Below are 70,816 nucleotides of genomic sequence, written 5' to 3'. Positions count from 1 at the left end.
CGATAAACTTTGGGCATAATATTTCCCTATCTTGACAATGATACGTACGCTTGCAGAAATGTGTATCAAGTCAACTAACTTATTGGGCTAGGTTAACTAGCATACCCGTTTGTTGGGTGTCCAAAGTAAATTATGGACTCTAGGCTTAAGCGATTTTTGGGCTTAAGGCCCAAGCCCAAGCTATTTTCAAAAGTCTTTAGATAAATAGAGGTTGCGAAAAAAATTTTCCCTTCCAAAAGTGATGTTCGAAATTTCATGGGGCCTACAATGTGCGTTCACTCCTGTAGCTGGGGTTTTGTATTGTGTGACTTGCCCTTTTTGAATCATGTGCTCGATGGCATTTCTTAATGCGTAGCAGATGTCCACGGTATGTCTTGGTTCTTCGTGGTAGTCGCAATATCTTCTGTTATCGTGAGCCCTGGGTTTTGGCGATTTGCGCTTTTAGGGTGGTGGAATTATATCCTTGTGCTGACGCCAAATGTCCTCGTAAGAGGCGGTCAAGGTTCTGGGGAGCTGGTCCTTGTGGTATGGGGTGCCGAGGTGGCCGTGGCCTCCTGATGCTTGATACTTTTTTTTTTTGGGCTCTTGCCGAAGTGCTTCTCTCTAGAGTCGTTGTAATCAATCAAGTTTTCGTATGAGTCCCGGGGGTGTTGGGTGATTTGGAACAGGAAGTGTTCGGGACTCAGCGCCTCTCGGAATGCTACTTCTGCCATGTTCCTGTTTAGGTCTTGGCAGGAGGAGGGGGCCCGTAGCCACCTCATCGCAAAGTCCCTGAGGTTCTCATTCTCCCTTTGTTTGACCTTTAATAGCTGGCTAGTGGAACGGTACACGCTGGTTCACAGTATGAATCTTTTGACAAACTTGCTCTGTAATTCTTTGAAGCTGTCGATCGAGTTTGGAGGTAGGTTGAGGAACCACCGGAGAGCTTCGTCGGTCAATGTTTTCTCAAACGGATGGCATGCATGGCATTCGTATAGTTTGTGCCTTGAAAAATGGATTGGAAGACCTCGAGGTGGTTGTAAAGGTCCTTGGAACCATTGTACTTTTCAATTCTGAAGGGTTTGGATTCTTGCGACTACTTCTTGGCTTGGATATGTTGTGTGAATGGTCCAGGTTTTTGTTCGAATCCTGCTGTGATAGGTTGCCAAATTCGCCTACTCTCGGCAAGCTCTACCCAGGTCTATAAAGCGGTGATTGTTTGGTTCATCTATAAGAGCAGCCGAGTGTTTAAGTCGGGGTCGTATTGAGGTTTGCCGATTGCCCCTCCGTGAATGGTAAGGCGTTGACGGATGTCGGCGTTGGTCTGCAATGGTGTGTTAAAATAGGCGATGTTCGAGGTGCCGCTTGTTGAGGCGACGGTTGCTGTGGACTCAGATACTCTAGCTAGTAGAGAGGTCAGGGGAAACGAATGTGTGTGGTGTCCGCAACCCAACTAGTTTCGCTTGAGGTGTTTCCCGTGCTGCCCTCTCCACTGCCTCGTTGTTGCTATTTGTCTTTCTAATATGTCCCGCAACATGCGATTCTGGGTTTCCATTTCCTTGGCCTGCATTTGGGCTACTAGGGCGGCCACGTGTTCTTTTGCTATTTGTGCTCGAGTCTCCATGAGGTCTGGCATAGTGCCGTCTTGGCATCGGTGGTGATGCCGGACTGCCCTGTGTTTGTGTTCGCAGGGGTTTGGAATTTGAGTGCCCTGCCTATTTCCCTGTTCTGATCCTCGGGATCAGCGACGTTAGTGGTTGTAGTCATGTTGGAGAGCTGTGTTGCTTCCCGAGCAAGGGTTCGGGGTAGCTCCTTCTAGCGCCAATTGTTTCGGCTGGAACATGGATGGAAAGATGGGTCCCAACCAAATACTAGTATGGGTCTCAAGATGACGTCTTATCCTGCAAGATCCAACGAGCGTCTGGGGATAGACTGACATAGCAAGTGACTCCAATACAGTTTGAAATTTTGTTTTGATTTTTCATTTTTTCAATAAATGATAAGTGCTTGTAAGGTGCTTACTCATTGGATTTTTTTATTTTTGACTATGAGACAGTGTATCTGCTTCATTCTTTTATAAATCATTCAGTATTCTTTGTGTCTATAGGTTTTTAACAGTTACATGTACAGTGACATAACCATTTTCTTTAGATTTACATTGACTTGTCCATTGACATTAGTTTTTAGTTATATTGGTAGTGACTTGTTCAAGGTGGAAGTGCAGGCGGCGATTCAAGGTGCAGCGGCTTCTGGTGGGTGGTTCAGATGATTTTAGGCCGGTTCCGGGAAATTTTTTTCTGGTTCCCGGAATCTGGGATCAAGGCGCTGCTGGAGGTGGAGTATGGCTGTAGGAGGCGGAGGGGAAGGCCTTGAACCAGGCAGAGGAACTTTTGTTACTTTCGGAGGCCGGTTCGGTATTTTTTCCGGCCGATTCTGGAGGTGGTACTGCCGGTTCTGGACTCCTGGAGTTGAGAGCTTCAAGGTGGGCAGCGGAGGTTTTTGGGATTGAAGGCTATGAATTTAGGGTTTCAGGGTTAGGGCTTCGTGCTGATAACGTGTTTTAGGGAAACGATATTTGAGAGAGAATTGCTATGTGTTCTCATTGATAATAGGGGCCTCTTTATATAGAGGATTACAAATATTTAGAATCTGAATTGTACAAGGAAAGGTAATCATACATTAAAATTCTCTGAGATTATCTCTAATTAAAACTCTATTACCACTAGGTCAAGTAACCTAGAGTTTGGGCCAGACACAATCTTAATTTACTTAAACAGCGACTAAATTTTAAAAAGAAAACAAAATCTAACTCGAGAGCACTTTAAGAAGTGTAAAAAGATGTGAGATAAAATATTATTAAAAAATAAAAGGGAGTGTAAATTTCACCGGACAATACTTCGCTGCCCAGCCATGGGCAACCCTTCCTAACCAACACTTGCGTGTCTCACTCAAGGTCCAACACGTGGTTTTTTTTGGGCCCCTCTCTTTCTGTTCTCCTTATTCCTCTTCTGTTCTCGTTCTTTCTCTTCACCATTCCCTATCGGCTGCTCACCCCGACCATCCCCAAACCTCATTCCTCCTCCTCCTTAATCCTTAACCCCTTCTCCACTCCTTATTGCCGGTTTCCAATCACCACCACCTCTTTCCCCACTCTCTCAATCAAAGCCTACGCTGCAGATCGAGATGTCTCTGTACTTGTCTCCGGTAACGGCACGTCTCCGGCAATGGCAAATCCTCCTCTGGGATACTATTCCTTGTTTCGCAGCAGTACTATGCTTGCTTCCTCCACCTCCATCGCGGTCATGAAGCACAGCGCCACCAACGAAATCTAGATTGTGTAGAAGGCATAATTGGCTTAGGAGGACACGTGTCTCTCAGTTAGTGGATATGATCAGCGAGGTTTTATCCATTTTCACCCACTTTCTAAAAATCATAGCAATCCCTAACTAGAAACTAGCCATTAACCCTCTTCCCCAAAACACCCCGCTACTCCCACACTCTCCCTCTGATTTCCTCAATTTTCAAATCCACCGTAGCTTCTGCACCGTATCTACAACCCTTACCCTCGCCGTTGTCCGCTGACATACACGCCTAGGGTTTTCAGAAATGACGGTGAAGCTGACGCGCAGCACTGTAGACGCCATCATCGGCGGCAATGTCTACTTGAAGCCGGTGATGTTGGTCACCGATATCAGTCCCATCAGGCCCAACAACATGCCAGTGGGCTATCAGTTTATGGTTTCCGACGTCGTTTGTTCTCATCGGGCCATGGCCGCATTTCAGCTCAACGACCTATTTGGGACTGACCAGGTCAAGAAAGGCTCCGTCGTCCGGCTCACCGAGTACATTTGCTCCAAAGTCGAGGACCGCAAGTTCGTCTCTCTCTCTCTCTCTCTCTCTCTCTCTCTCTCTCTCTCTCGATTTTCGATTTCTGTTCATTAAGATCTATTTTGATATGTGCTTCGTTAATTGTTTTAATTTTGTGACCGTAAGTTTAGGGTTTCTGATTCATTTGGATGACTTCAAGTTTCGATGAGCTATATAAAGTTGAGTGAAACCGAGTGTTGTTGTGGTAGTTTGAGAATTTGAGTTTTGAAATTGTGGGTAATTAAGTAAACGCTTTCTAAGCTATAAATTACAGAAAATTTTGCACTCAATAAACATGACTCCAGGTATTTTTCGGTCTGTTTCTTGTAGTGTGGCTCTAGTAATTGAGGATTTTGTTTTCATTTTGTGGATTCAAGCAAGCTAGCTGTTGTATGTGTCCTTGATATTCATGTAACTTTTCAAAAGATGGGGGTTGAAATTATAGAGAGTTTATCAAAGTTAAGAGAAGCTAAAAATGATGCGAGTAGAGAACTCATAGTGGATATAAGCTGTGAAACCTTGTGAGTGAATTCAACCGGTTATGACAGTTTGACACTAGAGTTGCTGGGTTTCTTATTTGATACTTCGTTATGTTTCTTGAGGAGAAGTAGGTTTGTGGCCGGTTTTGACCTTGAACTCTTGTGCAGGCTTATTGTTGTGATGAATATGGAAACTATTGTACTGGACTCGGGGCTTATTGGGAATCCAAAAGAATATGTTCAGTCTGGTACAACTGCTTAAACTACATTGCCTATGAACAATTTCCAGCAGTCTGCCTATGGCAACTTTCATAATATTGGCCAAGGACCTGTTTCCAAATGGCAGAATCCCAGGCCCGACTCTGTTTCCAGTATGCCAAATGTCAGACGTACATTTCAATCTCAAAGCTCTTCTTATAATGTTCTGAATCCTGGAAGCTCAGCTCCCAGTGTGCCAAATTTCCGAGCTACTACTGGGCAACCTTCCTACCAGCCACCTCCACAGTCTAAAAATAGTGGCCCTGTGTCCGATAATGAGGCGCTACCATATATTACTCCTATTGATGATCTAAAGTGTGGACAGACAGGATGGGTTATCAAAGCAAGAGTCACTGCAAAAGGGGATCAGCGTACATTTAACGATGCTGGACATGCTGGTAAGGTTTTCTCTTTCGACCTCTGTGACCAGGGTGGGCAAATACGAGTGGTCTGCTTTGATGCTGTTGTTGACCAATTTTATGGAGTGATTGAGGTTGGCAAAGTTTATTGGATATCAAAGGGTACGATAAAACTTGTGCGTAAGTTGTTTCATGATAGGAGCATTTTAATGCGACATTTTAAATGTTATTTCTTCATATTTACTTAGTTATTTCCTTAAATAAATCCTTCTTGATTAGGAAAGTTTCCATCTTTAGAAAGTTTCTATTTTTAGTAATTTTAATAAAAGTTTCTATTTTCTAGGTACTTTGGAGCAAATGGAGAAGAAATGAGCTTAAAGGCACATGAAAAGCAAGGGAACGTTGGAAATGATAGAGGAAAGACACGAGAGCTGTAGAAATGAGCTGAAACGAAGAAATGAAGTTTTCCTGGTCCAACCAGGAAATCCTGTTCAAAATAGGAAACTTTGTCAAAGCAAGACTCCTGAGTCAACCAGGAAGCATGGTCGGAAAAATGAAGAGAAATGGCAAAAAATGAGGAGTCCTGATGACAATAGGATACCTGGGTGGACTAGGATAGCCCAAGAACTAGCTCAAAACGTCCTCTACAAAGGTGATATGGATTGGGAGTCATTTTTGGCAAGAAAAGATGGTTAAAAATCAGATTTTGGGTCCATATTAGATGCAAAATGATTTTGGCCGAATTTCAAGAATATATATGGATAATGACATCTCAATTAAATCCTAAATGCATGATTATGGCCAAAGGGAGATTTCAACAGATAAGGAAGAAGAATTTCAAGGGATTGCAACAAGCAGAAAGGTTGAAAACAGGTCCAGATACATTCCTTGATGTCCACATTCATTCTTGGCTGAAATTGAGGAGATAAATCAGAAAATAATCATGCAATTAATTCAAAAATAATCTCCCTAAATCAAGGTGTTAAATTGGAGGTTTCTCATTAGTTGGATGACATAGTAGAGCTGACGGGGCATTATCTGATTGGTTAATGCTGTGTGGATCAATCTTGAAGACTTGGAGACTAAGTTGCCATCCTCCTATAAATAGGAGCATTCTACACACCACTTCCCACACAATTCTAAACATCAGAAAAATTCTCTCCATTCTCTAGTCTTCAGAAGCTCTGCGTCTCAACCAATGAGGAGATGAAGCCATGCAATACATCAAGATCCTAGCCGCCATCCACCCTTGTGTTGTCCCTAGAAGATTGCTTGCTTTCAAGGATCTTCAAGTTCTTCCTCTCAAGGCTTGTCATCCATCTTTCACGGTGTATTTCATACTTTCTTTTCTTTTCCTTTGTTTGATTCGTAGAGTTATGAATTCTAGTTAACATGACGTTAAGGGCAAAGTTTAAAGCCCGTTTATATGTTTTGAAATAAAGTTGTGATTTCTATATGTTGATTTATACGTTGCTTATGTGAGATTGCTTAATTGATTTTGGATTACAGAAAACTTTTATATGTATGTGTTCTTTGGTGGCCAACTGATACGCTAAAAGCAAGCGCATAATTTAACCCTAAAAATATCATTAGTAGTATAAGCAAGTAGGGATCGTTCTATTCCGGGGATTGAGGGTACACCTGTCATTGTCAAACAAATAAAGAATTAAAATTAAAACAAAGTATAATATTTACAAAGATATTTACAAGTATCTACAAATTTACGAAATTAAGGGGGATTTTTAAGATTTGGTTTTCTGAAAATTAACTAAGTAAAACAAATAAAACTATACAAACACTTATACAAGAATGGAACATATGAAACAAAGATCAAAACCAAATTCATAATCAAATTCGACTCAACCCTATTATTGTTCATCTTAAGTCATGAGAGGGAGTTGATCATGTGAAACGTTAGAAAGCAAACGATTTCCCATATTTTACTTTTCAATGCTAATTAGCCTAAGTGAAAGCACAAAGACTAATCCTATCAAACATGCATTCAAGCTCTAGAAAGCTAGATAATCATAACATGTTAGACGCATGAAACACATAGAAAGGCTATCAACTCAAGTGCGCAACTTAGTATGAAAAAGTCCACCTAATTGCAATCCTTTTCAATTGAACTCGATTTTTGTCCAAAACCTTTACTACTCTTGATTTTAAGTTCACAAAACAAAAAGTTGAATCATGTTCTTAATATCTAGCACCACTCATACATAAACCCTAAAAGTTGGCCACCAATTAGAATAAACATACAAGAGATATCAATTAAGCAAATTCAATTAAACATTCTCACATAAGCAACTTAAGAATCACAATAATAAGAATTTGAAATTTATTCAATCATGGAATTCGAAATTAACATCTTGTTTCAAACATTGTTGTCAACTAGAAACAATTCCACGAAAATCAAACAAGGTTACAAAGAAAGAGGTTGAATTACACCGTGAGATGGAGATGGGGATGGATGCTTGGCGTTTGGATTCTTGAATCTTGGAAGCAAGTCTTCAAGGTGGAGGATGGATGATGATGCTCACGGCTCCTTCTTCTTCTTCTTCTTCCTTGCTTGAAAACCGTGGATTGCCCTAGAGGATGGAGAGAGAGACTTGACGATTTTGTGGTGTGATTTTTCTGAATTATGGGATCCTCTCAACGTCAAATATGAAGGAGTATATATAGGGGAACGGCATACTTGGTCTCCAAGCCGTGTATTTCTCCTTTATTTCCCAAGAAATTAATTTAATCGTGCCACACGGCTCCAACCAATCATGTAGCGCCAAATAAGCCCTAGTGTGTCATCCAACCAATCATAAAGCTCCAAAATAATTCCCTAATATATAAATGCCGAATTTCCATGGATATATTCTGATTTTATACTTTAAATTCAGCCAAAACTCCTCTAGGGAATTTAGGGATGAACCTAGACGCAATTTGAGCTTTTTCTTGTTTTTTTTTTTTTTTTTTTTTTTTTAGCTTTTTCTTGTTGTCCACACTTCTTCTTTCCTTAAAACTCTCCCTATTTCTTCTCCCAACGTTTTCTTCTTGATTTTTCTTGATTCTCACGTTGTTCTCTCTCTCTTTGCACGGCAAAGACTCTTAAGTCTCCCTAAAATATCTCCTTTGCGTCACAAAACCCTAGTTCCCTTGGGCTTTGATCCATTTTTGCCGAAAATTCACTTTCCATGAAGTTCTTGGGCCTTCTTGCGTCACACTCTTGCCATGTCATCCTCTAGTGTCTTCAAGAAGCTTCTCAACATCATAACACTTCAATATTTTCGATCACACTTCATGGATGACCTAGGAGTCGTTTCCTTTCTTGGACAGGATTTCCTGGTTGAAACAGGAAAACTTCTTTTCTTCATTTCTGCTCATTTCTGCGTCCCTTTGTATCTCATCTTGTCTCCCTCCAACGTTGGCTAGCTCCTCTTTCCATTTATGAGCTCATTTCCACTTTTTAGCTCCGAGGTCCTGAAAATAGAAACTGTTAATAAAAAATAGAAACATTCTTAAAATGAAAAACGGAAACTTTCCTAAACTAAAATGGGAAACTTTCTAAAAATGAAAAATAGAAACTACAAAATGGAAACTTTCTACAAATAGGAACTTTCCCAATCGAAGAATGGAAACTTTCCTAAACAGAGTTTTATTAAGGAAATAATGCAGAAAATGTAGGGATTTACAGTTAAAACGTCGCATTAAAATGCTCCTATCACCAACTTAGGATATATGCATGTAATTGGTGCTAGATTTAGGTAAACAATTCACCTAATAGTTTTGTGAACCTATTTCATAAGTAGTAAAGGCTTTGGACAAAAGTCGAAATCAATTAAGGAGGATTGCAAATAGATGAACTTTTTCATACTAGGTTGTGCACTTTGGTTGACATCCTTTCTTTGTTCTTCATGCATTGAATGTGTTCTTAAGTAGCTAGCTTTCTAGACTATGATTGCATGTTCAATAGGTTTAATTTAGGTGCTTTCACTTAGATTAAATATTCAAGGAAAGTAAAAAATGGGGAATCGTTTGCTTTCTAACGTTTCACATGGTCAACTTCTTTCTCATGACATAGAAAATCAACTATAGGAATTGTAATTGGATTTCTTGCATATAATTGTGGTTTTGATCTTTGTTCCTTGCGTTCCACCCTTGTATATGTGTTTTTACTTTTTCTTTATTTTATTTATTTAATTTTTTATTTAATAGTCCTAAACCCCCCTTATTTGTGTTAAGTTGTATATATTTTTATTCTTTGTTTTATTTTGTAAATAATAACTTAAACTTATTCTTTATTTGTTTTTGCAATTACAGGTGTACCATCAATCCCCGGCTAGAACGATCCCTACTTATTTTATACTGACAACTACATTTTGCAGTGTTAAATTGCGCGTTTGCTTTTAGCGCGTCATTTCATGATCTGGGCAATGAATTCGAGATAACTCTGGATGAAAGTTCAAAAGTGCAACTGTGCGCTCATGATGATTCAATACCAGAGCAGCTATATGACTTCAAGCACATTCGTGCAGTTGAGGATGCTGACGCTAATTCTGTAGTTAATGTTATTGGTATTCTGATATATGTCGGCCCTTCTGTTCCTGGAAATGTAAACAATGATGTGAGAGCTCAGAGAAGAAATCTGCGTATAAAGGATTTCACTGATAAAAGCGTTGTGATACTGATAACCATATGGGGGGAGGACTGTGACAGGCAAGGTCAAAGGCTGAGTGACATGCTCGATTCTAATCATTTTCCAGTTTTAGCTGTCATACGCGGGAGGGTTAATGACTTCAACCAGACCAGATCCATAACAATAAATCGTTCTAGCCGGCTACTCATTGACCCAGATTTTCGCAAGGCTCATCAGTTGAGGGACTGGTTTGTTCGTGAGGGAAAGGCTGCCCGTCATGATGATATTAAAGCCCCAGCTGACACCAACTACCATGGGTGATAGGTTTACAAACAAATCACACCACACTAGGAAAGAAGCAAGAATAACAAAGCAAAGGAAAAGACAAGTGGAAGACTAGGATGAACTCTTCAATGAGTTAATTGGGATGCATTACAACGTGCTATAGGGAGTCTTACAACTCAACTATCAGACAAGCATTGAATACTTTGTCTCTTGACCAATACAATCTGCATATGAGAATGCAGTAAATATGCTCGAAAATTCTTTTATCCACCGACGATGCAAATGACTCAACAGTCAATATGCAATCTCAACCATTCATTTGATCCAGCAGTCCACGTGGCATTTAACATCCATACTAATGCCGTTAATTGTGAGGCACAGAAATTTTATTTAATTTTTGAAGATAATTTTTTGACAAAGCTTGTCCGGTAACGTTTTTAAAAATGATTTTTCAGAAACCAATTTTGAAAATGAAAACGAGAAAACAAGATTGGATTTTTAAGATCCGAAAATGTGTCCGGTAGTTTATTCCGAAAACAATTTAAAGACGTTCATATAATAGACCAAACAAATGCAAGAGCGACGTGAGAATATGGAAGAAGAGAGCACGTTCTTTTTTTTCTTTGTTTTGGAAAATATTTCTCCGTGTTTTCTAAAATATGAGAATGAAAAGGTGAAAACGTTTATTTGTCGTTTTCCTGTGTTATGAGTGAAATAAAAAATTATTTTCAATTTGTATTTTCTGCATTTTTGAAAACAGACCAACGAACGCATTTTCAAGCAATTTTCATTTTATAAAATGAAAAAGATGACTTGAAAACGTTACCGAAAGCCACCTAAGATTTTTCGCAAGATGAATTAAGTGAAGAAGTTGATTTTAGAGATTGCTTAGTTGTTGAGATCAAGATTTGGGTCAGCTTATCTTAAATTGGGCCAGCGCTCTTCCAATTGGACCATTTGAGACTAGTTGGACTTAGCAGATTAAAGAAGAATATTGAGTTGAATTGATCATAGCGAAACAAATGGGATTTTTAAGAGGTGAATTTCGAGCCAAAAATAGTCTAGGAATGAAAAAGATTGTTGTTGGTGGAAAAAAAAAAAAACTTACGAGCTCGAAGCCCAAAGTGATTCAGTAGGAGAAATGCGTAATTCGTCGGAAGGGTAAAATCACTAATGCACACGGAGTATAAATCTCTATTATCTTTACTACTATAAATGGAGGCCATCTTTTCGTGTCAAAAGGTTTCACCAAATTTTGAAGTACCTATAATACCCTTCAATAACATAATTATCATTAAGTTAATAGAATATAAATAGATAAAAGTGTAAAAGTGTAATTAGCCAAACTACCATTATTTTATGTCTAAAAAATAAATAACAACTATTCTTTTTAATCGATCTATTTTCCATTAACATCATAATATCACCCGCGAGAAACGCGGGCACATTGCTAGTTAGAAAAGAAATGAAAGCGTGATTTTTGGTGTCAAAAGCTTCACCAAAAATTGCAATGCCAAAACTGTCCATGTCAGAAACAAAAGTTAATTCAATAAATAGAAAAAATTAGGAACGTGGGACTCCAAACTAATACGACGTAGAATACAATGAAAACGCACGATGTCTACAGGAACGAAAAACTACCATGGCACACGACCTGAAAAAGGAATGATATTATGACGATGTGGGAGGTATCCGTTAGTACAACAGGGAAGCGCAAGCCAGAGGCAAGAAGAACGAAATCAAACGACAAAAGATAAAAAGAAAAATATCGATTAGAAATTTAGAATCAGTAGTTTGCTGATTTTCCCTAATAGGTGAACCTAGCTGGTAAATTTACATTGGGTTGCTTTTGTTTTGGTAAACATACAGTTCTATTTTAGGTGATTGGATTCTGTTGATATTATTTATTTAGGAGTCTATTGAGAAGTTTATGATCGTTGGATAGTTTTGGTTTCATAAATAAGGAACAAGAAGAAGAATATATAGGACCACAGAAGCAGGTATGTATGAGGCATTATTGTTATTCTCCTCCCTACTAATAATGAAGCAGGTATGTAATTTTTTTTAACCGCTTCAGCTCATATAGGCAATCTGGGTTATCCCTTTATGCAGTCTCATGTGTTTCAATCGATGTCTCTCAATGGTTCTCTCTCCCCATGCATTCAATAATTTCAAATTTAACCAAAATGAGGCTGTAATTTCAGGTACTCAACCTCTCCTTCAAATCTGGATTTTGTTATGATCTCTGTTTGTCCTTTTTTTTTTACTATGAGAGAGAGAGAGAGAGAGAGAGAGAGAGAGAGAGAGAGAGAGAGAGAGTATGACTAACGTTGTTTAGAAGTGAGATTATTGACTGCTATATTTTCTTTTTATTTCTCTTACCACTAATTTTGTTGAATGCATTTATGGATTTTGACCCATTATCAATGAATTAGTAAAAGTCTGGAATAAGAGCTTTTTTTTATTTTTTTTGTTTGTGAAAATCTTGCCAAATTTGATTGCAGTATATGGTGGCAGGATGGCCTTTCATTTCGTATTGTCCCGCTTCCATGAGTGGAGTTAAGGAAATACTAACAACTTAGAGGTATTTTTGTTCACAAGATGATTTCTATGTTTTTAGCATTTTTACTTTCGAGCAGGTTTACTAATGTAACTGTTTCCTTTGAATGATAGTGATTTTGTGAATGATTGAATGAGCTAGCCAAGGTGATTATTTCGTGAGATACCAAAACCAATTGCACTAATTTTGCTCTAAACTCATCAAATGAATATTATGTATTTTGTATGGTTCTTTTATGTGATCTGTGACTTCGGTTGTGTTGTTTTGTAGATAGGGAAACAATTCCTTAAACCAAATATCTCCTGAACTAACATATGTTACTCAGGTATCATATTCTCTCGGTCTCTCCTCCAGTTTGATTCATTTGCTGTGATCAAACAACAATAATCTCACTTACTTGGATCACCTGGAATTTCGGAATGTGGGATTTTTGGGTTTAAATAGTTTGGAGTGTCTCCACTTCTCCTGTAATTATTTGTTCTCCAGGTTTAAATCGCATCGGTATCAAATTTGAATATCTTTGAATCTGTTCTTCTAGTTTTCACTTCACCTTTCAAATCTGTTTTGTTTTCTCTTAAATCTGCAATAATCCATTTCCTATTTTTGATATAGAAAATCTAAAAATTTCCAAGTCAGTGACCTCTGGTACTCAAGATGGTAAGTCTTTGTTCCAATAATTTTGTATACGTATGCAGATGCTTCTGTTCTTTGTAATCCTATATGGTCATACTTGAATGGATTCTCTTCAGATGCTTTAACTTCTATTTTTTCTCATTTATCAGAAAATTTGTGAATTTTTTATTTTTTTTTGTCTTCGTTCTTTTCTTGCATGTGAGCTGTTGAACTTGGCATTTCCTGTTTTTGGCTTCTTTTCAATTAGTCTACAATGAAGATATAGTTCGAGGTTTCATGTTTCATGTGTACTCCCAATTTTACTCACTCTTTGGGTCTTTACTTTTCTTCATCCCTATTTTGTTTTTGTATGCAGAAGTGCAGCCTGATTTGAATTTGACATTTATTCTGAGAAAGAAATGACAAATGTAGAGGCAGACTTTATACATAATTGCTGGCCAGCACCTTCAATCACACATCAGAACATGCGGTTCAATACAATCTGCATAAGTTTTCTGTACATCTTTCATATGCAATTTTTTTGATTTCAACCATGTACATACATGAATGTGTCATATAATAGCTCAAATTCTCAAATTTAAGGGTCTGTATCAGGATTTTGTTACTTGGGTAGTCTGGTGAGGAATCTACTTTGAGGTCTCTGAGTATAATGCTATGATTTAAATACCGCAATATGTGTCCATTAATTATAAACAAATTAAATCTTAAAAATAATCAATACACGGGTATTATCACAAAGGAATAGATGGCTATACTTAGTCTTAGCCACATATCCGATTTGGTTTCTGTACACATGCAGAAGGTAATTTTTTTTTTTTGATCAAATAAGAACTTCATTAATAAAAACGAAGATTACAATGAGAATGGGAAATAAAAGCTTCAACCGAAACTTTTCCCACTTGAGACGTCACGGTGGACGTCTATACTGACACACTGTTGAAGCCAAACTAGGCCCCGACTCCAAAACGCACTAGAGAAAAGACTTAACTAAAAAGACTAAACTGGCACCAGACAAAATGGCAGAAACAACAAAACGTGTTGGAGCAGAGAAACCATAACATTTCACCTCTCGTCAGCCAAGAACACTAACTCCCACCCAGAATCCACCTGGCCAGCATTTAATCGACTAAGCCAACACTTGTCGTTGCTTCGAACCCGACCAAAAGGATTGTTGGACAATCAGACCTAGGACTAAAGAAAAGCCAACACCGTCACCGTCCTATCATCAGCACCGTCAACTCATTAATGCTCCAACACACAATCGCCTCCGACCCAAAACTAGATAGGAAACGCCCCACTAGAAGGCCATTAATGCTCGTCTATGCCACAGGCAGACTTTTTTGCTGACCCAAAACTAGAACCGGAGCGACCCACTAGAAGGCCAAAGAGAAAGATTGTCTCTGCCAAACCCTGTAGTACCCTTGAAACAAGAGCTAATATCTAAAACCACAGACCCAAACCTAGGTGGTGTCTTATTACCAACAAAACAAAACAAAAATAAAAACCAAGCCCTAAAACACTATTGACAGCAGCCCAAGCACGCAAGCCCGGCCCAACAACCTCTTATCCCAACTCGAAACACCAACCCTCCAGGCCGCTGCATCCACAACCAGGTTGGATCCATGAAGAACGAACCAGATCCGATCCGAACAACCCCGAACAGCCACGGACTCGAGGCCGCCAATCGGACTCCGAACTCGCGCTGATTCAACCCACGCCGATCAACTCTTCCTCTGCAACCGACCCCTGCAGACCTCCTTCCTTCAACCTCCACCGTCCGAAAAAGCCCAGAAGGAAAACTCAACCACCGCCAACCGCCGGCAGCAGACCGCCAATCGCCACCACGCTACCAACACGCCACAAAGCCGCCGCACCGAAATCCTCCGCCGTGGACCCGCCTTGTCACGATCCGATGAGAGATCCAACACGATCTGCCCCAAACATAGATCGAACATCCAACTTCCATCCCTAAGCCGTACCTCCGCCATGGAATCACACCTTTAACTCAGCCTATCATCCTCTCCCGGACCAGAACGCAGCGGCAAGAGCGCCGACGACGTTTAGCCGGGAGAAGAGCGCACGCGAAAACCTGTTTTTTTCCTCTCCGGCCTGCAGACAATAAACACCATTTTCTACACATGTGAGTGCGTAGACAATAAAAAAAAACGTTTCGCACACCTCTCTCTCTCTCTCTCTCTCTCTCTCTCTCTCTCTCTCTCTCTCTCTCTCTCTCTCTCTCTCTCTCTCTCTCTCTCTCTCTCTCTCTCTCTCTCTCTCTCTCTCTCTCTCTCTCTCTCTCTCTCTCTCTCTCTCTCTCTCTCTCTCTCTCTCTCTCTCTCCCTCCCTCCCTCCCTCTCCCCCTTAGGCCCAACCAAGGTTTTAAATATCGGTATCTTCATATGTAAGACCTCGGAAATTTGTTATTAATTCCTAAATGTTTCCTGGGATTAATAAAGTGTTCGTTTGTACGAGTTCGTGGTTCAAGGGGGGAGTGGAAGTGTTTCGGACGAATTTTTATTCGGAAAGTATGACTTTAGGGGGGGCGCAAAGGTTGACTTTTTATACGTTGGGTTTCTCCGTAAACTTCCTTCACAAAAGTTGTAGAGTGCGTCGATACGAGTTCGTGGACATGTGGAATGAAAGAATCGGAGTTCGTATGAGAAAGTTATGATCGATTGAAAAATTGGGAAATTTATATAAATATGAGAAAAATCCGGATTTTTCATTAAATCCCAAAATTTCCAGTTTTTGTGTTTTGGCCCCTGCTTTTCTCTCTTCTCTCTCCTCCGCGCCTCCTCAGAACCGTCGGGTCTCCGTCGACCCGACCCGTGTTTTCCCGCTCCGTCAGGCGTCCTCCGGCCGCGGACCCGGACCCGGACCAGACCAACTCGCCTCAGCCTGATCGTCCTCTCTGCGGTGTCAGCTCGCCCCGCCGTCGCCCCCAGACCGAGATCGAATACCACAGCTGAGCCGATAGGACCCGGCCGGAAAACCCTTTGTGGTGACCCGAGAGGGGGTCCCACAGCGCCGCGACTCCGAGCCAATGAGGAATCGACATGTCACGAATGGCAACTCGATAGCTCATCAACCCGAAACTGCAAGGCCTTTTGAGTTTAGGTTGTTGGTTTACAAAACACTTTCTTGGACAAATCATTCTAGCAACCTAACAACACATTTTCAAAAGCGGAATTCGAAATGGGCTAAGAGTTTTGGGCTTGCGATCGGAGCCCAATTTGGCAAATAAAACAGATCACTAAGTAACTACAAGTATGGGAGACGCGCCCCAGGGTTACGGGTCTCCTGGAATTTTTGTAAACGAATAGGGAATAAATAAAAAGTAAATAAACAAGCTACTACAAAATCCGATTAAGGACCAAAACCTTCTTTTGATAAAACTAAAGAGAAATGCGCCAAGCCGTGCCATGTGCCTCCCTTGTACGCTTCCCGACCACATGCTCGAAACCTGCACACTATAGTAGGGGTGAGCTTTCGTCCTCGCATGCCCAGTAGGGGCCGACCCAACCATGCTAGGTTTGAAAAATAATATACTTGAAAATATTTACTACATAATATTGTGCACGTTTATCAAAAAATGCTTTAAGAAAAGAGGCAACCACAAACATTTGTTTTCTTTCATAAAACATATGCAGTATGCTTCACACAACTTGGAGCTCCGAGATACTTACCTGCCGGCTAAAATAAAACAAATCGGTGACCGACCTGGTTCGTCCTGAATTCGAGAACCGGCCAACTACTCTGTAGTACTTCTGACTACAAGTAGCGAAAGTGTCCATTTCCTGGCCCTGAGTCTCCTATGACTGGTTCACTGTCTATACTCACTTTTTCTCGACAAACATAGGAGCATGGCCCCCTCCGGAGGTTCACGGTTATCGACACCGTGGGATCCCTAGGAATCTATGCGTCTAGGTCCCATTCACTTTCAGGTCACAAGTACAAACATACAATGGGTACAGTATCTCCACATACAAGTCTAGCCTCGGTTTTCGTAATCAGTAAATATCAGTTATGGAAACACAGATATCACGAGGCATCGACTAATGAACAACCAAAAACGTACTTGCAGGCAACATATTAATATACTAGAGCATTCCACATATAGAAAAACCTCTAACAAGGAAGGGACAGCTCACCCTACCTGGATATGGAGTGCTCGCCCAAACTTAACTTCGTTTCCGACTTTGGATACTTTGTCCAATTCCATGTGCACACGCTCGAGTCCTTTATAATAAAATTAAACCAATAAGTAACTTGACTTCATTATAACTCAACTAACTGAGCAACCAAAGCATTTACTTAATTTCCTTATAGTCCATCGGATTATCCTTTAATCGAACAATGATCTAGAACTTGTGTTTGTAGGATTTTCCTTTAGTTGATAAATTCTATTATCCATTCCCAAACAATCCAAATCCAAATGATATAGCATTTGAATCATTTAGGATATGGTGATTATACTTAGCACTTTCACCTTCATTTCTTTAACCTTTTTACTTTACGAAAACAAATCACAATTTCCATTACCGAACAATTCACTTAACGTAGTAAGCTCATTCGATAGATGGTGATCACACTTCTTTCCATGTTAAAATCCCGGTCAACCAGTTTGACCTCATTTTACTTAATCATTAAATACTAGCAAATAAATAGTAATTACCATTCCCGAATTATTACATTCTTACGATAACTTCGGGATATGGCAACACTAGAATACTCCGATTTTTAACCTTATTTCAAGAACGTTAATCCAATATCCTAATTTAGCTCAATCAAATAAAATCCACCACTATTCATAATCAATTTCTCAAACAATTGTGGTTACTTAATCCCTTTGACCTCATTCAACACATCGAGTTTTAATTCTCAATTACCACCAAATTAAGCCCATCAGCAAAAGGACATTTCCAAAACCAAATACATCATCTTAATTGAGAAAATAAACTCTGTCCATACATTCAATCAATTTCATCTCAAGTAATCCACAAGGCCACAACCTCACCATGTACCAATATTTCACAGCAGAAGTACCAAGACCCTTACCCTTGTTCTTTTCCAATTTAGATAGCCAAATCGTGGAAGCTTCATTTCACCACCATTAATCCTTCAGATTCCCTAGTACGTACGCAAAAATAGGATCAATAATCCATTCTCAATCAATCCATATCCAAAACAAAGTCTCGAGTTTCTTACCAATTCCTCAATACAAATGGAACTGACCCAGCACTTCCCTTCTCCGAAAGCTTGCAGTTCCGCAGACCTCATTTCCTCCATAAAACAACATCCTTAATTAATTAACCTCAATGTCCCAACAACAGTCAAATTCAAAATTCGAAAGCCTGTGTTCCTTACCCATTTTAGTCTGCCGAGACCATATCCTTCACTACGTGCTGCATCTTGCAGTTGCCATCATCTCTTCATCATTCCTTTAAGAACACATTCGAACTCAAGACTAGTAGCCTTTCCTTCTAATCTGTACTTCTCCGTCTCCTCCGTACCCAATGTTCAAATATCCCCAATCGAAGAACAAAGCATCAGAGACCCATTATTTCGAAATTGGAAACTCAATGGGACAAGGAAAGGGGCCTCGGGTTGGCTTACCAGAAAGATTGGATATATCGGCGATGTACACGGCGGAGCTACGGCGGTGTGCGGCGGCTCTGGTTGGAGTCAAAGGTCTGGGTTAGGGGTTGTGGTGATTGACGAGGCGCTGATCCTATTTCTGGAGGTGGTTTTGCTCGATTTGGACTGGAGGCCGAAAAATGAAGACATGCAGAGCCGAGGGCTCCGATGATGTGTGTTTGGCGTCGTTCAGCTTCGGTGGGTGGCAGGGCTTCTGGGTTTTACTCCTCGTCGCTTGTTGAGTGGAGATGTGGTGGCGCTGTGGCGAGGTAATGATCGGAGATCGACGAAAGAGGAGGGGCAGTGAGGTCGCGACAGTGGTGGTCGTGTACGGTGGCTGTGGGCGATGCATGTCGACGGTAAGGCTTAGGCTTGGGTCGGATTTGGGTGCTGGATCGATTGGTGGTGGTGGTTTTGCGAGATGGTGGCCGGAGATGGTATTTTCCGGTGATGGCAGAGGGAGAATGAGAGAGAGAGAGAGGTCGGGGAGAGAGAAAGAGAAACGCGGCCGAGAGGGAAAGAGTGAGGGCTCTAGGGTTTTCTAGTTACCCCTTTTCTATTTATACTTATGTGTGTAAAATGTCCATTTTGCCCTTGCGACGAATTACGAAACTCTTCTAGCTAATTGCTTTCGGTTTTGGGCTCGTAGCTTTTCTTTTATTCGCCTTTCGTCAGAAACTTCCTAAGTTATTTCTCGACTTCGTCCTAGGCCCAAAACTCGATCTCGTAAAAATCCAAATCCAAAACTTTGTTTCAACTCAACTTATCGTCTTCGAAAATTCAACAAATTGTCGCCTCACTAAACTTCTGTAACCTTCTAGGCCCAAATGAAAGAATCTCGGCCCAAACTTAAATTGTCAGCCCAATAGGTGGTCTCGATACCAAAATAATTTCCAAAATAAATTCCTTCACTTAAATTACCTTGCGGAAAAATCTTATTGGCGAAAAATTACCTTAAAAAAATTAAACAAAATTTTCGGGGGCTCACACCCTTTTTCCGGCATCCCCTCGGCGATTGGTTGACATTTTTGGAATTGTCTCCTCCTCCTGATCATCCCCATATAAGCCTTGCATCACGATTTTGAGTGTGGAGCGAAAGATCAAGGTTTGAAGTTTTCGACATCCTTGATTCAACTTCCAACTTCCAAGCTTGAGTTTTCGCACGAGAGTGATCCAACTTCCAAGCTTGATCTAGGACGATCTAGACCGAATCTCACTTAGCTCCATGTATGAAGGTGGCTCATCTCTTCATTTTGAACATGTTTGTAGTTGACGACTTTTACATCGGAGGTGGTTGACTCGGCTTTGACCACCTCCGTTGACCGCCTGCTGACCCGTCGCTTGTGGCGGCGCATCAGACTATATTTTTGTGTTCTGTTTTCAGTTTATGCATCTACGCATCGATACGGTCGTTTTGATATATTATAAGGTTATTTTGGAGAAAGTTGATGCATGTTAGGGTTTTAGGGTTTTCGATTCGTTTCGGTTTTTGATCCGTGAGGATTTGGCCGTCCGATTGACTTGTACTTTTGATTTATTGATCGTAGAAGTGTTCTGAAGACGTTGGATGGTCTCGGTTGAGGATCTGACTGTTGGATCGTCGTATAAGTGTGTTTTGTGAATTGTGTGCTTTGTGTTGTATTGAGTGTGGCCTTGATTTGGTTAGGTGATTGATGGTTTGAGTTGGCGGACGATTGTGAATCGTATCTTGGCTGTTAGAGAAGACGCAGCAGGATTTGGAGGTGAGTAAATCTCACGGTGTTTCGGTTGATAAATTAGTTATGTTTTATTTTAGTATATTTTATTGTTAGCATGAGAAATCATTTTCGAAACAAATTATTTGTTTTAAAATATATGAACTTGATCGACAACGGTTCATGGGTAGGTTAAAACAATGTTTTGTTATAAAATGATTTTCGAGTAGTTAATTTATAAAACTATACTTGGTATTAGTGGCATCCCTGAGTGGGTGACTACGTATATATATATTTATGTGGACTATATATATATATATATATATCTGGAAGGTGTGGCATGTGATATGTAGACTTTTGATGATTTATATTGTTGAAAGAGTTATTTGGAGTTGTGATGTGACAATTGTGAGTCAGAAGGTTTCAGTGGTAAACCTGGGTTTATTCTGAGGACCGAAGGGTCTGAAGTTTGAAGGTTACAGTGGTAACCTGGATTTCTATTCTGAGGGCCAAGTGGTCCGAAGATTGAAGGTTACAGTGGTAACCTGGATTTCTATTCTGAGGACCGAAAGGTCTGAAGTTTGAAGGTTACAGTGGTAACCTGGATTTCTATTCTGATGACCGAAGGGTCTGAAGTTTGAAGGTTACAGTGGTAACCTGGATTTCTATTCTGAGGACCGAAGGGTCTGAAGTTTGGTCGTAAGGTTGAACCTCGGCAGAGGTGACAGGTTACAATTCAGTTGAGCTCGAGTCTGTCGTAGTTCAGGGAAGGTTTCTGGGGTTTTTCGTTTGTGTTTACATGAGATTTGGTTTTCTATGAATTCTATTGTTGATTTAATTGTAATCTCCTGAACTAAGTTATATGCAGGAATTACTGTCTTTTGAATTGTTTGTTTTAATGTAATCTCCTGAACTAAGTTATATGCAGGGATTACCGCTTTTTGTATTGTTTGTTTTCATGTAAATTCCTGAACTAAACTCTATGCAGGGATTTATATGATTTCTTTTGTTTGTTTTCATGTGATCTCCTGAACTAAGTTTCGATGCAGGGATTACTAATTGTTACCTAGGGTGATTGTATGTTTGGTTGTGTTTTGTGGAATTAAATATTGAGGGGAGTTTATATTCAATATTTATCCTAATTATCTTAATTATCTTATTTCCTATTGATTATAACTCTAATTAAATTCTGATTTTTCTTGATTATAGGAGTTCATTGTGTGCACAATTCTTGGAAGAAGAAATTAGTGCAATTCAAAGGAGAGGAATAAGGGATGTATCTGGTCACTATTCAAGGGAAAGAGAAGGAGCATTTTAAGGGGAAAAGAGATCAGAAAAATCAGGACTCTGTCAGGAGAAAATCAAGGAAATTTGGAGGAGAAATCACCTCTAGATGATTGGCCATGATTGCATCACAAGAGAGGAGAATTCCACTATAAATAGCAGCAATTCTTGAAGCCAAAACCATCACTTCTTCACGCAAAATTCAGTTCATTAGCCTAGCTCTCTTCTCTCTAAAACCCTCTCCAAAATTCAGAAAAAGCCTCTTGCCGTGAAGAGCTTAATAAGTTTATGTTAGTAATTATCAGATTCGTTTCTTTATGTTTTTGAGTTGTTTATGATATCTTTACAATCTGATTTCATGTCATCCTTTTATATCTTTAAGCATGTGATTTTGGTTGAACAGTGATGTTAATCTGCAGGTTAATAAAGCCAAATTTGTGTTCTAATTCACCTAATCGTTTTAGGGCAGAAATTGATGTGGTAAAGGCTATGTACAATGGTTGAGATTAATTATATGCTACATATTCGTGCGTTTGTAACTTCTTATGGATGCATACATGTTTGAATTCAGAATTATAATTGCACTTAATGATTCATATTTAATGTTGACAGATGCTCTTCAGTATTAACGTAATGTTTTATATGAAATATTTTAAGTTATGGACTTTTCCTAACTTAGGAGATTAAAAAGAAGAATTAAAGTGGTACTCGATCTCTTCAGACTTGTACTTCGAATTCATTTATGATATTTAGTGTTGGCATGATTTTAGGTTGTATAGATTGAAACAACTCGTTGCATGTTGATATGGTTTGAAAAGTCTGTTTTGAGTGTGAAGAAGTCGATCATTGTAGATAGTTTTATTTGTTTTGTTTTTATTTTAAGTAGATTACAAACCAAATTTCAAAACCCCCATTTTATTATTTTATTTGTTAATTGACATTTTTGTGTAGGTGTACCCTACAATCCCCGGACTGAACTATCCCTGCTTATCCTATATACTGACAACTTCATTTTGCAGGGTTAAATTGTGAGGCTATTTCAGCCGCATCATTTAATAATTAATGAAAGGTGGATATTTGACCCCCATCAGAAGATATACAGCAGCTATATTTGAACACTGGTACAGGGTGATCAATGCAGCTCGTACGTGGTGAGATAGGGTCATGCTCTTTGGGTTAAAATGTAACACGTACACATGGAACATATTTTAGCTAATATAGTAATCGTGCATTTAGCTTCAGAAGAGAAGCAGCATGAGCTATGCAACTATAAAGCGGTGACATGAAAAGTGATTCTACAAACGTTCTGTGAAGACAGATAGAATACATGCATATGGACTTTGATTATAAGCAGTAATTACACGCGGCGTAGCAGGCATATATAGATGCATGATTACCAGTGACTTTGAAGAATGCCACGAGTACGAAAACTTAGTTTTGCTTGCTCGTAGAAATGCACTGCCGGGAGAAATGCACAGTACCGGAAATGCTCGAGGTAGAGTACCCGGACAAAGAAAATCCTGAGTTGAGTAGATTGATGGATCCCTGGAGGACTGTGCTGTCCGGTTGGGTGTCGAAACCATATTCTCAGGTGTCCAAAGCAATTGTCTAGGTGTGGCAAAGATCAGCTTTTTTTCTTCTTCTTTTTGTTGTTGTTGTTCAAAACCGTCGAACGGAGGTGGATCCAGAAATGATGTTGTCCCCGGGACTCCAGCTTATACACGATGCCACGGGGATGTGTCGAAGATGGGGATCAATTTCAAGGTTGGTTTAGTCAGCGAGAGGAGAAACGGCTGCCGGGATGTGAAGATGGTATTGGTGAATCTCAGCCACCGGGATAGGTAGCTGAGATTTTGGAATTCCCGGTCGAGCAAAATTGAAGCACCGGTATGAGTAGAGCGGCTCGGTGACTAGGACTGACTCGCCGATGTTGGTTCTGATGTTTCTAGAGTAGTTGCCAGTGAGATAGAGCACGGAGTTGTCCGGGAGGAAGCATGAGTGCCGGAGAGAATTTGGGTGCGCTACCGGTGACACCTTGGATAACGATGCTGGTCGGTGAAGAGATGATTCCCGCTGGCCTAAATACAAGTTAGTATCTCCGGGGAGGGGTTGATGAGCGAGGCCAGCAGTTCTATCTGGGTCCACGTGCAATTGGACCTTGATTCCTAGATGGGTGGTGTTGTGTTGCATAGCAGAGGGATGGAGAGAGGTACCGGGAGGTGTGCGTACCCGCTGACTCGTGAGAGGCCCGGAGAAGAGTGGAACTTGGGAGTGGAATTGAAGGTACTTGGGAGTGGGATGTGCACGTACCCGCTGACTCTTAGTACCCGCTGGCTAGTGGTACCTGTTGGCTCATGTATCCGGTGGCTCCTCGGAGGCTTGGGTGAGGAAGGTGAGGGGTGTCTTGCGTGTACCCGCTGACTCGTGGTACCCGTACATGACCCTTGCTCAAGGTGAGGGGTGTCTTGCGCGTACATGATTGGTGGTTCCCATAGATGACCCTTGCTCAAGGTCTGAGGCTCATACCCAAACTCCTAGGGATCCTCCTTCTAGCGCCAATGTTTCCGTGTGAGAATACGGGAACTAAGTATGATGCATGATGGAGAGAGAGAGTGACACAAGCATGTATAGTGATTCACATTGCCTTTGAGGCAAGGCTACGTCCACTTGGAAGTTCCACTATGAGTGAGGCCAAGTAGCCTTTGTAGTATACAAGTGTGGGGATCATGGATCCCATCCTCATCTAAGAAGGGGAGGACTTCCCTTATAGCTAAAGGAAGTCCCATTCTATTCTATATTTCTGATGTGGGACAATATGTGCCTATTTGTTTCTCTTGAAGCCTTTTGGAGAGCATCGGAGGATGGCCTCCCGTCTAGATACCAGCCAACCTCCACCATAGCGAGGTAGCTCGGGTGTAGGTCTACCGGAGGCATGTTGTAGGCGGGACTAACCATGTCGCGGGGGCCACTTACGAGGTTGTTGCTTATGCTTGGCGGTATGTGATATAGGCGGTATGTACACTTAGTAATTTTGCCTGGTATCTTTTTGCCAGGACAAGCCCTGCACATATCAAATAGCTTTCTCAACATCTAATCCACATTTGGGTATTCTTTCTTAACTAACACAAACTTTTTTAACACAATTTCTAATCCATAATATATTAATTACATCACTCCATTTTATGCAAAAGAAAACTCAAGATGGCTAAAACACATACACATCCAACAATGGCCAAAAGTTGAGTAGATTTCAATAGCTATACAGGCTGTGTTGTTGCCAAACATACTTGTTTACATATCCTGTCACTTGAATCCGTTCCTTCAGAAACCCCAGTTCAAAATTTCCATCTTGCACCCTTTCTATTCTAAAGGTTATATGATAGGAGCAAAAAGTGCGACAATATTATTGAGTATATGCCCCATTTTAGCCTTGTTTCTCCCTCAAGTTTCGTGTTTTGAGTCATCGAGTCATTTTAAGAGTCTTGTACAGTGTTTGGCGTGAAATAGGCAAAAAACACAAAATTCATGAAAAATCCTAGCTGGATCAGGATTCCTCACCGTCGACGTCTTTGCGGTCTTTACATTTTAATTCCCTTTATTTTCTCTAGAAATTTCTGATATTCTCCTGCTTGTTGTAGGAAACCTTGGCTGGTGGAACTCTTGGAAACAACAACGATGGAATCAGAAAATAAAGCATTTAAGACATTTGACCAAGCAATGAATAAGGGAAATAAAGGAGAAAGACGTTTTCAGTTTGGGGAATAAAGGAAAAACAACTGGAAAATAAATAAAGGAGAAAGACGTTTCAGCTTGTTAAAAGACCTCATTATGAGAGGAATTAAGGTCATAAAGGAGATGTTTCAGTTGGGAAATTAAAGGAATTATGATGCAAACCCATCCGTCCAAATGATGAAGGGTATGATCGACAAAAGCCAACCAATGTTCCCTTATAAATAGGCAACGTCCAGAACAGAATTGGCATCACTTCCTGGCCTATCACTTCCTGGCCAAAAACTATTCCAAGACTCTGCCCAATTCACTCCTCAAACTTCCATCACCTACAAGACCGTGACCACCATCCATCCATCAATCTACGAAGTTCTTAGGCGCTGAGTCAAGGACACTCCACCACCATAGCAGAGACAAGTTCATCACCTTGTTGCCAAACCGCTGAGGAAAGCTTCAAAGTGTAACTATGACTCTACTTACAATTTTTGTTTCGGTTTTGTGTGTTTGGATTTGTGAGTTGTGTAATTGGAGACATGAAATTTTCAGAAAATTTTTATTAATATTTTTGAGATTTTGAGTTTATTTCGAGAATTATTTGATGATGCATGTTACAATCTTGTGTCATTTTACGTGTTTAGGTAATTTTCAGAGTTAGGTTAATAAGTTTGCATGCTAGAATAACGGTGAGAGTTCTTGTGTGTTTGCTTAATTTGCCAAGAGTAATTGTTATTTGTTAAGGCGCTGAGTTAAACAAGTAGTAATTAGTTCTAACTAGTGGTAAAAATCATGCTTTAATGATTAAACGATTCTGAAAATTACGTGTTAAATTCTATGTGTAATGGTTAATTTGCACGTGTGAGTTGATTCGAGGGTTAGATAATACTACTAGTTAAGAGAATTACGCTGAGTGTTTTCGAAAATTAGTAGTATTAGGCTTGGTAAGGACTTTTCCGATCCAAGCCTACATTAGAACGAATTAGATAAATGGATTGATCCGCTAAGTCTTTTCATTTGGACTCTTATCTAGGCATGTAAGATGGGCACATTTTTGTAGCATGTTGAAATGGATTTTCTGTTTTTAAACTTAGTAATTTCTTAGTGGTATTGGTCTAGGTTAGGGAAGTCGATCATTGTATATAGTTTTATTTGTTTTGTTTTTATTTTAAGTAAATTAGGAACCAAATTTAAAAACCCCCATTTTATTCTTTTATTTGTTAATTGACATTTTTGTGTAGGTGTACCCTACAATCCCCGGACTGAACGATCCATGCTTATCCTATACTGACAACTACATTTTGCAGGGTTAAATTGTGAGGCTATTTTAGCCATATCATTATACCATCTTACATCAAGTTTCTAAAGTAAGACAAGCTTTACCATTCCTAATCACACATGCACAGTTTCAAAACATGTAATTGACATTCCAAGGTTTCACATAAACACTTCTACATCTACATCAAACCTAAGATCTGTAACATGATAGGAGCAAAAAGTGTGACAATATTATTGAGTATATGCCCCATTTCAGCCTTGTTTCTCCCTTAACTTTCGTGTTTTGAGTCATCGAGTCATTTTAAGAGTCTTGTAGAGTGTTTAGCGTGAAATAAGCGGAAAAAGATAAATTCATGAAAAATCCTAGCTGGATCAGGATTCCTCGTTTTTGTGGTCTTTACATTTTAATTCCCTTTATTTTCTCTAGAAAATTCTGATATTCTCCTGCTTGTTGTAGGAAACCTTGGCTGGTGGAACTCTTGGAACCAGCAATGATGGAGTCATAAAATAAAGCATTTAAGACATTTGACCAAGCAATGAAGAAGGGAAATAAAGGAGAAAGACGTTTTTCAGTTGGGGAATAAAGAAAAAAAAGATGTTTCAACTGGAAAATAAATAAGAGAAAGACGTTTAAGCTTGTTAAAAGACCCCATTATGAGAGGAATTAAGGCCATAAAGGAGACGTTTCAGTTGGGAAATTAAAGGAATTATGATGCAATCCCATCCGTCCAATGATGAAGGGTATGATCGACAAAAGCCAACCAATGCTCCCCTATAAATAGGCAACGTCCAGAATAGAATTGGCATCACTTCCCAGCCTATCACTTCCCGGCCAAAAGCTATTCCAAGACTCTGCCCAATTCACTTCTCAAACCTCCAACACCTACAAGACCGTGACCACCATCCATCCATCAATCTACGAAGTTCTTAGGCGCTGAGTCAAGGACGCTCCACCACCATAGCAGAGACGAGTTCATCACCTTGTTGCCAAGCCGCTGAGGAAAGCTTCAAAGTGTAACTATGACTCTACTCACAATTTTTGTTTCGGTTTTGTGTGTTCGGATTTGCGAGTTGTGTAATTGGAGACATGAAATTTTCAGAATATTTTTATTAATATTTTTGAGATTTTCAGTTTATTATTGAGTTAATTTCGAGAATTCTTTTATGATGCATGTTACAATCTTGTGCCCTTTTATGTGTTTAGGTAATTTTCAGAGTTAGGTTCATAAGTTTGCATGCAAGAATAATGGTGAGAGTTCTTGTGTGTTTGCTTAATTTGCCAAGAGTAATTATTATTTGTTAAGGCGCTGAGTTAAACAAGTAGCAATTAGTTCTAAAAAGTGGTAAAAATCATGTCTTAATGATTAAACGATTCTGGAAATTACGTGTTAAATTCTATGTGTAATGGTTAATTTGCACGTGTGAGTTGATTCGAGGGTTAGATAATACTACTAGTTAAGAGAATTACGCTGAGTGTTTTCAAAAATTAGTAGTATTAGGCTTGGTAAGGACTTTTCCGATCCAAGCCTACATTAGAACGAATCAGATAAATGGATTGATCCGCTGAGGCTTTTCATTTGGGCTCTTATCTAAGCGTTTAAGATGGGCACATTTTTGTAGCATGTTGAAATGGATTTTCTGTTTTTACACTTAGTAATTTCTGAGTGGTATTGGTCAAGGTTAGGGAAGTCGATCATTGTATATAGTTTTATTTGTTTTGTTTTTATTTTAAGTAGATTAGGAACCAAATCTCAAAACCCCCATTTTATTCTTTTATTTGTTAATTGACCTTTTTGTGTAGGTGTACCCTACAATCCCCGGACTGAACGATCCCTGCTTATCCTATACTATAACTACATTTTGCAGGGTTAAATTGTGAGGCTATTTTAGCCGCATCATAACACTTACCAGTCCACGGGCGCCTGCGTTGCCCCATTCACCTTGTCAACCACCGGAGCAGGATCCTTGGAACCCATGATCCCTAACACCCTATAAATAACAAAACACTACAAAACTCAAACTCTTGTCTTACAATCCTACAAAGCACATGCTAATCAAAAGCCCAAAAAATTGACTCTAAACTCAAACCCTAGTTTTCTTTCCCACAAATCAATCTTCTGCATAAATCCCAATAAACCCCTTAAGCAATTGAAACCCCTCAAAATAAAATAGACATATGAGCTTTTGTTCAATGAAAACTACAACTCCTACAGATACTTAAACTTCTACGAGTCATAACTGACCACCAAATCAAACCCAAACCCAGAAAAGATTTTTACTTTCTTGAATGAAAAAAAAATCAAATATATTAAAGTACTTGCAGATCAAAATGCTAGGCAGAGAAAATTGGGTGTTAGATTGAGAAAAATATGGGAAATTTGGAAGTGAATTAGAAAATGGTATGATAGGGGTTTGGCATCTATAGATAAAAGTAGTACGAGATTAAAGAGATGCGCATGGAGAATTGCAGATGGCGAATGACGGTGGAGGAAGACAGAAAGTGTGACGGGAGAGTGGTTTGCATTCAGATTTTGGGTTGGCTTCTTTGAGGTGTTAGCTTAGGGTTTCAGGAGTGAGAAATCAAAGTAAGAGAGGTAGAGGCCAAGAAGCCGGCCGCCGGCCAATGGAGAAGAGAGAGACATGGATCAAAAACAGAGGGTGGACGAGGAAGAGAGGGTTGTGTTTTTGGTAGATCTGGACCATCTGGTTTTGATTTAGGTCTGACCTCTAAAGTCTCAGTTTGAGAGAGAGAGAGAGAGAGAGAGAGAGAGAGGCGGGTCAACTTGCAAATTTGTGGGGGGGAAAACAAGTGGGAAGTTCAACTTTTTGCAAAAAAAATCACCGGGGGCTCCTTGTTTTTTTTTAGTCATCCTCATAAGGTTATTAGGACACATGCATATAAATGTGTCCTTGTAGGGTGTCCTTGTATGTGGTTTTTGTAATAGTGACGGATTTCTTGTGCATTTTTGGAAGGTCTATGATGCTGCAATTATCAATGAGAGTCCTAGAAGAATTGCACAAGATTATGGCAAGATTATGTCGGTGAGCTGTGACCTGTTGGTAAATTATAATTCCAACATTGTAAAGGTCATGGGTTCAATTCTCACTGACATATGTAAGGGTGGGGTGGGCTAAGGGTTTTTTTAAAAAAAAAAAAAAAAAAATTAAATTGTGCACCAATCAAAGAAAACCTCAAGCAACTAAGGAAGATTTGCAAAGCAGAATTGGAGAAGGAAACTAGGGCTATATATGTCCTATATAAAGAGCCTCTGCAATACGTTCAAAAAGACCGCACCCTTCACCTTCTCTTCTATCTCTCTTTCTTTTTCCTCTGCCACTATCTATTTCTTTTTCTCTATTTTTATGTTTTATGCTTGTGATTTTTAAGACAATGTGTAACTAAATTACTTTTGTTAGGGGCAAGGTTTGAAGCCCCAAGACATGTTTTTGACATTGTTTTGATTCTTAGTTTTGACTACTTTGTTGTGAAATTGTTTATTTGGTTTTGGTTTATGGATATCTCTTACTTGTTTATGTTCATGAACACGTGCATAGAACATTATGAACTGATTGTGAGTGGGGCTAGAAATAGGTGTTTTAATCTCATAAATAGTTAATAATGCTTATTTCAATGGTAGTAAAACCTATAGGACAATAGGTGAAACCAAATAAAAAGGATTGCATGCTAGGTAAGCGTTCCACACTAGTTTTGCATACTTGTTTCGATCGAACTTCCACATGTGATTAATGCTTAGAATAAATTGTTGATAGGATAGCGTTCTATACCTTGATTGTTTGTTCTAAAGGCTTAGTAATGGTGCGTTCATCTTGCTTAAGTAATTTAGGGAAGTAATAAGAACTTGTACATGCGTTCATGATTTGTTCTTAATTAAAACATTTTCACGACTTAGTAATTGAAACTAGGATAATAAACTTGTCTTGAGCATGTTTTGTGGTGGATTTTTGAGTCTCCAACATCTTCATTCATATCATTGTAAATCCTGCATTGTTTTTATGTTTTACTTTAATTTTCTGCGTTACAAAACCTAAAACCCCCCTTTTTACAATTTCATGTTCATATATTCTTTCATTATTTTCGTACATACTTAAATTCATACTTTGATTCTTTATTTGTTACGTAATTACTTGTGTACCCTCAATCTCCTGGTTGAACGATCCCTACTTATTCTATATTAACAACTATATTCTTGCAGGGTTAAGTTGAGTGTCTATTTTAGGCGTATCAAAAGGCACGTTTAATTTCCAACAACCTATACACCCTTTGCGGTATAGCACGTGATGTTTAGAACACACACATATATTATTCCATGCAATTTATGAGTTATGTAATGTATAGTTAGTTATTCACTGAGATCGATACGGCTTAGAATTCAGCGGCCACGGTAGAGATTCTGCCTTCCTTAATCAATCTCTATCTCAAATCACCTCACAATATTTGATGAAACTCAACTCAATGTTAGATTTAGTTGAATCATGACCATCTTATAAACTTCTTTTATTGATTTTTGTGTGCAGACTTTTAAGAGAAGAAATTTTGACAGCACAATTTTGTCAAGGTTGTTGACTTGATCACCTGCACAATAAGAAAAGACAAGAAAAACCCTTCTGTTTGTGAGAGGATTAGTGTGGTACCGGCCAAGGGTTATCCGACCGATCAAGTTAGTCATGATCGTAGAGTATAATCATAAGAATACAGTCGGAATTAATGGTTTACCATTGTAGATGAGTGAATTTTAGGGTTTGCCTAGTTCAATTCCCATAAAAATGATTACCCATAATCGAGTTAAGTTGATTCGGATTTGATTATCTAGAGGCAAAACATGAGAATGCTTTATATAGAAGACCTTGTAGGGTTTGTGTAAACACTAGTAGGCTTGGCACCTTTGGAAAGCTTGTTGGGCTTCTCCAATTAGTTAGTCGTGAATGGGTCGATATGGAGCCTATTTGGGAAAGCGGACTTACCAGGGTGGGCCACTATATGCTCAGGCCCCTCAGTAAGGCTTTTGTCCTGGTTGGACAGACCCGAATAGGAACCATGGGTTCCACATTGGTCTTTGGACCAGTGCGTAGGGCTTTAGTCGTTCCTCAACTGGGAGGTAGTCGATCATTCACTCGTGGGTCTATATTAGCCCTAAGTTGGCTATGGTCTAGAGCCCATACTTCGTGGGGGCAAATTGGTTATACAATTGACTTCGGAATATTCGGACCTAGATCGGTTTCAGGTTTGTGAGCATGGCTATTCCCTGTGAGGCTAATTATGTCCTTTCATAACAATGAGCATTTCTTGGCTCCACAGGATGTATGCTTGTTCTCATGATTTGGTGATTCCATGAGAACCTTCCTATGCATTATTGCTGGCTAAATGAGTTCCTTTGAAATGAGCCCATTTATCTAGCTCACCTTTAACCTTGAACCTTTTTTTTGTTTGTTTTTTTTTTCGTTTTCGCAGGGAGTATTTCATTATTCTTGAAGGTTTGATTGCTGATTATGCTTGTAATTGCATTCTAAACAATGAAATTAAGCTAATCCTTAAGCAAATCATTATGTAATTAATTCAATTTATTGATTTGTAGGAAATAAGCGAGGTCGTTGAAATCATGAGAAAACAGTGCAAAATTGTGCTTTCCGACCAAAAGACGAAAAGCTAAACGATTGGCCATCGGATCAACTAAGAGTCAACGAGGACATAATTAGCAAACTCAACTCTCAGAAGTATTATACAACGAACGGCGCAAATGTATGGTATGTTAATATTTCTCATACATCAACTATTTTTATTACTTTGAGGACTCATTTTACCACTTTAAGGACTCAATTTACAACTTGAAGACTCATGTGATAACTAAGAAAACTTACCATTTTAAGGACTCATGTTACACTTTGAGGACTAATATTACTATTTTGAAGACACATTTTACCACTTTAAGACAATTGTATGCATGTCATACGTTAACTACATATTGTAGAATTTCTCCAACGAATATTAGAATTTGGAGCAAAAAACAATATAAAAGAGCACAAGAAGACAAAAAATTGAAATTATCAACCAGCTTGATTTTGGTCAACCAAGGTAGTTTATGGCATGTCATGGTTGTACTAGGTGGTGGACCGTCTCATTATCCCATGTGACATATATTTGAAATTTAAATTTCATTTTCGAATATGTCAATATCATAGCTTTGTCATTTGGTCCACACTTCACAAAATATCTCAAATATTATACCTCGCACCACTATAAGTATATGCACATACCAAGTTACCAACTATGTATCAAGCACAAAACGTCACAAGTACTTAGGCACAGAGCCAAGCGGGAACCGAGCATGCACCACCGGGAGACACCTGGAATAGCCCTGCAATGTGGGCCTAGGACCCGGCACATACATTGACCGGGACCCGCCCCTAGGGACAAGTCCAGCGAAGACCTCACATTACCAACTTTGGTAAGTCTCATTTATTCTCACCTCACATTGGCAATGAAAAAGGCAAATCCTGAGTCATACCATTTATATATGCAATTACTTTTATTTATGGTAAGCAACTGATCTCTCTCTTACATTTATTCTGACTTAAGCATCGGAGAGCCAACATCCCAGTCTTCTCTCTGACCTTGTTTATTTTGACAGGTAACGAGACCCAATCTACAGTCTGCTTTCTCGATAATTCTAGGTTTACTGCAAGACCTATACATATACACTATAACATAACCCAAATTTCAGTGTTCTCTCTCTAGACACACCGCCCAAACCTTGAGCCCCACTTTGGGGTCTCTCTTCTCCACCCAAACAATGAGATAATGCATTGTTTTACTAGTCTTGAAGTATAACAAATACACCCAATAGACAATAATTCGGAAGTTCTTGCAAATGAATTGAACATCATTACAGTATTTCCCACATCTTACTACAAGAGAAATTTCTTCTTGTATACATCGAAGTCTTCGGACGATGACAATAAAGGTTGCTGCATATATGACGGGGACCCACATTACACAGTAGCAAATATTTGCTAGCTTTGGTTGCAGTTAATATTTTTCAAAAAGAAACATTAATTAAACAAAAAAAAAAAAAAAGATGCTGAAACTGACCTGAATGATTTTGTGTCGAAAAACTTTTCTCAAGATTCTGGAGTTGAGGCATCTTTCCCCATTAATCCTTTGAATTTGATCAAACATGAAGTCGAGCAGTTCCCCATACGTTATGCCTTTACCAGAGTGGTTCTTAATAATTTCAATAAGAATGTATGTCATGGCACCATTCATTACATTTCGATCAAAAGCCTGCATAAAGGCATAGATATATTTATTCAACACAAACCCTAACTACATTTTGATTAAGTAGTAAGATCAAAATTAACTAAGTTGCGTACGTACAGTTGTATCTGCTGCCATTTTATCGTCTTCGCAAGCACTGAGGCAAATTGCCAACCCTCCACTTGTACTTTTCCTAGCACCAGAAGGAGGACTATTATCCTTCCACTTGTTCCTGCAACAATATTAACAATAGAATAGATCGATTAGTTTATATCATACTATTGGTAACGTATAGTTTGTATAAGACTCACCCTTTATGGTCGTAGACGTAGAGTAGATCAAGAATTGTTCCACTATGACAAGCATCAACGATAGCATGTAGTGTGACGCCCTCCTTGAGTGGGTGGACGATGGTTGAATTGATATCATTGTCAAGGATCATTCCCTCTTCCATGAAATCAAGAGGGCATATAGTCTCGTCGAACCCGTCAACCTCGTCGTCTTTGAAATCGGGCTGTCGGAGTCCGTGTCCTGAGAAGTAGAACACCAACGAATCTCCTGCCTGGCACCCCTCCACAAGCCATTTCAGGGATTTCTCTATGTTCTTCTTTGTGGGAGTCAGCTCTTTCGGTTGCCCTTCTTCTTCTGCATGCATCCACCATATTACTAATTAATTACTACTTCCGAAAACAAAACACTCGGCCTAATTGGAGTTAGAATTTTCTGAATATTCTTATATCTAAATCGCATTGTTATAGAGAGATGAAGTAGCTAGTAGTTTAAGTATATGCCCTTTTATGCGTGGATGCAATTGATTCCTTTACAAAATATCACAAGGAATCAGGCATCTTTTCTACTTTTATATACGATAAGATTATATTCTTCTTTCATAAGCGATCGATCATTAGAGAATAACTTTATGTACGCCGGCCTAGTTCATTTTTGATCTGCAATTTAGAGTAGATCTGTACGCCAAATATATATACGTACCTGATAGTATGCGAATGCAGTCGGCTGGAAAACAAAAGGTGTTGATCAACAAGTGATTCATGTTATTGACGTCATTGTAAGTGCCTTTGAGTTTGTACTTGCGCGCCTTGTATGTCACTCCGCAAAGAAGTGCGCGCTTTCTGCCACAGCTTTTTATTAAGCTGGTTGATGACGATGACGATGACGGTGACGGTGATGGGGATTTACAGTTCTTGGACGACGATGATGGTGATGATCCCTTTATATGCGAATTAATCCAGCTGGAAGCTCGTCTCCGATGGCTATGCTGCTGCTGCTGACCTTCGTGGTGGTGCTGGGCAAGAGCTGGCTTGGTCGTCTCAATCAGATTAACATAACCACAGAAGCAGCGATATTGAGTAACACGGGGTATTGGTGAGGTTGGATGAGAGGTTAGATGAGGAAGCCTCGTCTTGCAGTTACTACAATTGGTGGTCATTGTTGTGCTTCCCATAATGGATCACCAGTCCATATCAATCATGTATTTTAGGCCATATATATATACTAGCTTGAAGGCCCACATACAAAGGAAGAGAGGGTTGGCACTTGGGAATCTCCTTTAGCTTTCCTTGTTTAAATTAATGACCGGAAATTCGTGCTCGGTCGATCTTAGAAGTGCAGAGAATGGAGAGATCGTCACATTGATATATGTGCCTGTATCTGACTTTTTCTCTGGAGAAAATATTCGATATGGCTGGCTAGCTCAATGCCAGTCCGTTATTTGATCGAAAATGGTCACCGCACCCACGCACCTAAATACTCAATTTAAAATGAGTGCCCGTTGGACTTTAATGTCGATTCGATGCCATGAAGAATCTATGCTTGATGTGACAGCTAGCCGGACAATTCTTTCCTTCTAACCCGTTCCATACTTGTGTATCACATGCAGTTTCATCCATTACACATACGGTTTAGGGTTTTATCACGCAAAGTAAATGGACAACACCAACCACTTGCCCCGCCCATAGCTTTACCAACTTTTCTCGGGCCGCCGGAAATCAAACCCAACGGCAACCTTCCTAAGTTCTACTCGGCCTCAAAAAAGCTCTTGTACGTACATACATACATACATACATACATACATACATACGGAGACCAAAATATCATAGACCATTGAACATATCATTTTAATAATTTTTCCTTCACAAAAGGAACAACCAAAAAAAAACTCTCTCCTAGTGCGGTAGAAAAAATAGAACCTAATTTGATCTAGCATAAATTTTCATTTGCACCTATGCATACAGCAAAAAATGAAAGTCAATCTAAACTATTAAGGCTATTCGGGACCTCGGGAGAAAGGTAAATACTAGCAAATACCATCAGAGGGTAATATTATAATTTACGTAAGACAGACGAGATTTGTTCGACAATAAACAGAAATTACTGTAATCAGCAAAATATCACTGGCCTGCTATCTTGTTCAGATTACATATGGACCCCCTGTCTTTTTCTCTTTTTTCTAGGTCATTCATTCACGTTCAGAAATTTTTGCCTTGCACACTGGACACATAAAGCCAACAGAATCGGGTTGTACATCATAATCAACAGCCTCGTGTTTGAAATCTACTCCACACCAGATACAAGCAGTTGTAAGCTGATTGCTGCCAGCCATGTTTAGCATCACTTCTTCTGGTTCAAACTGGACAGAGGAACCAACTGGTTTTTGCATCTCTGAACTATTTGTCATATCAATCGTTACCTCCTCTAGTATAAAAGATTCTTGCCCAGCAGCAGAACCATGCTTCAGATGTTCTATTTCATGTTGTTGCAGATCCTCTAGATCCATTACATGGTCACCGCTCTGGCCAACACCAATAAGATGTTCGTCTCCCTATCAAAAGAACATAGAAATATAGTAAAGTAAAAGAATGAGTCACCTTTAGTACCCACTGCATACCACCATGTGTTCCATCTCTTGTAAAAATGATACTTTACATAACATAATTATAGGACTTCTTACAATAGGCAGGGTAAACTAATCTTGGAAATTTGTTAAAAAGAAAGTTTATGAAGTTTTCAATATGACGACAGACGGAAATTCTTTTACACTGCATTTGAATGAGACAATTATAAATTCTTGAGAAATTTTTTTTTCACTTGCGAAGGAAAAAAAAAAAAGGCATTTAAATGTATTGTAGACATACAGAAACAAATTATGGCAAATCATTGCTACCTTCTGCAAAATTGCATTGGATGTGGGAAGACAGAGCAATGGTCGCACCAATGACATTGAGGTGTCACAAACCCCACTTTGGAGTTCATTTCTGTTAGAAGCATGGAACTCCAAGGAACTATCATTAGCTGGTCGAGGTTGATCGATGCTACCAATTGGTTCAGTATGCTTTTGTTTATCGACTTCAACGGGACTGGGATGCTCTAATGCAGGTGCACATTTTACATTGTCCGCAACATCACTAATAGATTTATTATTTGAAGAAGCATGTACATGGGGACATTCAGAAGCATTCTCCTGCTTGGTGCCAGACATCTCCAATTCATCAGAGGTGGGTGCCAGACCATTTATCTCCACAGACCTTTCAGATGTCTTCCCATTTTTCTCTTCAGCAGATGAGGCAGTGGTAACCAAACAAGAATTCACCTTATCATCTACAACTTCCATAGCATCAACAGCTTCCCCCATACTTCCATCAGTTATTGTATGCTCACTCTCTTGCTCATCTTCATTAATTCCATCAATCATAAGATCTTCCAGGTCCTGTTCAGTCAGTTTAGATTCTATGTTCATTTCTAGATGAGAATTGGAAGGGAGTTTATTGGAAGCGGGAGTTTCTGAACTAATATTGATGTATGGATCTGGTGTAGTACCACCTTTTAATTCCTCATTTGGTCCAGCAGTGGAGGTTTCGAGGATAGAGTTTTGAGCAATTTCAATCAAAGCATCCATTTTAGAGTTCCTTGATGGCAAACCTTCCCTTGTTGGAGACTCTATTTTCTTTTGAAGAGTTGTTGGAGCTGGCGACTCTTCCACCCTCCTCACATAATTTCGAACATGGATTCCTACATGCCCATTATAGCGACGCCTTTCAAGAAATACCTTATGGCAGAACTGGCACTCATATTTCCCATCCTTAATTATCACACCGTCCCCAACTGTCGAACCAAGTCTATACCTCCTTGTAGTCCTCTGGTGAAAGGACAATAGATGCTGCAAATATGAATCCTTCTCGGCAAAAGTCATACTGCATTTGTGACATTCAAAAAGGTCATGTATCTGAACCTCAGCAAGATTTTCCATTTCCGATACGCTAACTTTATTCTCAGGCTCATTAGATATAGAAGACACCAGTATAGCAGAGCTGGAGCTCACATCTTGCCTTCTTTCTCCATCTTTATCAGCATGCTGTTGTACCCAAATAAAGCTTATTGAAGAATAATTGTTATCCAATGTATAAAAAACCAAACAACTGCACAAATATATACTCACATTTTCGGTAGCCATTACACAGTCCTCCTGAATGTTCTCACCACCATCACCATCTTGCCTTTCAGCATTATTAAGACCAAAGAAGGACTCCAAAAAAGAAGCAACTTCCTTGCAGGACAGAAATTGTTGTCCAGTAGGGCTGGAAAATATCAAGTGACATGCAAGTATAAAACCATGAGTTAGGTTTATAACTAAAAAATAAAAATAAAAAGGAAACATCGAAGCAGACAGAATTATATTATTTTATTTATTTTGGGAGAAGAAAACTGACAAGTCTACCACTGAACAAAGAGAGATTGTAAAAGCACCAAAATAAGAGATCAACGATTACAGAGAAACTTCAGCTTTCAAATGGCAAATATCATCATTTGTATACAATTTGTTCTCTGAAATTATACTTTCTAGTTACCTTATCACACACACACACACACACACATGTTTTGTTGTATATTTGTTTTATATATAATGTTCTATATATAAGGTAGGCTATTATTTTCATATATAACACCTGAATGGAAGGCAAAGATAGGTTACTAACTTACTATATATTTATTCTATAAAGTACGTATGCTATTTCCAATTACAACGCTGCATGAGGCAGGGAGATTGAGACGGAGAGACAATCCTTTGGTACTATATCAGACAAGTTGACAACTACTAATCTTAAACCTCAAGTTGTCGGAGAAATGCCAATAATGTGTATTGAGCTAACAATGCCCATTTTAGCGACTCTTTCTTCTATTTTATATGGTGCCTTTTACTATATTTCCAATCATGGTTGATCCTAATCATCCTATTATAGAATCTCTGAGGATTTTTTTCGCTTAAATATTGATCCCATCCATCCAGGTCTTGAGGCATTGATGAATCATAATACTCTTGGAAGTTGGAAATGACTGTAAATGAATAGTTTCAGAGTTAATTTCAACAATTTTGATCTACCATTGTGCCACAAATACTGGATATAGGATCCTTTGGGATTTGAAATCTCTTACTTAACCAGCTTTGCTGTCAAAAAATTGGTTTTTTTAAACTTAAGGATCAAAGAGACAAAGATTTGTGAGGCAAATAATTCCACCCATACGCTAACTACTTTGAATCATTCATAGGAAAAATGATTCCTAGATGCTATGAAATAAACTAATTTTGGTTTGACATTTTACAAATCTCAAAAGTCACAAGCTAGGCTAAGAGAGACAAAATCAAGCCAAAAATTTTGCATGTTGTGTTGAGGTTATAAACACGATGGTGATGCAGGACACACATGACAGGCAGCTCCTCAGACGCAAATAGCAATTCGTAATAACTGTGCGGGAGATATTATTGCAGAAGTAAGACCATAATACATGTGGAGCTGAAATTTTGACATGTTATCACCAGAAAAAATGCCAATGTGGCTACGAAACATGGAATGCACTTTAGTCTATGTGCGAATGTATTTGTTGAAATTACAAGTAATTAACATTGAATGGCATAAGTGAGAAGTGAGATAGGAAGTACCTAATGTATCGGCGGCAGTAAATCCAAGCACGTCGTTCCTTGCGCTTGAGGCCGAGCAAGAGCTTCCAACCGAGAGGCAAGGCATCCCCGAATTCAGTGGCGTCGACAATCTTCCTCTTCTTCCTCCTGCTCCCCCACTGGCCACCCAATTCCCTCATGAAACCCAACAACTCCTCCTCAGTCTCCAGACCCAACGTCCTCCTCCTCAGCTCATCCCCAAAAGGGTTTTCTGAGTTCTGCAAAGCCCAGATGTCAACTGCAGCGCCGTTCTTGTTTACAATCTGCATGCCCAGTACCTCGCCACTGGACCCTGCTGACCCTTTCACTTTGGGCTTCCTCCCTCGTTTCCTCTTCCTCACACCTAATTCTGCAATTCCAACCTTCTTGTCCAAAAACAAGGATTCCATCGTCGTCGTCGTCGAGGTGGGCTCCAAGTCGATTTGATCGAATTTGGGATCCTGGGAAATCAAGTGCTTGAGGTGGGCGATGATGGCATGGTTCTCGTTGCGTTCCGGGTCGTCAGCTTGGGCCGGGGGTGGTGACACTTTCGGAGTAGAGAGGAGGCCTGCCACGCGCCGCCGATGGCCCGTCGACGCATCCGACTGGGGGCGCCGGAGGCGGGAGTACGTCTGGCGGCGGGACCCGGCGCTCTCATTGAATTGGGATCGGTCGATTTTGGGGACCACCAGGTCGTCAGTGCCGCAGCGGTTCAAGGACAAGAGAGAGAGGGCGTGGAGCTCCGACTGAGAGAGGGTGCTTATGTCTATATGGGTTAAAGAGCCTAAGGGAAGCCTTGTGCTCGCCTCAGGTAGCGCCATGGTGGCCATAGCCGCCAGATCACTCGGTCTGTCAGTGTAACCAAATGTTGGGACGGGTTTGGGTTTGGGTTTGGGTTTTGTTTAGGAAATGAGGTTTCAGTTTTTGAGAAACATCATTCCAGTCGTTCACCTGGTATGGAGAAGCAGAGAACCGGCACACCGCACAGTGGCGCACACCATAATTTTACTTATAAATAAAATTTTCCTAAAAAAAAAAATTTAGACGCTTACGTTTCACTTGATTAGTTAACTTTAATATCGACTATCACTTTAGAAAGTCGGTATACTTTTGCGATAAGAAAAGTCACATGAAATCTCATGTGCCAGTTTTTCGGGGTTATTCTCATTCTTCACATTTTACTAACGTTAATTGTTTCAAAAATTTCAGTCTATTTTCAAACCAAAAGTCTCACATTTTAGAAAACTCAAGTCTCCTCAACATCATAAAAAGATCTCACTTTTTTAGAAATACGAAAACAAAAGCTACTGACTTTAGAATCTTAGAAAGAAATAAGCTAGATTCGCAATATTTGAACGTAGTATCAGTTTTTTTTTTTTTTTTTTTTTATACGAAAAGAAAAACATTAAAAACTTAGGCCTCGCGGCCCTCCACAGTTTACAGAGTCAAACAAAATAGCTCTAGAGACCGCTGGTGGAAAGCGATTGACCCACCAAATACAATCCGAATGAGTGTGGCCAAGATTGGTGACAGAATCAGCAGCAAAATTTGCCTCTCTAAACACATGTTTGAAGGTAATGATAGAAAAAGAAGCAGCCAGTGATCTAATATCCGAAATGATTTTCCGTAATCTCCAAGGTGGATGAGAGACTCCATTAACAGCATCAATGACAAGCTTTGAGTCTCCCTCAACCTCAATGAGCTGGAGTCTGCTATCCTTGGCAGCAATTAGGCTATCCCGTAAGGCAATTGTCTCCGCCGTCGGAACAGTTGTAGAACCCGAATTTGTCGCGCTTGCAAGAATCGTTGTATCAGTTAATGATGGTGAATTATTGAAAAATTTACCAGAACAGGTTTACATTCTAGATCGATCAATCAAAATTGATTTTGACAAATTTTGGAGGAGGAGGGCTCCACACATTTGTGGGTGAAGGATTTAAGGTAGCCGTCTCTCCAACATTTTGTGAGACTGTACACATACTACTAAAGTACTAAGTGTAGCAACTGAGGCATTCATTAGGGAAAGTGACTTTTCCTTTATAGATAGTGTCATTCCTTACTTTCCATATTTTCCAACAAGTTATTGATAGGAGCATAAAATACGACGAATTTATAGTTTAACCTTTTACACTTTTACTTAGTTATTTCGTTAAAAAGATCAAACTAACTTTGTTATTTTCTTAGAAGGTTTGTGGAGCAACTGTGGAGAAATAGGAGCTCAATTGAGGCAAGTTAAGGCTCAGATCTATAATAGTGATGCAAAAGATGAAAGATGACCATTTATGTGGTCAGAAACAAGAAGTAAAGCTTGTGGAAAAATTCGTGCAAAACAGTTGCCGAGAAGCAAAATACACTACTAAAAAAAATTGCTTTTGCGACGGCAAATTGGGCTTTTGCGACGGAAAAAACTTTTCGCGACAGAAAATTGAGCTTTTTGCGACAGAAATGTTGGCGTTGCAATAGGTGGCGTCACAAAATCCATTTGCGACGGTAAAATGTCGTCGCAAAAAGTATTTTCTTCGGAAAATTGTTGCCGTCGCAATGGCTAAACTATTTGCGACAGATACTTTGCCGTCGCAAAAAGATATTTCATTTAAAAAAAAAATTGGGGGTGAATTTGTTGCGACGGATACTTTGCCGTCGCAAAAGAATATTTCATTAATAAAAAAAAAATGGTGTGAATTGCACACCAAAGCTAGTACCATCTGCAGCAAATATCATAAATTGAAATGATGATGAACAGTAACCAAATTTGGAGATGATGATTACACTTGGAAAGGTATGAATGCCATTTCATTTGTTACAAACATGACCTGTAATTATTTAGTATACATTGTCTCGCATGTTGTAATTGATTTGTAGAAAGATTTAAATATCAGTGATCACCTTGAATACTGCTACCAACGGTACCCTCTAACATTAATCGCCTCCTCTTGTCAGATTTTGATATTGATACTTGTTTGTCAAGTGGATTAGCACCGACATCATAAAATGAATGGATGCTGCCACTATCTTGGCTTTTGGCCCAAAACTTGTTTTCAAAGTTGTTCCTTGTTCCAGCAGACATATCCTAGTATGAAATTGAAAAATCATTACAAAAAAAAAAGTAAAAAGTAAAATGAAAAAAGAAAGAAAAAAGGAAGCACATACTACACAACAAATGCATAATTAGAGCACTAAACACACTCAAGTCTCAAAAAGCTTCTATCAAGTCACCGACTACAACACTTCAACATTGTTACCATCACATAATTCAACCAATCGAATCATTCTGATTAAGTAAATATTGCAGAATTCCTTATAGCAAAGTGTAATCATGCAGGACTTTCCTAAGTTCACATGTGTATAGTGGGTGTACAATGACTCATGAGATGCCCAGTGATTCACGAAATTCAAGTTCAAATTTACACAACGAAGTGAAAAGGAACTCGATCAAAATTGAAAACCTAGTATCGATCTGAAATTAATCATTATAATACATAACCAATAAGCATAAAAATTAATTTGGTGTATAAATTTGTACCTTGAATCTGTGAAGTAGAGCAGTTCTTCTCGTCTTTTGGATTTCCCTGCCTCTTCTGTCCTTCCCGTCTCCCCCTTCTTCTGTTTCTTCCTTTCTCCCCTCTGAAAACCCAAAATCCACAACTATGCAAACTATAATGAGAAATCAATCACACGCAATCAAATATGGCTAATTGAATAATAGCATCAATATAATACCTCAAAACTTGAACTTACACAACAGAAAATCAAGAGCATAGCAAAAAAATCCATACTACTCAACACGACTTATCTTTCAATGCTTGTAATGCTAATAGAATTATATAATCCCAAAAAGTGAAAACTATCTGACCTGTACTTGAAGCTGGAGCTGCTTCAAATACTCAACTGCTTCATCCAGCATCGAAGCCTTATCAGTCCAATAAAAACAAAACCCCAGATCACTCATTTGAAAGATAAACCACACAAAACAAAAAATTGCAGAAAATTTAAAAGCAGAGTACCTTGTTAGAATTTGGAATCAGGCACCAGATCAACATCTTCACGTTTAGTTCAATATGAATAGACAATTTTGCAAGAAGAGAGCTACAATGAACTTATTAGCATCAGAGCTAATGCATTGACTAATTATTGGGGGAAAAAAAGGAAGAAGAAAAAAACCAAGACCTGGAATATAGCTTGAAAGACATAACTGCATTTGACTGCTACTGGGAGAACATAGTTTTCGTATCGGTTACTTAAGCCATTTTCCTCATGTTCAAGGAGAACGTATGTTCCATTCTCTGCATCTGACCCCACTTAATGAACACCTAAACCCATTCTTCTTGTTTCGTTATACCAGAAACTACCATAAATGGATAGAAGAGATCCAAACTACAAAAAGAAAGAAAGAAAAAACACAACAAAACTGAGAACCAAGTTTAACTAGGAATTTCAAATACTGGGCTTACAAAAGCTTTTATATAGTCTGCTAATGGTAGCATCTTAATAATCAAATACTATATTATTAAGATCTAAGGTAGAAGTAGATAAGAAAGCGTACCCCGTAATCCGCCTCAAATCTAACCTAAAAAGCTAACAAATAGTATAGATTTGGGGAATACTGATAATCAAGCTATGCATATTCACAATAGTGATATGAAATAACACAAATCCACAAATGAGGTCACGAATCAAACAGAAACCAAACAACATATAACAGATCCACAGCAAAATTCAGAACAGATAATGTAACAGAACGATTTTTGGATCATAATAAACAGAATCGTGAATACAAAGAGAGAAATCAAAATAGAAAAAGAAATGGAATCGGCACCTGATGGAGAACGCGGCAGCTCTAAGAGTCGAGGTAGAGGATGATATTTTGCTATTAGGGGTGGAGAGACGAAGAAGGCGCTGCTTTTATTAGGGGTGCAAATGACACTTACAATATTCACTTTCCTCCTTAAACCGCTCATCCATAGCAACATTGTTGAAAATGCAATCTGAAATTTCACTCTCAAGGATAAAAATCAAATACTCATCAATTTCTGAAGCACCATTCATTCATTTGTATGAAGTACCAAAATTGCTCAATTTCAAAAATCGAAATGAAAACAGTAATCGTGAAATTGAACCAATCAACGACCAAAATGCCCACAAAATACAGAAACCTAACAGCTTCCACATGAAATCTGAAAGAGAATGCTTACTAAATCGACCTAGGGTTTAATCCCGAAGCTCTTCCAAGCTTCGCGCTTCAGCCTCTGAAAGTTTACCAACCTCAAAAACCTAGAATCGAGAAAGAGGAATAGAATCACAGAGAGAATAGTTGAAAATTAAATTAGAGCTAAAATCAAAGACACTCGCGCATCAATTTCATTGTGCAGCATAAAATCAATAATTACCTTTGAAATTCGGAATTGCTTGCAGAGCACCGATTCAATGATTCGGTACTACTCGGAGGCTTAGATTTCAGATCCGGAGAAAGAGTGACGGCGGCGGTGATGATGATGCCGATGCCGGCGATGGCGCGGTGCTTCTTGGGCATTATAGTCGATTCCGTCAGCCATCCCAGTGATTCCACGACCACCATATCTATAGAGAGATTGAGTAAGGAAATAAGAGAGGTGGTTATGTTCAGGGTGGTCATCGAAGAGGAGACGAAAAAGAGCAGAGAGAGAGGAGGAGAAGAAGATCGAAGAGTGTGGCCACACGTCCAGACTCCATCTAGTTTTCTTCTCTTTTTTCCTAATAATTCACGCGACGGCAGGGCTAAAGTGTTGCAATTGGTTTTAATTATACGACGGGAACATTATATCCGTCGCAGAAACTCCAAAATATACTACGGCAAAATAGGCGTAGCATACGCCGTCGCGAAAGTTGACCTTTTGCGACGGAAAAATTTTCTGTCGCAAATTTTCGAAGCAATTGCAATTCTTTTTAGTAGTGATATGAAAACCGGAAGCTGCCTTATTTTCTTCTATTTTTGGGCCGATTTTGAAGATATTTTGAGTGTACTTTGGCAGAAAGCCTTGGCTACATTTGAAAAGCAGATGTTTCACTGCAATAGAGACAAAGTAGTGGTCAGAATAATTAAGGATGAAGTCAGAAACTTTGCACATATATCCCGTCAATGAAGCCTGGGAAGGATGCAATAATCTCCGGAATGCAGGTAATGCATTCAGGTAAATTACTTCTTCTGAATAATCAGTTATCTTATATAAATATTTCGCATTATATATGTATATATATTCTGTATGTATGACCTGTTCATGGCTATAGTTGTGTTTGATATTTTCAAATCATAATGATCTGTTATTGAAAGAAAAATCAAAGATAATGGATGACTTTATGTGATCTGAATGCAAGTAAATATTCGGATTGAAACCAGTTAGGCACGGAAAAAAATTAAGTAGAGATTGTGTCTCCCTTGGGTGAAAGACCCTAAACCCGATTGGGGCTCGTGGATTCGAGCGGATAATTAAGTAGGGATTGTGCCTCCCTAGGTGGCCTTAAACCGCTTAGTACGGGGTGTTCTCGATGGCCTTAATTCGAGAGGCATAGGGCCTAACCAGAAGAAAAAGGAAAAGGAATCAAATTTGATTATGAAAATGGATCTACCTTATGCATGGCAATATTCAGTTTGAATTGCAAGACCAGGTATGGTAAAATGTTTGTGGCTTTATGGATATGAAGACCAGGTATGGTCAAATACCAGTGGAAATTTGAGCTTTGCTCAAGTACTGATATTGTCATTCCTGAATATATTTTTTGGTGTCATACCTGGAATGCATTATGTTCAAGCGTCATGAATCCTGATGCTTCCACAGTAAATTTTAATGTTCTCAACTTTATTTTTGTGAGAAGATCAGGACAGTCCAGCTAATTTTTTGTATCTACTCCAGCTAAGTTTTTTGTATCTACTCTTAGATCTATAAGTGCACCATCTCATAAATTTCATGTATAATAGTTTGACTGTTTCGGATTATATTCTGATATTGTTGCAGTATCTTTTATACACTGGTGAATTGCTTGTACTGGAACTAAACTAATTGGGAAATAATTCTAGTGACCGTTGTACTGTTATACAGTAGGTGTTCCGTTTCAAAGTTTGACTGGGACAACAATGAGAATGGGATGTTACTTTTGCTGCACTTTTCCATTTGTTTTAGCAACATAATTGCACTGAGATCTTGCTGATTGAAATCGACATACTACAAAAGAATGAATATTGAGTTTTGTGTCTTCCACTGTTTTAGATAATTCTCCTACTTTCTTAGAAAGAGCATCATACTATGTAAGAAACGGCATTAGCGAGTGCTATCTGAAATCACTTGGCTAAAAATCTGCCACCAGCTTGGTGACATGCTTTTTAATTCGGATATTACAAACTCTAAACTGAAGCCTTTAGTATTTGACATCTAAAGAGATGCATTCTTTTGAGGTAATAGAGAATTGATGTTTTGAGGCTATTATAAATTTCGAGGATGAAATTTTTTTAAGGGGGTGAATTTGTAATACTTAAGACATTTTAGAAATAAGTAATTTTATTTGCATATTATATTATTATTTAGTGATGAGAAATTATTTACAAAGAATATCCTTCTCATGTAAGAAAGATAATGAGACCACGAGAAAATAGAATAATTTAAAAAAAAAAAAAAAAAAAAAAAAAAGAGGATCAAAGGGTTTTACTCCTACCCCCCAATAGCTCATGGAATGGAATAGTTTGGGGCTAATCATGTCATGAGGGATCCTCTATTTCTTTAGGAAGACAGCGTTCTTCTCATATCACACACATCGCGAAAGAAGTAAGCCGGACACATTCTCCCCTCACTGCTCAAGTAAGTGCGCGACTCCATATGAGGACCTCCTTCCCTTTCTTATTATCTCAATAGATTTGAGAAGTGAATAAAAGAATCGAATCTAAATTAGTTGTTTCTAGTAGAAATTGACTACTATTGATTTTATCAATGTGTATTCAAGGAAATTCAAATGAATTCTACCTTCATATAACAAATATATGTAGGTCTCTAAGCCTACACATGCTATTTTTTTCTAGTTGACACATAGCACATCTAGAGAGAAAGGGAAAGGTCGAGAGTTTTCAGAGAGGCAAAAAGAAAAGGAGAGAAAGAAAAGGATGGAGGGTAAGTTCTAGAGAGGGGGAGAGACAAAAGAGGAGGAGAAGCTTCCTATTGCTTCGGGAAAAACTCAATAACGTCTCTTTCCTTTCAGTGATGTGTCACCAAAAATTCATACTTCTCTCTCTCATTAGTCTTGTCTCTCTTCTCCAATCACTCCTCAATGCCCAAGGTCAGGGTGTGACAATGATGGCTTATTCATCACGTCAAAGATTTTAAAAGCAATGGTAGTATCAATCGTCACGTCATGCACATCTTATCATTAGTTGCATAGAATTATTGAACTAATCTTGGGATTTTGCTTTAGAGTTGATCAAAGCCAATGTCTAATGTCATTATCATTAGGGTTGTCAATTCCGACACGACTCGAAACCCGCACGAAATAAAGTGGGTTGAACCCGCACGATTAAAAAGCGGGTCGGCCGTGGGTCAACCCGCTATGACCCATTTAATAAATGGGTCGGCCACGGGTCAACCCACCAACACGAAGTGATCCCGATTATGCTATACTTCTTGAAATTTTGGACGTTGGGAGTATTTGATTATAGGATTAGACAATTTGAAATATTTTGCTTTATAATTATTGGATTTAATTATTTATGAATATATATATATATATATATATATATATATATATAATTATTTATATTCTTTGTCTTGTTAAGTTTTTAGTGAATTTAATCAATTTATGCAGTTTTTTTAGTTAAATGGGTCGCATTGTTAACTCTTAAATGAGTCATTTTTTCTAACATGACACGACCTATTTGTTAAATGGGTTGGAAACGGGTAACTCATTTAATAAATAGGTTGAGTTTAAATTTTTGACACGATTATTAAATGGTTGGGTTTGAGTTTGTATCTTGCAACACGACAAATACCTTGACCCGACACAACCCATTGACAGTCCTATCAGTGTCCCATCTGGGCCTCCCTTGTCTAGGAGAATTTTCCTTCCCTTCTCTTTTTTTTTCTTTGATAAGATTTTAGGAGAAGTGTTCCTTTACGTAACTCTATCTATACATTTTTCTCTTTGATGCAATTTTCTTCAGTCGAGTATATATTTTCTCATCCCTTGAGTCTTTCTCATTGATAGGTCTTAGCAAATGAAGTAAATATAGGGTATGAAGATATGAGCAATCAATTGGCGAGTTTTCTGTTACCATGTACAAATCAGCCAACCATATGCGTTCACTCTAACAAAAATCTAATTTCAAGTTTTGAAGTTAAATGGAACTCCAATAAAGAATATTCGTCATTTAGCGCACCTTGTAGATTGTAAGTAGTGACCCATTTTTAAGTATCTACTGTTCAATTTAACCCACTCTGATTTTTATGGTTGGGGGCTTGGGGCTTTGCTTTTAATCAGCATGCAAGCACAAGTACTTTGTCTTTGAATTTGAACACAACTACATAACAGTTCTAGAAAGAGAAGCTGCACTAGCTTCTTCAACCAGCATTCTCAAAGATTACGGGATTCCAGCTGAAAGATCTTCCGATCTGTTGGAGACTTGGAGCCCTCCGTAGATTCAGTTGTGGACGGCCAAGCTGACCAGGAGGATTTGGGTGACAGTCTGGTTTCAAAACTGGAAATTGGCTTTGATGGACTTATTTGGGCTTAATATCTCCTTCGTAAACCAGATTTTTCCCAATGCAAGTGAAGCCATCAGTCGGAAGATAGTTATAAGTTTGAGGCCTATATTATTCTCTTCTATTATTAGCATTATTCTTATTATTGATTGTTGAGCTTTCCTAGAGTTAAGTGTAACAATTTTCCCATCTGTTCTTGAGGTAGCATAAACTGTAATTTTGTATCCATAAGTTGCTCCAGTCAGCCTGGAGATCCTTGTTGTAATTGCTACTGTAACAATAGTGATAAGCTATTCATTCTTTGATTTTGTAGAAATTAACATTCATCATATTTTTTATACATACCCCCACAGAACATTAGAAAAAGAAGAGAAATATATTGAAGGTAGCTATGACTTTGACCTTGACTTTGTCTTGGTTTTGAAAATTACAGAGACGACTTGATATCATTGGCTGTGTTTTGAGCCTCCACACTAGATACGTACAGTCCTCTTCCTGCTAGTCCAACACAATACAAACCTTTCTGTCCTTTCCAATGGTTTGGAACACTTTGTCTTGGAATCCCATCTTCTTTCAAAAGATAATCACCCCCCTAGTCAAAATAAATAAATCCATATGAATTGAGGCCAAAAAACCAACTACACTTTGTTTATTGTAATTGATTAGTATAATCACCTTGAGCCACGAACATGTTGATCTCTTGAATCCGGTGCAGAAAACGATGGACTCAAATTGGTATGACTTCCCATTTTTGAGTTCCACATCGTTTCCTCTTATGCTAGCTATTTCTGCGGGTAAAACCTGCATTGCAAGTCGTTGTTTTAGACTTCTATTTAATTATCTTGTTAATACAAACTCGAAACAATAAAACCGAAAAATGCGAATGGAGCAGAGGATCTTGTTTTGTTTACCTGAATCTCGCCGGACTTGATCTTACTACAGGTGCCGACATCAATGGTCGGGTACTTCCCGTACTTGATCTTCATAGAGAAAGGGCCCTCTTTTGGCCTGGCTATCCCATACTTGGTCATGTCTCCATAGACCAGCTTGCTAAGCAAAACCATCAAAGATTCCACTTTGCTTAATGATAGATATCTCACCAAAACCACGGCCCAGTACATCATCCTCCTTGACAAAAAATGAATCTGCCGCATACCACAACATTTCATATAATGTAACCACAACATATCATACACGGTAAAAAAAAAAGGTAAGTCAGATATGACTATTTACCGGGCTCCGAACAATGATTGAAGTCTTTGCACCATGGTTTGCCAGATCCAAAGCAATTTCCAGGCCGGAATTCCCAGAGCCGACAACCAAAACATTCTTGTTCTTGAACTCAGCCCCGGATTTGAATCGGGTCGAGTGAAGAACCTCCCCATTGAAACTACTCAACCCTTCAATCTCTGGCACATATGGATCTGTTGTTTCACCAGTAGCCACCACCAAAAACCTTGCCAAAAATTCCTCCTCCTCACCACGACAGCCCTCATCATTGTTTATCGTCTTCACAACCCATCTCTCAGAACCCTGATCATAACTTGCAGACTCGACATTTCTGTGGTACACGGGACTGATCTTGAAATGTGCAAGGTAGTCATCCAAGTACTGAATGAACTGTTTTTTGGGTACATACGTGGGATAAGAGGACGGGAATGACATGTGGGGGAGCTCACAGACCTGCTTGTGAAGGTGAAGGTGGAGACGGTCGTAGGAGTACTTCTTCCAAAGAGGAGCATAACAGTCCTCTCTTTCGAGAAGTAGGTATGGGATTTCGAGCCGGCTGAGACAGCCGGCCATGGCGAGGCCGGACGGGCCCGCCCCAACTATTATCACCACCGCTTCCGGCATTATTTTTTGGTGGTGTGTAGTTTTAGCAAGGTGGGGATTAATTTATGACCATATATTAAAGATGAGTTCCACTGTGTCACTGTGCTACAGTAGGGAACAGTTCGTGAGGGTTGGAAAGATAGTCTTGCCCTCAGCTGAGATATTTTGTATATACTGCCAAGTCGATGTAGAACACTTCTATATACTGCCAAATAGTTCAAATCCAGAATCCAGACAAAAGGGAAGTTTGTGATGCTTCCAGATTGCACCAACAGTGTCCAAAGGGATATTAACTCTATGATTACGATTTTTCCCCGAATGTTTGAGTATATAATCAACATCTCCGCTACTGTTTCACTACTAGAAATCTGTTCATTTACATCACCACTATTAAATCGGTCGGAATTGCCCGCGATGTAAAAAAAACATATAAACATCGGCTTATGAAATATCGATTTCTATTGTGGTTATAAACATCGGTCGTTAAATTAACCGATGTGTAAACTTTCGTTCAAAAATTTTGAAAAAAACACGGAGGGACTAAGTTAAAAAGTTTGAGAAACGCGGGGTCCAAAATTTTAATTCCTCCAACACTTAGTCATTTTGTCTGAAACTTTCGAACCCTAATTGATAAACTCTCACTGCCTCCTTCTTCGCGTTCCCGACCTCAGCTCCTTCTCCAATTAACCTGACCCGCGCCCCCGACCACAGCTCCTTCTCCGACCTGACCCGGGGCCCCGACCTCAGCTCAGAGCCTGGAGCTCGTTCTTCGTCCTGACCTCGAGCTCATTCTCCGACCTAAGCCACCTCAAGCCTTTTCTCCGACCACCACCAGCGTATGTTCTCTCTCTTCTCCCCACCACCATTACTGATTTTGTCTCTCTTCTAATATGACACTGCTCCGGTGAGCCCGCTGTTAAACAGGTCCGGTTTCGAATTTGATTTCTTCTAGTTGAGGGATTCAAGTTGATTTTGCTTCCGCCCGAAACCCTATTCAACTCTTCCCGTGATTTGGTAATTTCTTTCCGATTGGCAAATCTCTCTTTTCTAACTTTGTTTCCGACTTTCCAGGTTGCCCAAGCGAAGAAGCCCATCATTGCTCCTCCTCCCAAAAGCCAGTGTGAGTCAATTTGCCTCATTCCTATTTGAATTTTGAATTTGGATTTGTTTTATATTTATTGTTGCTTCAATCCAGTTTTCTACTTTTCATATCCCTCAGATCCAATTCCTCTTCTTTTCGATTTTGACCTAACTTTTTTGGTTTTCTGAAATTTTTATTTTTTAGGGATTTTGATTTATGATGCGATTGCTTTTAAAATTGTTGCAATATGGGGACCAAGAGGGATTTCAGCACTGCGATTCTCGAACAGAAGAAGGCAGTAAATCTCCTTGTCGTCGATGAAGCCATCAACGATGACAACTCCGTCGTCACTGTCCACCCTGAGACCATGGAGAAGCTCTAGCTAGCTCTTTAGGGGCGACACAATCCTCATCAAGGTGCGATTTTGATGTGTTTTTGTTGGTTTATTTGGAATATTGTTGAAGAAAATTGATGGAATTTTGCTTAATTAGGTTTTGGGTAGTGAGTGAAGGATGGATTTATAGTTGGGTTGATGGGTTTTAGGTGTTTTGTTTGAGATCTGGTGACTGGGTGTATTTGGGTGTCCGGAAGTTGGGATTTTCTGCTGGCTCTGAACCCCTGTACTATTTTTTAATTGTCTTAATCACCTTGTTTAAGTTGCACTCTTGTGATTCCTAATTCTGACATTGCATTGGATGATAGAAAGATAGGGTGGACGGTCATTAATGCTAAAATGTGAATTATGCAGGATGTCTCAAAGAGTGTGACAAAACTTGCCGTGAGAGAATCCCGAGCTCAGGATTTGAGGAATGAAATTCTCACCTCTAAAAAGTGACAAGGTTCTGAGCAAGAAGCCCCCTACTCCTCACCTGCGAGTTGTGGCTGATTATCTGTTGGATGCAACAACTAAAGAAGCCAACAAGAGAGTTAAGCTTGCGAGAGCTGCAATGGGTAACAACAACCCTGGTTGCCGTGGATTCAAGAAAGATAAGGACCGCCTTAAGTCTCTCAGTGCTCAGGTATACTTTAGCTTCCTTTTTGTACTTATTTATTCATGATTATACTTCATGTTGGTAGGCAGAGACCAGAAGTTGCTAATTGATTTGTTATAATCTAATGCTAGGGACCCAAGAAAGGAAGATGGGAAAGAAAAGATGGCAGTGACAACCATAAGCAAAAAAGGCAAAAGACTTAATTTATCTATTTATCTCATCCATGTGTTGTATAGACAGAGGGTTTATTAGCCACCTCCCAATTTGTTTCAATCCTTAGTGTTGGTATTTGGCTTTAAAGTAGCTCATGTATCATTCATTGATTAACTACAGAAACAAAGGTGAGATACAAAACAATGAGACAGAAATGATCATATAATCATCCTCATGTGGACAGACTACTTGCGTCAAATGGTGGCGGCAAGCAGAGAAGATTGGTATGTTAGTTGTATGATACTCATTTTTAGCTATTCAGTTTCTGTTCTTGTATTTTACAAATCATGGTAATGAATTTATAGAAAGAATTTTTAGATACTCCGATCGTTTTTTTTTTCTGGCATTCACTTCTGGTCAGGATTTGTATTCAGGCACCACGAATCATAGACTAATTGGACTGTTTGTTTATGACTGGATGTTTTATCCTCTGGTTCAACAGTTCTAGTACTTGTGTCCCTTGGTTCAATTTCTACTAGTATATGCTATAACTTTCTAGTCACTAGCATTGTTTATAAACCCCAAGTCCTGGTTTTGCCTCATTAAATTTATATGTTGCAGAAATTAAAGGCTAGAATTTTCTTTAAAAGAATTATTGGCACTGTTGTGCGATCTATGCAAGCGGATCAAAAGGAGCAAGGTTGGTATCTTTATGTTTTTCCTTAGAATAGAATACGTACTGCATATCTTTCTTGTAGAATTTGATCGTTTCTAATTTTTATACTTTTATAGCCAAGTTACTTGCATGCATCTAAAACAATCAAAATATGTTGTCGTATTATTAAGTTTTCAGAGGATCATCATTATTTCTTTTCTATATAATGAATTTCCATAGTTGTTTTATTCAGTTTATCTCCCTGATACTCTCTCTCTCTCTCTCTCTCTCTCTCTATATATATATATATATATATATATATATATATATATATATATATATATATATATTATATATATATACTCTGTCTTCAACTGTTTCTTTGAGCTGATGGATAGTAAAGATAATACTAGAGTGCAGAACAAGATAGAAACTAATTAAAATGCCCTTTACAATATCATTTTGTGTTGCTAATATATATCACTAGTCACTGCACCATCAAACTGTTCAATCTGAGAAAGGGGTTAATGGAGACTTTAATTTTAGGAGTGGGCAGACTAGTATAACAAGACTTAATTAAGTGATGACATCATTTTTCTGCCCTTACGTATCTAGATTTTCACTGTATTATGAAAGTTGGATTTATTTTACAGTTTGCCGTGTCTACTATGCCTAAGATGTATGCGGGACACATGTATACCTGATAAGAAGATGCTTAAAGATCCAAGGAGGCTGTATGCACCTGGCCGTCTCTATCATATTGTTGAGAGAAAGCCTTGCAGGTGTTGTTCCTTTGAAATAAACGTTGGCAAATATCTGCTTGATTAAATCCAGAAACTTAGATTTCAATTCATAAGAACAAGATTCCATTGCTGTTCTCGCACCTGTCATTATATAGTGTCTGTATATTCAGTTGTAACCTAACATATAGTATTATAAATGCATTTCTATTAGGGATGTTATACAATGCCACTCGTGTCAGTGGGATAGATTTAAAGTATATGATAATAAGGCTTTTGCCTTTAGCAATGGTTCTCAGTGCTGCTATGCTATGCTTTGAATGCCTCTTTTTTCTTTTTTGGTTTTGCTTGATATTTGTCTGAGGGTTTGTAAATGTTTATTTTGCTTGAACTTGACAGATCAAAGTTTCAAACTTTGCACTTATTAGTGCATTTATGACGGAGTTGGAAGCTGAACACCTGTTATCCAGGTTTATATGTGATCCTTTTATTGGAAATTCTACATGATTTTCAGATTATTTGAGTACTTATTTTATCAAGTGTTGCTGGACAGATTTCAGTCTAGATTGTGTTCAGATGCTCATCAATAATATCTACATTTGTAGGATTTTGATGTATGCTGCAGATAAGTGACACATGACCTTGTTTCTGCAATTTGTATGCAGAACGTTAGAGTCAACTAGCTGTCAGTCTGCTGATCAGGTGGAAGCAACATTAGTTAACAAAGGAGTCAGAGTAATATCCGAAGAATCAACCTGTTGGTGTTGTGCTTGTGCGGGCGTGGCTGGCCAGAGATAGCTAATACATGGGAACCCTTGGAGAATCTCCAATCTGTCTCTGATGTTATAGAAGCATTTGAAAAAAGGTATTATTTTGTTTCTGTTTCTGTTTTACGTTCCAGTTACTTCCAAGTCTTTATATTGCCAGTGTTGGCCTCTATAGATAGTCCATAGGGTTTCCACACTAATTATCTTCATTAGCTTGTTTACCCAATCACTGTGCCTTATGTGTTGCATGTTTATATATTTCTAGTGGGCGGTAAAGACGCGGAAATCATATAGCCAAAATCAAATTGACGAGGTGTGCATTGAAGTGGCTGATTATATACAGAGTTTGATGTAGGACTGTGACTGCCAAGATGTTTTTTGAGTAAGGCTAGCTAGTTTTGGCTTTGAAGCAAACCTTGGTGTGGAACTTTTGTACATTGTTGCTCATATGTTTCCAAGCTAGCTTTTGTAAGTTTAGGGGTTTATTTTCTGAATTATGTTGAATCATGAATTTGGAAAGAAAATTAATGGAAAGCCCCTAATTTTGGATGATGAGAAATGCACTTTTTTTCCCAGCAATAGCTAAATGCAAACTTTTCACATCATGCTTGTCAAAATGAAGTGAAGTATATTAAAGCATAATAAAACAGTAATGCCAAGGAAAACGAAGTCAGTTGAGAGATTAGAAATCAGTATCAAAAATGAAATCGATGTCCTATGATTATCAATATATCGAATTGTAACTCAAAACCGATGTAATCAAAACTACTGCACATCGATTTCTAATCACCAAACCGTAATCTATTATGAACATACAAATCACCTACAATGGAGCAAACCGATGTGTGGTCAAAAGATGAACATCGGTTTTACGAACAAACAATACTCATGGGAACTGATGTCTACAAGTGTACTGGACATCACTTCTGGAATAGAAATCGATGCAAATGTTCAAGTAGGTATTGTTCGACATATACTTTTTTAAGCATAAAATGTGAAAATATGAAGAATTAGACATACCTAACATACAAAAATATGATGATTATAACGATTATACATCGATTTGTTTTTTAGAATCGATGTTGGTTGTTGTCTGGGACATCGGTTGAAAACGCGCTTATACTGATGTCTATACTTTTCTCTACACCCACTAAGACATCGGTCGAAAATTAGTTTAACATCGGTCCAGAACCGATGTCTATGAACAAAATTCTAGTAGTGTTTTTTCATCTCGAGAAGCCTCCATCAACATCAGTATCACTCTCTCGTCTTAGCGGACATCCCCATCAACATCTATCACTCAAGACAAGGTAAGAATTTTACGTTTATTAAATTTTTCATTTACATACAAAATTGTACTCTTATGTCTAAAAGCTAGTAACGGTCTGATTCAAATTCTTTGATTCAAGCTTTTCATTCAGTTTTTCGCTGCGTTGCTACTGTATTCGATTGGTTTTACCATATGATTAATTTCTGCTTTCACTCAATTAGTCTTCAAATCTTTTCTTTTCTGTAGTTTAATTTTTGTTATTTTTTATCTGCTTTTCTTTTTTATTGGGTTTTTTTTTTTTTTTTTTAATAATTTTCAATTGATTATATGGGTTTTTATCCCTTTACAAGTTTTGTTTTTCTTCTACTTCGAAATCTGGGTGATTAATTAGAGATATTTCAAGCTATCAAAAGTAGTTTATATCCTACAGTTTCACTCCTTTGTTTTCATTGTTAATCTCTGTAAAAATTTCAAAGATGACACTATTGTTGACATTGATGATAATGAGAAAAGGAGAGCAAGAAGGTAAATATTTGATGAGAGAATGAATGGAAAGAGAATTTTTGAATCAAGAGTAAAATCTCATTTCACGAATGTTTTTTTTTCTTTTTTTTAAATTACTCGGAATAGTTTATCTTTCAAGTTAACAACTTCAGTTGGGTGAATATCATCATTGAGCAAAAAAAAAAAAAATATGTAGAATATTAATTCTAAATCAGAAAACCATTTGTGGAAAAAGTCAGTGGGAACGTGACAATTGAATAGGAATTCTAGATCACTGTAAATTGCAGGAGAAGATTTACTAGCTTTTCTGGTGTTGTCTGTCTACCTCTTCTTTTTTTTGAATGAAAGTACGAATGTTATTGAAAGACTAAGTAGTATAAGCAGAGTCATACTGCAGTACATCGAGTATAAGACTAGGAGGCTGATGGAAGACCTCTTGCTGGAAAGTTTCAAAAGCAGTAGCAGCAAGTCTATGAGCTACTGAATTACATGTACGAGGAGCATGAACAAGTCTTGCTCCTGGAATACCCTCTATAAGAAGCTTAATATCATCCAACAGAGCCCCGTTTTCATCTAGGTCATGGTCTGCGCTGCTAATCACACTATGCCAAAAAAGCAATCAGACGACAGAGGAGATCTGTCGTCTGATAAAAAAATTTCTGTTGTCTAGTACGGTGCCGTCTCTTGGGGCATCAGACGACAGATTTCCTCTGTCGTCTTATTTATCAGACGACAGAAGGTTTTCAAGTCATCTGTTGTCTGTTAGAGAATTCAGACAACAGTTATCTGTTATTTATAACGACTTACAACAACAGTTTTCTGTTGTTTGTTTCGTATTCTAATAACAATTAACTGTTATTTAAACTACCAACACAAAACAATTATTTGTTGTTGTACATTCATTTAAGATACAATTATATGTTGTTGTTTTTGTCTTGTGTCAACGAAAATTTATATATTTTTGTCGTTGTTTTTATTGTAAGGCCACAGTTTTCTGTTGTTTGAGTGGGAAAATAACTAACAGTTAACTGTTAGTTAAACTACTAACACAAAACAATTATTTGTTGTTGTACATTCATTTAAAATACAATTATATGTCGTTGTTTTTATTTTGAGTCAACAGAAGTTTATATATTTTTGTCTTTGTTTTGATTGTGAGACCACAATTTTCTGTTGTTTGAGTGGGAATATAACAATAGATTTTTCCTAAATTCTGTTGTTCTTAAGTAGCTCCAACAACATATTTTGACTTTGATTTAGTGGTTGCATGGTATTTCAAATGTCACATTTATATTCCTATTAGGCAAAATGCCCGCGCGGTGCTGCGGGTATACTATTGATATGGTTGAATTTACATCGAAATTACGTTATAGATACATTAGATATAGTAAAACTACATTATACATTGTTCTACTTGTCTCAAAAATCTGGTGCCTTTGCCATACGAATCTGGATTAGCAGCGACATCATAAAAGGAATGGATGCTGCCACTATCTTGGTTTCCAGCCCAAAACTGGTTTTGGAAGTTGTCCTTTGCTCCAGCAGACATATCCTAGCATGAAATTGAAAAACCATTACCAAAAAATAAAAAATTCAAAGGCACTCAATGAAACACTTTTCTTCTCTCAAGCAAATGCATTTCTTTTGGTTACTTTGTCTAAGCCGGTAGAATGAATCTTCTGGAAAAGCTTTTCACTTTTGGTAGCAAAAGTAGCGAGGGAAATTGTACATTTGATTAAAAAAATGTTGCTCTTTGGTTTATGAAGTGACAAAATGTTCTGTATGCATATATATAGACCAGTACAAAATAATTTACTCTTCACACACTCATTCTCAATTTACACTATTCTAAGTAAACAAAAAGCATTAGTAAAAAAAAGTTCAATGCAATTACATCAGTTCATGGAGATGAGATGAATGACTTAAATAGATACTTTTTTTCACAATGAGAACTAAGATTGATGAAAAGACAAAGCAAGCAATACATTAACTAAAGATAACAGGAAAAGAAACTATCCATACCTTCAGGCTGGGATTGGACACCTGCTTCTGATATCATATATATAGTAGAGTAGTCCTTATGCACCGCAGTCAGCAAACCTGTACACTGCAGTGGAAAAAACTTAAGATGATGTATAATGGGTCTATGGTTCAGAGACTATTGCAGTACATTTGTCTTAATCTATTTTTTTTTTTTCCTTTTCATCTGATGCACTTGCAAGAAAATTGAAAGGCTGAGAAATAAAAGAATAAAAGGAGTGTTTGACCAGGTTGCAAGACCAAGTAAGGTCATTTTAAATTGCAAGACCGATTTAGTTTAATCAATCCGTTTCAGTGACTCATGAAAAGAAATTCAAACAAATGTAACTAATCACAATACAAAAGCAAATGGCTAAGTCCAAGCAAATGTAACTACTGATTCATCTGCTGATTTATTTATCAAGAAATAGAATTAAAAAAAAAACAAAGGAAATACAATTGATAACTGCATATTGAGAGGGTATATATCCAAAACAGCATTGTAAATTTGTAATCCCAACAAAATGAATTTCAGCCAGATTATGATTGCAGTATCACTGACATTTTGTTTTACATTCCTTATATCACTATATTATCAGTTTATCATATACTTCAATCAAAATTTATGTTCTCTCTTTCATGCTTAAATGCATCTTCATACACAATTTGGAATGAACAACTAATAAAAAAACAAAAAGATCAAATTGCAATTTTGATCAGCTATCTAGTCACTTGGTCACAACTGCCATACAACTAAATTTAAATTCAGACACTGTACTAATTTCAAATTCAGACTACATAGCTACATAGTAAGTCATGATCATTAGTCTTTGATAACCACACAACTTGGGCAAGTTCAAACTAAATTGCTCAATGACGTAGACCCAAACTCAATTAGAACGAAACCTTGTGGTTTTCTAAACTCACCCCATCATTAACCAGAGCACTCTGCCGCATTCTTTCCATATGGTTTTGAATCGAACGGTTCAAAACGCAAGCCCTTCTGTTCTACCCATGCACCCAATTCATAACCAAATCAGAACCAAAACACATCCAATACCCAAAAGCCAAAACTCAAATCCAAATCTCACCAAAAACAGAGCAAGTAAACTCAATGTCCACATATTCGTAATTCTTCATTGAATGGTGCATGACAGGCCTAGAGCCATATGGGGCCGAGCAACTATCAACTTATTTAACTCTAAGAAATGCTTAAAGCCACAGAGCTCAGCTCTCGTTCATTTGTACTGGAAAACAACATTTTTCATTAGTTAAGATAGACTTCGGTCCCGTTTGAAATTGTTTTCGCTTTTAAAAAAATATATTTTTGTCTAAAACTTTAAAGGGGCTTGATATCATTAGTGAATGAAGAAGTTTTGAAACAAAAGAGACATAACTCAATAACTGCCACCCCTATTGATGAATGCAGAGATCAGTTGTACCGAGAGTTTCACAGGTTATAAACAAAGAGTCGTATAAAAAACATTTTAGCCTATAAACAAAGTCATAGACCTCAATAAGTTGAAGGAGAGTGACATTCACACAATTCCTGACCCTCATCCAGCTTAATATGCAGATTGACAAAGATATTAAGAAAATGAAATAAAGCTTACCTTCTTTCAGCCAAATTGGAGGACACCACTGGCATCACACCAATGTCTTCATATCATCTGCAAGAGCATAAAAAACTGAAGTATAAAAGCCAGCACATAACCCCCCAAACTCAATATAAATCAGAGATGATAAATTCTTCCACATGAAGGTAGAGAAATTGTAAGTATCCAAGTAGTTCCTATGGAAGAAAACAGCTTTGGAAAGAAGCTTAGAGAACATATTGAAACTCAGGTGTTAAAGTGTGGCCCGATATAACATATTGAAATTCAGGTGTTAATATGTATGTACTCAGTTAGACTCTTTAGCTTCTAGATCATGTAACGCAGATATTGTACCATCTTCCTCATCATCTGTTCAGAAGTAAATAGCATATAAATGTATTATGGTGATTTTCTTTATCTGTAATCACATGACTCATACTAAAGAAGAATAAAATTGAAGGACGTAATAAAAAACCAAACTATATTACTTGCAGTAAGACACAATAATCAAGAAAACATTTTGACAACTGCAATGGGAATATGGAATAAGGTTAACATATATAACATACCTTTCTTCAAACAGTCCAGCATATCAAGCTTGAACTGCATTATATGAAAGAATGAAAGATCAAAGACCATGTTTAGATCTCAAGTTCTCAACTTGAATCCATCTGTTACCAAAATATAGGGATTTCATGTTCATGTTTACCAACCTACGATCAATAACTATATTAAGACTAAAATCAGATTGTGGAAGAATATATATAGAAGAGGCAATAACAAATATATTTACCTGGCCGGTAATTTTACTTTCTGGAGATCAAACCGGTCAATATCAAGTTCGAGACCCTGTAAACATGCAATTGTACATAAGACTATAAAAAAGTTTTCGTATTTTGTAATTTTCACTTCTCAGCACCCAAGTAGCATACAATATAGCTTCATATATACCTGATAAATTTTAAGCCCCTGAAAACTTCACTAGCAAGCCAATAGACACCAAGCTTATATGCTCAAACCTGAATTGCAAAGCCCCATGATAAACTGAGTTCGTCACTCCTGAGACATGTCCAACCTAAAGAGTAAATAATTCCAAGTACAGGTTAAGAACTCCTTTGAATCAATAATTCCAAGTATAGGTCAGTAACAACTAACAACAACACATGACAGCGTCCAAATTGAATTCATAGAATTGAGGTAAGAATGCACAAAAGAATAAGAATGCTTTGTCTTTTGGCTCTCTCAAGCTACTGCCTAGATGGCACATAAGAGGGTCTGTGCTGCATTTATATATAATGCCAGTGCTTCTGGAACATTGCCTAAAGTTAATGCATGTTGTTTTATTATCTGCAGCTACATGATTGCTTTATGCAAGTAAAAGATTACAAAGAAAGACTTAAAAGAAGTGAAGATAAACTTTGGGTTGGTGATTTTGTTCCTCTTGAGATTAATGTACAGGAAAATATCAATTTGAGAGGGGGAAAAAAAAAGGTATCATTTTAGAAAATGTAATGGTGAAGAATAATAATAATTTTTTTTTTTACAAATATCCACAAGCTGAAGTAAAAACTATCTAGAATTTTGGTCAACTTCTTTTGAACCGGCCGGTTTTGAATATCAAGTTCTTTTGTACCTTAAAATGAATGCGGAGATCGCTGCCTCTGGCTTTGCAGGCTGATTCATCTTTGCAAAACAATAAAAACCATTAGATTTTCAAAAACACTCAAACTCATACTAATAAGCCCACGAAACAAACACATTGGTTAAACTACAAATTACTTACACTTGGTATTGTTGTCCGGCTCTTGCGAATACTTCACCTACAAAAAACCCAGTAACCCAATCTCATAAGAATTTGAACCCACCAACACAAAACCATAGATTCAATGACCCATACATTTTGATTTCGGACTAAAAACATATAAAACAAGCTTCATTTTCACTGCTTCTGAAACCCAGAAAACCAAAACTATCTAAAATTTTGGTCAACTTCTGAGTCAAGGAAGCTATCAAATTCCTGTTTCAGTAATAGAACAACTAGAGTTTATATTTGGTCATTTGGATGCCTAAAACACAAACATGCTATCAGATTGGTATCAATTATGCTATCCTAATTATGCTATCAGATTCACAGCAAAACACAAGCATCCTATCCTAATTGCAAACGGCATTAAATCCTAATTGCAATTATATCATTTTGAGTCTTTTGATTGTCTGCAATTATACCATCAACATCAAATGCAAATCCGAAATCGAACCCATTACCCATTACCCATTACCCATTTCAAGTTTTCAACTATACCATTATGGCATTACCTTAGTTAAAAACCAACAAGAATACAAGATCAAATGGAAATCGATTATTTACTGATTGGAAATTGATTATTTACAAGAATACAAGATTAGAAATCGATTATTTACAGATCTAGAGGAGGATCGGAGGAGCCTTCGGCCGTCACAGAGGAGGAGAAGAAAACGGAGAGGGAGAGAGAGATGGTGAGATACCTGGAGGCGGAGCCGCGGAGACGGGTTGCTGGTGGGGATTGAAAGACTGGAGGCGGTGGCCAGTGGGGCTTGAAAGGCTGGAGGCCCAGATCGGAGGCTGGAGATGGGTTGCCGAGTCGGGAGAACTCCAAGTCTCCAATCGAGTTAGCAAGTTCAGTGATGGGGGAGCAGAGATGTGTCGCTGCCCGTCAAATGGAAATCGATTATTTACTGATTGGAAATTGATTATTTACAAGAATACAAGATTAGAAATCGATTATTTACAGATCAAAAGGAGGATCGGAGGAGCCTTCGGCCGTCACAGAGGAGGAGAAGAAAACGAAGAGGGAGAGAGATGGTGAGATACCTGGAGGCGGAGCCGCGAAGACGGGTTGCTGGTGGGGATTGAAAGACTGGAGGCGGTGGCCAGTGGGGCTTGAAAGGCTGGAGGCCCAGATCGGAGGTCGGAGATGGGTTGCTGGTTCTAGCCTTGCACTCTTGCAGGTTGCCGAGTCGGGAGAACTCCAAGTCTCCAATCGAGTTGGCGAGGTCAGCGATGGGGGAGCAGAGATGTGTCGCTGCCCGTCATGCAACCGCCGTCGATCATCGATTCGTCAAGGAGATTAGGAGAGAAATCTGGGTGAGAGAGGACTGGGTTTCAGAAATTAGATTTGATTTGAGAGATAGCCGATTTTTGAGAGGTATAGAGTTTCTGGTTGGTAAGAGAGTTTAGACAGAGAGGTAATGTTTGTGGGAATATTGAAAAACACGAAGCAGCTAGGTTTTGTGTTATGTCAAAACAGACTTCAAATAAAAAAAGTCAAACTCACCTTATTCAAACAACAGAATTTCTTAGCTCTGTTGTCTGAATAGTTTTACATTCACTGGTCACCGATAGGGTTTGGGCATTTAGGAGGGAAAAGACTTATTCTTGTTGGAGGGAAATCTAAACTTTTTGCTAAGAAAATTTTCATCTTTTCAGACGACATTTAAGTGTCGTCTGAGTCTGACCATATCTTCAAAATGAAACAAGCATGGTTTCTCATTGTATTCAGACAACACATTTAATTTATGTGTCGTCTGAGTTTAGTCTGAAACACTCAGACGACAGAAAATGACTATTCTGTCGTCTGAACTCTGTTGTCTGATAGCTTTTTTGGCATAGTGTCAGCTGAATTGCTTCCTCTGTCTACGTCTTCTATTTTCAATGAATACTAAAATAAACAAATAGCATAGTCGAATTTACCTTCATTATGTTTGGGCATTAATTGTTACCATGGAAGAATGGAGGGGGAAACAGTTTTGGTTTTTTATATGTTCAGAGATTTATGAAGGTTGAGGTGTTTATTGTTTAAGTATGGAAGTTGAGCTGTATAGAAAAAGTAAAGACCAACTGACTAAGTGGAAATGTTCGTATCATGTCCACATTAAGTAAACTTCTATCCAAAAGCTTATGTGAATATTATGCTGCTGTTGTTTCCATTATCACTAACTTTAGTTGCTTATGTTCTTACTTATCTATCAAAATTTACAATAAAATTTATTTGATTTTTGTTGTGGTATGAGTTGGATTATAAAAGTTTGTATTTGAAATTATTATTGGTATGAACCAGGAAAGAGCAAGAGTTTGAGAGGACAGGTTGCTGACACAAGTGCGAGAAATATTGCTTGAATATAATTTCTGTACAGGTTGCTTTTTTCTGGTTCATTTGTGTTGTATTGGTCATGTTTGTTGTATATGTGAATTTGTTACCTTACAAAGATTAATGTTAAAAATTGTATGTTCTGATTTAGTTACAGTGCAAGCACAGAAAGAGGCTGCTCCAGACCTGCAATGCAAGGACAAGTTTATCCTTCAGTGTGTTAAAACCAATGATGGTGCAACTCCAAAAGAGATTACTCTAGAAGTGGTACTTACATTACACAATGTTGTGGATTCTGATGTGTATGGGTTCTTTATGTCGAATGCTATTCATTTGGGGGATCAGGGTTGTCTGTAGTTCAATAAAGAGGCAGGACATGTTGTTGTGGAGTGCAAATTGAGAGTGGTGTATGTTTCTCCACCTCAACCCCTTTCTTCTATCCCAGAAGAGTCAGAGGAAGGGTCTTCACCAAGAGGTTCAATTATGGAGAATGAAAATCTTAATGGTGCTGAGTTTTCCAATGTGAGTACTTTAATTATAAGACTATATAATGAATATTTTCCATATTCAGAAGAAAGATATTGATTGGTTTCCCGTTTGTTGGTGATTTCAGGCTGCAAAAGGATTTTCGGAGCAGCTTGAAGCTCTGGAGAGATCCGCAGAGGTAAATGCCTTCATGTGCAGAAATTAAAGTCTTACATTATCTGTTTACTATTTTGCCACATATACCTCATCCAGTTTCTGAGTTTTTCTTTGCAATTAAGACACACTGATATGCATTTTTTTAGGTCAGATATCTGTTACTTTGAACAATAGAAGAGAGGCTGTACTTTTTGAATTTTAAAGAAATGGAAGCCCATAAGGATGACAAGAACCTAACTCTCTTCCAAAGCTCATTAACCCACACTTGCATCAATGGATTCACAATCTGATGATTTCAAGGGGGACCTTATAAGTCATCAATTTCATTAATTCAAGCACCAAATTCAGATGAGGTTTTACTTGCATATGAAATAAATAGAGATGTAAATTATGAACAGCTTTGCTTTTGTGGGTCATTGTGTGCTGCTGTTGTGTTCAATTTCTGTCTAAATTTTCAAGTTATGTAGATCTCTTGGTTTCTTGATTAAATTTGTCCATGATGCTCGCAGGTGTTCTTCAAAGGTTGATGATGCCATGTAGGGCTGGGATTTTAGCCCCGAAACCCGACCCGGGACAGGCCCGAGCGGTCCGGGCTTTAATTTTTTTTACCTGTTTTGCAAGGCCCGGCCCGAAATAAATATAAAACGGTCCGGGCCCGGGCCTAAGAAATCAAAAAAAAAAAAAAGCCCGAAGGCCCGAGTGTGGGTGCAATTGACACATGTTTGTATATTATTGGTAGTGAAATTCAGGCTTACAATATGTGTGCACAGGCGATTACGAACCCAACTAAAGAGGGTTACCCTAACCTCTCAGTCTCAGCCTCTATTTGACTCGGCCTCAACGACTCAATCTCTCTCTCTCTACCGCACCGATTTGCTTCGACAGTTCGATCTCTCCGACCCAGTGACCCACTGTAAGTAAAAGCTTCTACTTGTACTTCATTGTTGGCTCTGTTGAATTCGAAACCACCTCTTCAAAAATCCCAAATATGATGCGATTTCCTTTCAATCTTTCATGGTCGTGAGAAGATTGGTCTGCAAGGAAGGTCTGCGAGGAACGTCTGCTATCAATTTTGGTCTGCGACGAAGTTCGATAGCATCAATTTTGGGGTCTGCAAGGAAGGTCTACTATTAACTGGAAGTGTAGTATGATGAATGTTGTTGATGAATGTTGGAAGTGTCATTCAATAACTCTGAATGACACTTCCAACATTGATGAATGTTGGAAGTGTCATTCAGAGTTATTGATGAATGTTGGAAGTATTGCTCATTAAAGCTATATGTAGTTCGAAATACTACTGGAAGATACTGAAATCAAGCTGCTGGAGTGCTGGAAGCATGGAAATCTGGAGATCTGTACATTTGCAGTTTTAATCCATTGTTGCTGGCTGTGTTTACTTTTATCATTCTAGTGATTCTACAATGTTCGGAACTTGTTTATTATTTTATTTGGGAGTTGGGACTGTTTGATTATGAACTTGTTTATTTGGAACTTGAAAGATTTGAATTTGGAATTTGTTATGTTGGAATTTGGAACTTGGAACTTGTTCAGTTGGAATTTGAAAACTTAGAACGTAGTTGGATAATTGGATTTATTCATTTGGTTTCAGTGTTTCACTTTATCTGTTATTTTTTTTTCAGCCTTTTGGGCCTGAAAGCCCGGAAAACCCGGCCCGTAAAATTCAATCCGAGCCCGACTCGGTCCCTAAAATTAATAATCATTAATTGGGCCCAGCCTGCAAAAAAAGGGTCATAATCCGGGCCCACCAAATTTTAAACTGGCTCGGCCCGATCCCAGCCCTAATGCCATGAGCAGGAAGTGACATCTCTTCTTCGTGGTAGTAGACACAAAACCCGAGGCAAATTTTTGCCATTTTCCTCTGTTTTTAGATGATTAGTTTTTCACTTTAGATTAATTGTTTAAAGCTTCAATTTTGTTTTGTTTTGTTTGTAGTATTCTTTGCCACATCAAGTAGGAAGGAGTTGGGAAAGTGGAAATCCCCGTGAGGCTGTAGATTTCTGGGGTTTGACCAAAACCCAGATGAGCAAAACTCCCCAAGTTTGATTCTTTATCTCTCAGAAACAGTTTGTTGCGTTTTGATTCAATTGGCCTGTTTTGGGTTTGATTGCTGTGTGTGAGTGGATTTATTGTCAGAATATTTCAGCATCTGAATTGCCTGTTTTGGTAAGAGAAAGTTTGAAAATTGGGTTTATAGAAAGGGAAAGATTATATTTTTACGCCAAATAATTGAGAGCTTCTATTCCCGTTTTCCATTCATGCTGGGGTATTCTTTTTTTTTTACTTTTTAATTCTGCTTTTTTGTCTTCAAGTTTTTTACTCAGGATTTCATGGGTGGAAAACAGAGGGGAAGATAGGGTTTCAAAGGATTTAGTAAATAGGAAAGTGATGGTGAAGCAGTTGATGTTGAGAAGGTACAATCACAAGAGTTCAGAAGAGTTCGCAAAATATAACACCTCTTGCAGACATAGTATGGTAGTCTTACTTTTCCTTATAGCTCCTCTTTTTTTCTTCTGTTTTGAATCTATTAGTCACAATTGTCCTATGTTTTCAAATTACTGATATTAAAAGTGTCAATAACAAGTTGTTGACCCATCCACTGGAGTAGAAGAAAAGTCTACTGGTCGAAGTGATTTGAGTCTTCAACAAAGGAGATTCTCAACGCAAGCTAGATCAAGAGACTTTCGATCGAACCAGATTTAAGCCATCAAACAAACAAAGAAGTTTGTGCAGTAATGATGGCAAATGTCCAGAAAACCTGATTAAAGCAGCGATTCCACTTTACACTATGCAATCTTTTGCATAACTGTTGGTTATTTTCATCAATGTGTGTTAGCTTTCAACGGCTAACACATATATGTATCTAGCTCATCCAATCTAGCTGACAATTGCTCATTGACATGTATCTGTTTATTTCCTTTATTCAATTTGTTGCCACTTGTTCCATGCTAATGCTCATCAACTCATCAAGTTGTTGACTAGTTAATTTCGTTGATAAACAACTTTCTTTTATGATGGAAAAAGAAGTTTGCAGCCGCCTAAGATGAATGCTATTATGTATATAGCAAAACGTTGAAGCAAGGACCAAGGGATAAGTAAACTTTAAACTTAGATAGTCTATTTTTTAACACTACTATGATAAGATCATCCTTTAAGGAGTAAAGAAAAGACATTATGGTTACGATTCACATCCCGCAGCAAAGTCTGGGCGTTGTTGCTAATTAATAATTTCTAAATATGAACTTATTTTATTGTAAAAATATGAATTACCTGGTTTCACATTCTAAATTTGAAAATTATGAATTTCTTTCCTCTGGAAAAGCTTAATGGTGTCATTTGGTGAAGGTAAAAAAGATGGAATGAGAATGAGTAATTAATAATTTTTAAATATGAATTTATTTTATAGCAAACATATGAATTATTTCGTTTGGCATTCTAAATTTAGAAATTATGAATTTCTTTGACCTGGAAAATCTTAATGGTGCAATTTGGTGAAGGTAAGAAAGATGGAATGAAAATGAGTAGTTATTCATTTCTGAATATGAATTTATTTTATAGCAAACATATGAATTACTTCGTTTGACATTCTAAATTTGAAAATTATGAATTTCTTGGCCCTGAAAAATCTTAATGGTGCATTTGGTGAAGGTAAAAAAGATGCAATGAAAATGAATAATTAATAATTTCTAAGTATGAATTTATTTTATCACAAAAATATGAATTACTTGGTTTAGCATTCTAAATTTAAAAATTATGAATTTTTTTGCCCTGAAAAATCTTAATGGTGCCATTTGGTGAAGGTAAGAAAGATGGAATGAAAATGAGTAAGTAATAATTTCTAGGGGTGGGTTCGGTACGGTACCGGATCTTGAAGCCCAATACCACGTACCGTACCAAACTAAGTTGGTACACAAAAAAGCCTACCATTACCAGCCACAGAAGTCGGTATACCAACTTCTCGGTATACCAACTTCTCGGTATACCGATATCTCGGTTCGGTTTCGGTTGGTTGGGCCTAGTACCGAGTTTGAAATTGGGCCAGATTTCAGCTAAGGCCCAACTAAAATTTTAAAAGCCCAAACCTGTCAACAAATGAAAAAAATGCAATCCTCACATCAATTTAAAGGGCCAACCTGGAAATGAACAAACTGGAAATGAAAAATAAGCTAAAAACTCTCATACATCAACTTCACTACTTGAGTTCATCACTTATTCACTTCAGTTCATCCCTTTCATGGCTTCATCACTCCATAGTTCATACGAATTTTAAGTCAATAATTCATAGTTCACATTTCACACAAATGAATCAAAATATCAAATGATACAATAACTAAGTGCAATAGTTGAAAACAAAGTGTTCAAGGACTCAAAGTTCATCTCATCATCATTTCATCACTTCATATTTGGTTGCTGCCTCTGTGCTCCCTCAAATTCAGTTTCTGCAAATTCACACTTCATATGATGTTTCTGCAAATTCAGTTTTGTTGAAAATGGTAAGCCATATTTTACCTTTGTGTGCCATATTTCTGGAGGAGGCCACAAGGCTCAAATACAGTCTCTGGAGGAGGCAACCTAGCAAGTCTAGAGCCCTGCATATTTAAGATATAGTCTGTCACTTAACTTAGTTCACATCTTACCATACACTACATTTCATCAAGACCGTAACCAATAAACAATCAACCTACCTCACGACAATGGTAATTTGGACCAGGAAGGTGGGTGGAGTAGAATGTCAGGATTCGAAGAAACTGACAAGTCTGCAACAAACAGTAGCAACTATGAGAGAAATGATGTCTCGTTTTCTCTATTCCTAACAGAACT

The 70,816-nt window shown here is 38.3% G+C and overlaps 4 protein-coding genes and 3 long non-coding RNA genes across 17 annotated transcripts; 3 read left to right on the top strand and 4 right to left on the bottom strand.

The window, feature by feature from the left end:
• Positions 1–33,473: 33,473 nt before the first annotated feature.
• LOC133738769 (metacaspase-1-like) lies at positions 33,474–35,681 on the bottom strand. Its single transcript, XM_062166381.1, has 5 exons — positions 34,927–35,681; positions 34,248–34,581; positions 34,057–34,168; positions 33,772–33,963; positions 33,474–33,647 (listed from the first exon to the last, which is right to left on the bottom strand). The coding sequence occupies exons 1-5, from the start codon at positions 35,396–35,398 to the stop codon at positions 33,588–33,590; spliced, it is 1,170 nt and encodes a 389-aa protein (XP_062022365.1). The 5' UTR covers positions 35,399–35,681; the 3' UTR covers positions 33,474–33,587.
• Positions 35,682–36,248: 567 nt separating this feature from the next.
• LOC133737452 (uncharacterized) lies at positions 36,249–40,800 on the bottom strand. Its single transcript, XM_062164997.1, has 4 exons — positions 39,890–40,800; positions 38,390–38,528; positions 37,118–38,305; positions 36,249–36,775 (listed from the first exon to the last, which is right to left on the bottom strand). The coding sequence occupies exons 1-4, from the start codon at positions 40,714–40,716 to the stop codon at positions 36,413–36,415; spliced, it is 2,517 nt and encodes an 838-aa protein (XP_062020981.1). The 5' UTR covers positions 40,717–40,800; the 3' UTR covers positions 36,249–36,412.
• A 1,792-nt stretch (positions 40,801–42,592) lies between these two features.
• Positions 42,593–45,841, bottom strand: LOC133739464 (uncharacterized). Of its 7 annotated transcripts, none has more exons than XR_009860645.1 (6): positions 45,274–45,830; positions 44,703–45,157; positions 44,054–44,260; positions 43,740–43,972; positions 43,410–43,510; positions 42,593–42,956 (listed from the first exon to the last, which is right to left on the bottom strand). XR_009860645.1 is itself a non-coding variant. In XM_062167243.1 (3 exons), the coding sequence occupies exons 1-3, from the start codon at positions 43,833–43,835 to the stop codon at positions 42,806–42,808; spliced, it is 369 nt and encodes a 122-aa protein (XP_062023227.1). In that variant the 5' UTR covers positions 43,836–44,684; the 3' UTR covers positions 42,593–42,805. The 7 variants fall into 7 exon arrangements, 1 of the variants encoding a protein (XP_062023227.1); XR_009860649.1 differs by having other exon boundaries at positions 43,740–44,260; positions 44,703–44,884; positions 45,079–45,157; positions 45,274–45,828; XR_009860646.1 differs by having other exon boundaries at positions 43,740–44,260; positions 44,703–44,871; positions 45,079–45,157; positions 45,274–45,828.
• Positions 45,842–49,879: 4,038 nt separating this feature from the next.
• Positions 49,880–51,559, bottom strand: LOC133740496 (probable indole-3-pyruvate monooxygenase YUCCA10). Its single transcript, XM_062168449.1, has 4 exons — positions 50,833–51,559; positions 50,511–50,744; positions 50,275–50,400; positions 49,880–50,191 (listed from the first exon to the last, which is right to left on the bottom strand). The coding sequence occupies exons 1-4, from the start codon at positions 51,451–51,453 to the stop codon at positions 50,027–50,029; spliced, it is 1,146 nt and encodes a 381-aa protein (XP_062024433.1). The 5' UTR covers positions 51,454–51,559; the 3' UTR covers positions 49,880–50,026.
• A 326-nt stretch (positions 51,560–51,885) lies between these two features.
• LOC133740252 (uncharacterized) lies at positions 51,886–53,894 on the top strand. 2 transcript variants are annotated; one of them, XR_009861088.1, is made up of 5 exons: positions 51,886–52,268; positions 52,357–52,552; positions 52,718–52,929; positions 53,262–53,532; positions 53,637–53,894. It is a non-coding gene; the product is annotated as an uncharacterized LOC133740252 (long non-coding RNA). The 2 variants fall into 2 exon arrangements; XR_009861089.1 differs by having other exon boundaries at positions 51,889–52,268; positions 52,504–52,552.
• A 7-nt stretch (positions 53,895–53,901) lies between these two features.
• On the top strand, positions 53,902–56,405 carry LOC133740251 (uncharacterized). 3 transcript variants are annotated; one of them, XR_009861087.1, is made up of 6 exons: positions 53,902–53,942; positions 54,280–54,358; positions 54,967–55,095; positions 55,453–55,523; positions 55,719–55,918; positions 56,086–56,405. It is a non-coding gene; the product is annotated as an uncharacterized LOC133740251 (long non-coding RNA). The 3 variants fall into 3 exon arrangements; XR_009861086.1 differs by lacking the exon at positions 53,902–53,942 and having other exon boundaries at positions 53,961–54,358; positions 56,086–56,404; XR_009861085.1 differs by lacking the exons at positions 53,902–53,942; positions 54,280–54,358 and having other exon boundaries at positions 54,685–55,095; positions 56,086–56,403.
• Positions 56,406–57,036: 631 nt separating this feature from the next.
• Positions 57,037–67,510, top strand: LOC133739806 (uncharacterized). 2 transcript variants are annotated; one of them, XR_009860827.1, is made up of 7 exons: positions 57,037–57,130; positions 65,306–65,381; positions 65,487–65,857; positions 65,949–65,999; positions 66,487–66,890; positions 67,006–67,099; positions 67,263–67,510. It is a non-coding gene; the product is annotated as an uncharacterized LOC133739806 (long non-coding RNA). The 2 variants fall into 2 exon arrangements; XR_009860828.1 differs by having other exon boundaries at positions 67,253–67,510.
• The last annotated feature ends 3,306 nt before the right edge of the window (positions 67,511–70,816 follow it).

This window comes from Rosa rugosa, chromosome 3, assembly GCF_958449725.1.
Source record: "Rosa rugosa chromosome 3, drRosRugo1.1, whole genome shotgun sequence".
In the NCBI taxonomy this organism is placed as follows: domain Eukaryota; kingdom Viridiplantae; phylum Streptophyta; class Magnoliopsida; order Rosales; family Rosaceae; genus Rosa; species Rosa rugosa.
Note: the sequence above shows the minus strand (reverse complement) of the source record. Positions and strands in the feature narration are given on the sequence as shown.

Bases quoted from the DNA above. Each gene is read 5' to 3' on its own strand.
- LOC133738769 (XM_062166381.1), bottom strand. From the start codon at position 35,398: ATGGGAAGCACAACAATGACCACCAATTGTAGTAACTGCAAGACGAGG. The intron at 34,169-34,247 runs GTGAGTCTTATA...ATATTGTTGCAG, and splicing joins TACGTCTACGACCATAAAGG to GAACAAGTGGAAGGATAATA. The intron at 33,964-34,056 runs GTACGTACGCAA...GCCTTTATGCAG, and splicing joins AAATGGCAGCAGATACAACT to GCTTTTGATCGAAATGTAAT.
- LOC133737452 (XM_062164997.1), bottom strand. From the start codon at position 40,716: ATGGCCACCATGGCGCTACCTGAGGCGAGCACAAGGCTTCCCTTAGGC. The intron at 38,306-38,389 runs GTGAGTATATAT...TGGGTACAACAG, and splicing joins GTGTAATGGCTACCGAAAAT to CATGCTGATAAAGATGGAGA. The intron at 36,776-37,117 runs GTAGCAATGATT...TTCTTTTGATAG, and splicing joins CCAATGCAATTTTGCAGAAG to GGAGACGAACATCTTATTGG.
- LOC133739464 (XM_062167243.1), bottom strand. From the start codon at position 43,835: ATGAGTGATCTGGGGTTTTGTTTTTATTGGACTGATAAGGCTTCGATG. The intron at 43,532-43,739 runs GTCAGATAGTTT...TAGTTTGCATAG, and splicing joins AGCTCCAGCTTCAAGTACAG to TTGTGGATTTTGGGTTTTCA. The intron at 42,957-43,409 runs GTACAAATTTAT...ATTTCATACTAG, and splicing joins CTCTACTTCACAGATTCAAG to GATATGTCTGCTGGAACAAG.
- LOC133740496 (XM_062168449.1), bottom strand. From the start codon at position 51,453: ATGCCGGAAGCGGTGGTGATAATAGTTGGGGCGGGCCCGTCCGGCCTC. The intron at 50,401-50,510 runs GTAAACAAAACA...CTTGCAATGCAG, and splicing joins TCAAGTCCGGCGAGATTCAG to GTTTTACCCGCAGAAATAGC. The intron at 50,192-50,274 runs GTGATTATACTA...TATTTTGACTAG, and splicing joins CAACATGTTCGTGGCTCAAG to GGGGGTGATTATCTTTTGAA.